The 72,089-nt window shown below is 39.4% G+C and overlaps 1 pseudogene; it reads left to right on the plus strand.

The window, feature by feature from the left end:
* The first annotated feature begins 26,857 nt into the window (after nucleotides 1–26,857).
* Nucleotides 26,858–26,976, plus strand: LOC132639047 (5S ribosomal RNA; annotated as a pseudogene).
* The last annotated feature ends 45,113 nt before the right edge of the window (nucleotides 26,977–72,089 follow it).

Genomic DNA, 72,089 nt, shown 5'->3' on the forward strand with positions numbered 1-72,089 from the left:
AATTGTCTCGAGGAATATGCAATAACTTTGCCATGCTGCATCAATACACATCCTAGTCCCACACCGGAGGCATCACAATACACGACATAGCCATCCGGCCCTTCGGGAAGTGTTAACACTGGAGCTAAAGTCAATCTGTCTTTCAACTCTTGGAAACTATGCTCACAAGCATCGTTCCACTAAAATTTCGCAGACTTCTGGGTTAGCTTCGTTAATGGAGCTGAAATAGATGAAAAGCCCTCTATAAACCTTCTATAATAACCTGCCAAACCCAGAAAACTACGCACTTCCGTAGGCGTTGTAGGCCTTGGCCAAGTCTTTACAGCTTCTATTTTCTGAGTGTCAACTCGGATGCCATCATCTGAAATAACATGACCTAGGAATGCCACATAATTTAACCAAAACTCGCACTTTGAGAATTTTGCATATAATTTCCGAGCTCGAAGAATGCCAAGAACAATTCTTAGATGATCTGCATGTTCTGTTTCTGTGTGAGAATACACTAGAATATCATCAATAAATACTATCACGAAGAGATCCAAAAATGGCCTGAATACATTATTCATTAAATTCATGAACACTGTCGGGGCATTTGTCAAGCCAAACGACATCACTCGGAACTCATAGTGGCCATACCTCGTTCTGAAGGCTGTTTTGGGAATATCCCTCTCTCTAATTCTCACTTGATGATAACCAGATCTCAAATCTATCTTCGAGAACCACTTAGCGCCCTGTAATTGATCAAACAAATCGTCAATTCTGGGGAGGGGATACTTGTTCTTTATTGTTACCTTGTTCAGCTGTCTATAATCGATGCACATCCGTAGAGATCGGTCCTTCTTTCTCACGAACAAGACTGGTGCTCCCCACGGCGATGAACTAGGCCTTATAAACCCCTTTTCAAGCAAGTCCCTCAACTGTGCCTTCAGCTCTTTCAATTCTGCTGGAGCCATTCGATGAGGAGGAATAGAAATAGGCTTCGTGTCTGGCAATACATCAATAGTGAAGTCAATTTCCCTCTCAGGAGGAAGACCTGGTAGTTCATTTGGAAATACATCTGGAAATTCATTCACTATCAAAACTGATTGAAAAGCTGGTGGCCTTGCCTCGGTGTCATGAACTCGAACTAAATGAGAAATATAGCCCTTGGCTATCATCTTCCTCGCCTTGAGGTAGGAAATAAACCTACCTTTCAGAGAAGCTGTATTACCCTTCCACTCAAGCACGGGCTCTCCCGGAAATTGGAATCAAACCACTTTTGTCCGGCAACAAACATTCGCGTAACATGATGCCAACCAATCCATCCCCATGATTACATCAAAATCTATCATTTCCAGTTCAATCAAATCAGCTTTTGTCTGACGATCACATATAATAACTACACAATTCTTATATACTTGTCTTGCTATTACGGGATCACCAACCGGAGTAAATACCTCGAAAGGTTTAATTGGCTCGGGTCTCACCCCAATACAATCAGCAACATACGGAGTAATATATGAGAAAGTAGAACTCGGATCGATCAGAGCATATACATCACGGGAAAATATAGTCAATATACCTGTAACCACATCTGGGGAGGACTCAAGATCATGTCGTCCAGCCAAAGCTTATACGCGGGGCTGAACAGTACCTGAAGTAGGTGCTCCCCCTCTGTCTCTACCTCTACCGGCTGAAGTCCGGGAAATCTGTGCTGTCGGACGTACCGAAGAAGAACCTGCTGCGGAGCCTGTGGGCTGAGTCCCAACTCTATCTCTCGCTGACGGACAGTCTCTCATCATATGGCCAACCCGCCCGCAGGCATAACAGGCATCCGAACCCTGACGACACTGTCCGGAATGCAATCTACCGCACTGGCTACACCGCGGTACTGGAGGCCTCCGCTTACTAAAATCTCCCCTAAACTGAGAATCTGAGGCCCTCGAACTTTGGCCCTGTCCTGACTGAAAAGAACGATCAAACCTCCTGTCTGAGAATCTGGGAGGCGCACTGGTCGCTGACTGACCTGAGTGCCTAGAATACATCTGTCTCGGTCCCCCTCTATATTCACTGCTCACTCCCATAGATCTAGCCCTCTTACCTTGTCTTCGGTCATTATCATGATCACTTCTTCACGGCTGTTGTCGTTCCTCAAGATTCTGAGCATGGGCCTGTATTCGGGAAATATCCATACCGTCTTGCAAAGAGTCCGTCAAGCAATCTCTAAATAAGTGTGGCCCCAAACCACTCACGAATCTATGGACCCGGTCTCCCATGTTGGCTACCATAGTTGGACCATATCTAGCCAAAGAATTGAACTTCATACTATACTCTCGGGTACTCATGATTCCTTGCTTTAGATTCAAGAACCTGTCTGCTCTAGCTCGGCGGACTTCGGGCGGTAAGTAATGACGAATGAAGGCATCCATGAACTCTTGCCACACCGGAGGGGGCACATTCTCTCCTCTTGACGCCATCCAATTGTTGTACCATAATACCGCCACATCGCAGAGTCTATAAGAAGCCAACTTCACGGATTCGGTCTCAGAGGCATGAATAATATTTAAGGTCCTCAACATTTCATCAATAAAGTTTTGTGGATCTTCATCCGGTTTCGACCCAAAAAACTCCGGAGGATTTAAGGTCATAAAATCACGAGCTCTCGTGCTAGCTGAACGATCACTCGGGCCCGCATTCTGCCATTGTGCCTGGGCGGCAACCAATTGGGTCAATAACTGAATGGCCTCGGTCATTTGTTGACCCGAAGCAACCGGCGGAGGAATTGGAGCTGGGGCTCCTCCTTGCTCTCCCACATTAGGCGGGGTAGAATAAGTATATGACAAGGCCTCGTTGTGTGATTCGCCTTCCTCTACATTCTTCGGAGGCTCTCTTTCTACCCGCCTCTTTGTTGTAATCTTGCCCTTCTGGGTGATGGTAGCTTTTCCCTTTGGCGGCATTCTGAAATCATAACACACTATTAGAGAGGATAACATCTTATACACGGCTCTATCGCACGATTCCCTAAGAAGAAGGATGGTCATTCTTCCTAAATGCCCTGTAGCCTCCTGTTTATTGATGTGGTGCCCAACACACTATAAACAAGACTCTACTAGACACGGCTCGTAGACACTTCCTAGGACTGAACCGCTCTGATACCACTTCTGTCACGACCTAGCTAGGGGCCGCGACGGGTACCCGGGGCTAGCCACCGAGCACCACTCACTCTATCGCTCATCTTACTCACTTAAGGCCCTTTTTATCAACTTCATACACGAATTACAGGGAAAACATATTTTAGATAGAAATATAAATGCTTTATATACATTTGCCTCTCGGCCATCAAAATAATATATACATATAATAACATCTTGTGAGACCATCTAACCCACACTGCGTATCTACGAGTCTCTACTGACAGACTGTATATAAATAGACGAAACAAGACTCCGTCGTGCCAAAAATATGCATATATACCAAAAGGAGAATCACAAGCACCTCCGAACGATGGAGTGCTCTCAATCAGCTGACAGCTACTATGGATCTGGATCAAGCTCAACTCCTTGTCTACCTATGGGCATGAACACAACGTCCAAAGAAAACGGACGTCTGTACGAATATTGTACTGAGTATGAGAGGCATAAAAAATGAAGGAAGACAACAATAATATGAAACATCTGGATCTGAATGACAATCATAAGAGAAGTAATGCATGTTGTCTTACTCATACTCATCATCATATCGTATATATATAATATGTAAGCTACCCGTCCATGTCGGAACGGTATAATAATCAATAACAATAGCCCGCGTCTAGGCCTCCCACGTCCGGGGTACCATCTCATGCCGCCCACTAGTGGTGTCTGCCCATGCCAAAAGGTCATGGTGTATCCGTATAGCTGCCCGCCTTGGCGGTGACTGCCCGGCCAACTAGGCCCGGTGTGATGCAATCATGACATGCTTATCATAAAATACTTATAATAATATGCTTATCAAAATATACTTGTCATCATACATGCATAAAGACTCTAGCACAACTGCATTCTATCGAGGTGACGTAAGGTCGTGAGCCCTCGATTCCATTATGAACATATATGAGCATTCTGCCTTACCTTGAAGGAAATACTACATAAGGTGAGTGTGAACAATAAATAACATCATTATCAACATGGCATGATCATATCATATCTCTTTATCTTATATGGGCACTTATGGATATAGGCTTTTAGCTTTCCGGAACATAGCAATTCATGAAGAGGAAAGGAATTCATGCTATAGGATTCATGCCATTAGAAAGAAAGGACTAGCCTCACATACCTTTGTCGTTTAGCTAAGCTATCGATCGCTTGCCTCCTTAATGTCACGTCGCTACCTTCACGAAAGAATCTGTATTAACGTTAGCTAATCGACTCAAGGGAATACGTCACTATTTCTAGAGAAAATTGGGCAGCACTTCCTTTATTTATACTACCTCTCCCATAGTCTATATCAACTCCCCAACATTCACAACAACATCCACAATATTACAATCAACAACAATCATTTATATACGTTTATCACATTCCACCATTTTCCTCCAATTTCCCCACATTTATTCTTATAACTCATTTTTCTGTTTTCGCACACTTAATACTTGTTTCATGATATAAACATCAATTATAACGTATTCATAATCACAACACATCAACATTCATGATTCAATGCCACTATCATTCAATGGTGACACTATTCACCCATTCTAGACCCATTTCCCATGTCTTTCTACAATTCATTCTTCTTAGTCTTCTAATACCTTAAACAACATGATAAAGTCATGAAACTTACCTTAGATGATGGTTGAATAAGTCTTGAGTAGTAATGCCTTCTTTCCACCAAAACCCTACTTCACTTTTCTTGGGTTTTCTTGAGGTAGATGACCTTTACTTGCATTTCATACACTTTGTTTCATGGATTTAATGTTGTTGATCTTGATGTTCCTTTGATTCCATTGGATGAAGCCTTTTGGAGAATATTCTAGAGTGTTCTTGAATTGTGGAGATGAGAAATAAAATAAAATGAGGTTAGGGTCCTTTTTAATACTCAAAATCTGATTTTTAATGATCAACAGTCGGGGTGTACATTGGTCGTAAACCACAATTTACGGACCGTATACTAGTTTACGGGTCGTATAACGTGGTCGTATTTAAGTGTATCAAAAACAGAAAGGTTGGCTGGAGATCATGGCAGTTTACAACTCAGTTTACGGGTTGTATTTCGATTTATGGTCCGTATTCTGGGTCGTATTTTACCATTTCAACATTTAACAGAAAGTCAAAATTTTTAAAATGTTGAAGGACGATGACACTTTACGGTCCGTAAATCACTTCTTGGGCCGTAAATCACTTTACGACCACTGGGCTGAAATAAAATTCCGCAACTTTCTTATTTCCAAAAATTCATAATTAGTCATTCCCTACTTAGTAAAACATCGCGCACTCATACCCTTCATTGGTCTATTCATTGTAGGCACGCGGAAAATTTCTGAGGTTTAACAGGGTTGTCTTAAAGGGAAGGGTAACACTTATCTACAATTTGTCACCCATGTCTTGTGTGATGCCTTTCCTTACCATTTCTTTGCATGTTATGCTTTTCTTGTGCTACCACTTGCATTGATGCTGAATTTACATAATGGATTTGTGAAAAGTGACTTGAGGCATGTCTATGTCTATGACCCTAGTGTTTTATGCTATGTTCACGCTTTGACAATGAGAACACTTTTGGATAGGATTAGTGCAATGAATGGGACTTTAGGTTTGGATAATATTTCTCTAAATCTTGTACTTAGTCCTAAGGGAGGTCACCCTTACTTCATGTCTACTAGATCCCTTGTAGATCTTAGATCCATGGGCATCTTAGTTTTCTCATTGCTTATCATGGTTATTGATGTGTGGGTATACTACAAGTTTTTCCATCCTTGGAATGAAAATATGCTTATTGATTTGTGTGCTAACCCTCATGCCTTGAGGACTATGTTTTCCTCTATTTTCCCTTGGGTTTTGCAAGGTTCAGATTCGAGGACGAATCCTTTTCAAGAACGGGAGGATGATATGATCCTAAAGGGCATGATTGGCGCTAATGGCTCAAGGGCATGGAAGAGGATGTTGGAGACACTTGTGGACCCATGTAAGAGAGCAAATGGTGTTTGGAAGATAGCTTGGCATTGGAAGAGTTGCAAACTGGCTAGCGTTGCAAAGCGGCTAGATGCGCAAAATGGCTAAGTTGCGCAAAATGGATAAAAGTGCAACTATGGGGCTAAGATTGCAATTAGAGGTCATACTTGCAAGTTTTGAGGTTAGAATGACAATTGGAGGTCGTAATTGCAAGTTATGAGACTTTGGATGTAATTGAAGACCCGTGCGGGTATTTTTGCGAAAGAGCTACTTTAGGGCCTTTTGATGTAATAGGCATTAGTATAAATAGTTGTTTTCATCCATTTGGAACACTTAGCTTGAATATTGTGTGAACTCAAATAATGAGAGATTTTCGTTATTAGATAGTTTGTTTGGTTATTGTTCAAGTATGATGTTACACCTTGGAGTGTTGTGTCGCTCGCATTATGAACATGCCAATGTAAACCTAAAATGGATATGAATCCCTTATAAGTTAAATGGGGTAATTGAGGATTCTAATTAAGATTTCCAAAAGCATTAGGGGAAAAAGAAGCAAGTTCGTCGGAGGATCTTAAGGTTGAACCATGTTTTGGGAGTTTCATACCATTTGAGCTATGCTTTGCCTAGCACCACCTTGAGTAAGATATATGAGGTCCCTTAAATGGTTAATGAAGTTCTAGCCAAGTGCCAAGAAGGTTCCATAAGGATTGGAGATCGAACGAATTGAAAGAATCGCTTTTTCGCGAAACCGGGAGGAAGTGGGCAGTGTGCGGTCGCACACTCAATGTGCTGACCCGCACACTGGGTGCCAACTTGCCAGAATGGCTGGCCTTTCTGCCCAGGCTGAAGGAGGAGTGTGTGGCCGCACACTCAGTGTGCTGAGCCGTATACTCTTCGCAAAGTTGGTCGGGGTGTAATTTGACCCCCTTTTAAAAACCCAAATGGCCCCAAATTCAATTCCACCTTCTCTCACTTATTCCATTACCTATTTAGAGTCCTCTTGAGAGCTTTTGAAGGTTCTAAAACCCTTCCCACCTTTCCATATCATCAAGAGAGAAGATCAACATCAAGAGCTTAAGGTAATCCGTAGAAGGTGAAGTTTCTTGCTCCTTTTCAATGTGGTGTTGAATGTGAGCTTGGAGGTAGTTGAGTGAAGTTCTTTGGTTATAAGGTATGTTCTTCATCTTATTCTTGAGATTGAGTTGATATAAAGGTTTAGTACCCCCTTAGAAAGGAAAAGAATGAAAGTGGGGAAGCCATGGATGGTGTAATGAAGAAGATGACTATACGTGAACTTAAAAAAAAAAGGATTTTGGCTAGACTTGGGATTTAATTGAGTATGACTTCTTGATTGTGATATTATGGATGTTATTATTGTTGTTTGGGAGTTGTTTCGGCATTTTGTAGAAGTTGATGATATAGGGGAAATGCTGCCCAAATTTCGTTAATTCGTTAACTATGCTAGTGTGAGCTTAAGAGTGTTTCTTCTAGACTTAACAATAGTGTAATTCCTCTTGAATGTAGGCTTTGCGATTTGGTGGGAGAACGTTAAGCGATTAAAGAGTCGTTAAGGTATGTTAAGGCTTTTCCCCTTCTTCATTTTGGAATGATCTTATGAAATGAGCCAACAAGTGAGTAAACGAGCTTCCATATTACTCTACTCTTAGCAGTACTAGAAGTACTGCAGTCTTTGATATTCATCTTCCCTGTTGTGATTGTTCCTTCTGTTCATGGGTCCAGTTTCATGTATACAGTTTATTCACGCATTACGTTCATTCATATATGCATATTGACCCGTGACCAGAAGGCGTTATATACACAAGTATTATATGTATATGGGGTACGGGAAATGAAATGGCGTTATATACGCATTACCACCTGATTAACTGGTGCACCATAATGATGATATAAGGATCGGGCTACACATACCGTAGCAATGTATATGATGATGATGGCCGCCGAGAGGCCGATATGATATGATGGGAAGCCCATAGAGGCCTAACAGGCGTTATATACACATATACATACGTATGACCTACATCGTTAGCCATTAGCATGATTATTATTGAGAGTACACATATTATGCGCCCCCAGAGGCATTGTTAGTTATACAGATATATGCATGCATACAGATACAGGTTCATACAAATCTATGTGGACAGTCAGTGATATTTGAGTTACAGATTCAGGTCATGATTCTTATGCTTTTGCTACTCTTATGCTTTACATACTCAGTACGTTATCCGTACTGACTCCCCATTGCACGGGGAGCTGTGTTCATGCCCGCAGGTTCAGGTAGACCGACAGGTGGTCTAGCTTAGTAAGACTTCTATATTCAGTCGTGGTCAGTGCGCTTCATTTGATCTGAAGCTACAGTCTATTTTGGTATGCTAGCCTTTTGAGATGTACATGCTTATCAGTATGACGGGGTCCTGTCCCGTCCTTTCTATAGCTTTCCCTCCAGTAGAATGTATCAGGATCTCAAATTACTATATTGGTGGGATGGCATGAAGAGGGACATAGCAGTATTTGTAGCGCAGTGTCCAAATTGCCAACAAGTAAAATCCGAACATCAGAAGCCAGGGGGCTTATTACAAAAAATGGAAATCCCTATGTGGAAATGGGAAGTGATTAATATGGATGTTATTGTGGGATTACCCCGTTCATGAGGGAAATATGACTCTATATGGGTGATCGTGGACAGGCTCACAAAAGCCGCTCATTTTCATCCAGTCAGAACCACATATTCTGCGGAAGATTATGCTAAGTTGTACTAAAAAGAAATTGTGCGACTTCATGGAATTCCATTATCTATTATTACAAACAAAGGGGCACAGTTTACAGCCAAGTTTTGGAAGTCCTTCCAAGAAGGTCTTGGTACTCAAGTCAAGCTTAGCACGACATTCCATCCACAAACCGATGGACAAGCCGAACGTACTATTCAGACCCTGAAAGATATGCTACGAGCGTGTGTGCTGGATTTTGGTGGTAGTTGGGATGAACATTTACCCCTTATTGAATTCACATACAGCAACAACTACCATTCCGGTATTCAAAATGGCTCCGTATGAAGCTTTGTATGGAAGAAAGTGTAGATCTCCGATTGGTTGGTTCGAAACCGAAGAAGTGCAATTAATAGGCCCCGAATTAATTCAACAAGCAGTAGAAAAGGTTAAGGTGATCCAAGATCGACTGTTGATAGCCCAAAGTCGCCAAAAGTCTTATGCAGATAACCGTCGACGAGACTTGGAATTTCAGGTAAATGATTGGGTATTTCTGAAAGTATAGCCAATGAAAGGGGTGATGAGATTTGGCAAGAAAGGGAAGTTAAGTCCTAGATACATTGGACCCTATAAAATTGTCCGTAAAGTGGGTCATGTAGCCTATGAACTGGACTTGCCTTCGGAGCTTGAAGCAGTTCATCCAGTCTTCCATGTTTCGATGCTCCGCAAGTGTTTCAGAGATCCCACAAAGATTGTCCCAGTGGATGATGTGCAAGTGACAGAACGGTTAACATATGAAGAAGTACCTATTGTTATTCTAGACCGGCAGGTGCGAAGGCTTCGAAATAAAGAAGTAGCTTCAGTCAAAGTGATGTGGCGAGATAATAACCGGGAAGAGATGACTTGGGAAACGGAAGAGGGTATGAAGTCTAAGTATCCGCAATTATTCCAACCCTCAGAAGAAATTCAAGGTGGAACGCCAATAATATAAGGTATATATGCATTAAATGAAGTGTAATAATTATAGTATCTGAATACCCCTATTTCCATCATTTCTCAAAAATTCTATTATGTTATGGCCCTGTGAGGCAGTGATGTGATATTATGGGTTGTTATGGTAGGATGGTAGTGCCATATTATAAAGGAAACTCTGGCGAAATTGTTTTAGAATCCCCGATGATCTAACATTCTAGGACGAATGTTCCGAAAAAGGAGGAAGAATGTTACACCTCGATAAATTTTCCATGAGCATACAATGAATAGACCAACGAAGAGTATGAGTGTACGATGTTTTACTAAGAAGGGAATGACTACCCATGAGTTTTGAAAACGCGAAGGTTGCAGATTTGCATTTCGGCCTAGTGGTCGTAAAACAGAATACGTAAAGTGCCATCGTCTTCCAAGAATCAAAACTTCAACTTTCTGTCAAATGTTGCAATGGTAAAATACGACTCAGAATACCGACCGTAAATTGAAATACAGCCCGAAAACTGTGACCGTAAACCACAATGACCTACAGCAAACCTTTCTGTTTCTGATATGCTTAAATACGGTCCTGAAGGACGGATCGTAAACCAGAATATGGCCCGTAAGCTGCCTATGATTCCACCGCGCCTATATGGCCGGGCATGTCACCGCTAATGTGGGCTGCTATGTTTACACCGAGCCTAAAGGGCCGGGCATGATCACCACTAGTGGGCGGCATATGAGGATTACACGGACGCGGGTAATGATGCGGATTATGATGTGACAATGTACGTGATGAAGTATGTGATGATGTATGTGATGACGAATGTGATGATATATGGGATATGATAAAACATATACTATGATGATGTAAAATGTGATATATTTAAAAAGTATGTGGATTAAAGCACTCAAGCAGGTTATATCTTTTCTTATGATTCATGATGCTTCTTTGACATTGTTCATTTCATTTCTACCTTACATACTCAGTACAATGTTCGTACTAACGTCCGTTTGTTTTGGACGCTGTGTTCATGCCCACAGCTATACAGGGAGGAGATCTTGCTCCGGGCTACTAGAAGCTATTAGCTGACTAAAAGCACTCCTTTGTTCCGGAGGTGCTTATGATGGTGCTTTTGTGTATATTTGTATATGTCATTCCATAGAGGCTAGTAGATACTCAATGCGGGTTATGTGGTTTCACGACGTGGGTATTACGTACATGTATATGTATATGTATATTGGTATATGCTTTTTTGTATAAAAGCATTATGTTTTGTAATGAAAAGCAGTTTATTGGTAAAATGAGCATGAAACCGATAAATGATTGTTGAATGGGTTTAGAAAATAATAGTACGAGCGGTGCTCGGTGGTTAGCCCCGGGTACCCGTCACAGCCCCTAGCTGGGTAGTGACATTACTGACCTTACGTCACTCCGATAGAGTCATAGCGTTCTTTGGGCTCTCATGCATGCTACTTATGTTATAATATATTTATATATATATATATATATATATATATATATATATATATATATATATGTATATGTATATATGGGGTTGTAGAAAAAGGGCGAGGCATTATATACGCATAGCCACCTAATCAGTTGGTATATTACGATATCATCCCGGACGCGGGGTATATGGTTAAATAGATCGGGACATTCGTTCCTCGGCACTATTATATATTTATAGATCGGGCTGAACGTTCCACAGGACTACTATGATGCATTTCTTTGAGAAAGATTTTATGAAAAGCTAAGCGTGCATGCTATTAGCCCTAAGAGCCACTCAGATGTACAAGTTACCCTTTTATCTCATGATATGCTCCATGTGTCTTATTATATTATTGTTCATGCCTTACATACTCAGTACTCTGTTCGTATTGACGTCCCTTTTTGTGGACGCTACGTTCATGCCCGCTGGTAAACAGGTAGATGCATCTTATTCTTAGGAGCTCCGTCAGCCACACCTTGGAAGAGCTCTAGTTGTTCTGGAGCTGTAATTATTAGTACTACTCTTTTTATGTACTCACTTGGGTATGGCAGAGTCCTGCCCCCTCTTATGGGTTTATGTAATCTACTTAGAGGCTCGTAGACAGGCGTATGTAATTAGATGTTCTATAATTGTACCATCTCTCAGCGTTGTATAATATTTTGCTAAGTCTTATTGGCATTTGGTTGTGGGCTTTGTCAATGATGACCGTACTAAGCATGATATCCGCAAGTTATCCATGTGGCCCACTTAGTAATGAGAATGGAATGTCAGATTAGAGGTGCTCGGTAGGCTAGTACTGGGTACCCGTCATGGCTCTCTAGTTGGGTCGTGACAAAAGTGGTATCAGAGCAATTCGTCCTAGGGTATATCTACGAGCCGTGTCCAATAGAGTCCTGTTAATGGGTGTGAAGCACGCCACACATATAGACAGGAGGTTGCAGGGCATTTAGGATTGATTGACCTTTCTTTCTTATCTCAGATCGTGTGATAGAGCTATGTTATCAGGACCTCCTTTTCCTGATTGTTTGCTGTGATTTCAGCTATGCCTGTGAAGAGGAAAGCTACAGTGGCCTAGAAGGGCAAAACAGTAGCCCCAAGACGGACTGAATGGGAGCCATCAGCAGATATAGAGGAGGGTGAGTTCCACAATGATGTTCCTTCTCGGACCTCTCCTACTTTACTCATTTCAGGGGAGCAAGAAGGGGCCTCAGGTCCACCTCCAATACCCCCAGTTCCTCCACCAGTGCCACAGACCAGGAGATGAGACAGGCTATCCTTTTGCTGACTCAGTTAGTAGCAGCCCAAGATCAGCGACAAGGTGCGGGCCATGGTAATAGGGGTCAAAGGAAGAGGGTCAGGTCCTCAAGGATTGACAGTGAGTTTAGAAGTGGCCCGAGGCAGTTGTTCCCTAGGCACTCAGCTCTTTCAACAACTAGTGCACCTCCACAGTTTCCTTGACACGGGTTTGATAGATCCATTTATTCTGGGCCAGTTTAGAGCTCCAGAATTTCCATTTCTCAGATTAGGATTGGTTCCAGTCAGACAAGACCACCTATACTACGATGTACCCAGTGTGGTAAACTGCATTCTGGACCGTGCCAATTGGGGTTAGATGTTTGCAATGCATGTGCTCGGCCTGGCCATCGTAGGCGTGACTGTCTATGGATGCGTGGTAAAGGTAGGGTCCCACCCACAGGATTGACAACCGGTTCTTCATCATTCGTACGCCCTCCAGGGCAAAGCTCTCAGACATCAGCAGACTGGGGTAGATATCAAAGAGGAGCGTCCAGGTTGAGTAATCTTCACCATCATACCTATGTACTAGCTAGGCGACAGGGACTTGAGTCTTCAGCCGACATTGTTGCAAGTAAATTATCAGTATTTCCTTACGATGTATATGTATTGACCGGTCCGAGTCCTGCATTGCTATCTGTTACTCCCTATATTGCTGGTCGGATTGGGGCAAAACGTGACCCGATTAAACCTTTTTGTCACGACCCAACCGGAGGGCCGCGATGGGCACCCAGTGCTAACCTACCCGGGCACTTCTTATCATACTTTCATATTTACATCTGTCACGACCCGACTAGAGGGCCGCGACGGGCACCCGATGCTAGCCCACCCGGGCACCCCTTGGCTTACACTTACATCTAGGTGAGCCATATAATTAAACATACATTTCTATTCATCCATCATGATAGTCCCATTGGACAACAAGACCTTTATATCATCATTGGCATATTTGCCATATCAACGTACATAAGCCGATAAGGCTAACAAAATGATATACAAAATATAGGCCGACAAGGACAAACATATATAACCATATACACATGTCTACGAGCCTCTAAAGAGAGTATAACATATCATATAGGCGGGACAGGACCCCACTATGCCCATAATCATGTACACAAAAGAATACCCAAAAGCTATAGCTCCGAATGAAGTGGAGCTCTGCTATGTAGTCCCTGAGAATGTAGCTATGGATCAAGTCTGTCTCCCTGTGCACCTGCGGGCATGACGCAACGTCCACAAACAAAAGGACGTCAGTACGAAAAATGTACTGAGTATGTAAAGCATGATCAACATCAACATAGAAGCATAATGGACAACATAAGAAATAACATAGGATGGGATATAGTAATATCATCGTCATAAGCACTTACTTGCCTTTCATAGGGACATTCCAATTCTAATGCGTATTTGTGTACATACATCCATATCCATATCCATACTCATATCTGTACCCAATTACATATCCTTATTTATATTCATATCATGTACATATTCTTATTCGTAATCGTATCATCTTCGCATTCATTCTCATATCTATATCATATACATCATCATATCATATACATAGCATTTACATAGCATACCCGACCATGAAGGATCGGTGTTTCGTACATACTTGGCCAGCCAAGGCTCAAGGTTACACATACCTGGCCCTACCAAGGCTTCAGGGTTACATCTACCTGGCCCTACTAAGGCGTCAGGGTTATCCGTACTATCTGCAGAGGTGTGCGTGCATTATATAATCATATACATACTTATTCTACCCGGCCTTATAAGCTCGGGGTTCCATAATCGTCATACATAGATACATATACATAATAGCTCATAAGCATCTTTACTATTATCATCACTATCATCATCGTCATCGTCATCGTTATCGTCATCGCTATTACCATTATAGTCGTCATCAATATCATTATCACTATTATCGTCATTCATTACATCTATCTTTATAGGCTTGCTCATCATGTGAGGAACTTAGTACAATCGTGGCATATCAAGAATCGTGAGCTCAATAGCTCGGAAGATCGAATCATTTGAAAGACATCATAGACTTATGGAAGATTTAGATGTTTGGCCAAAGAACCAAGCCTTATGAAAGAAGGGTTAGCCTTACATACCTTTCCGTTCAACTATTTACCACTTGCACATTCCCCTTCAACGCTCGCGTTTCTACCTTCATTAAAGTCATACTATCATTAGAAATCGATAGCTAGCATGCATGACTAAAACTAGAGAAAATCGGACAACATCTCCTTTATTTATCCGACATTCCTCCGTAGCTTATATCAACTCCCAAATGTCAATAATACATTCGCAACATCCTAACAATAATATTTATTCATCCACATTATTCACATTTCTCAATTCACTTTCAATCACCCATATCCATGGTCATAACACACGACTACGTTCATTCACATACATTGCCTATCCTATGTTCTCAACATCATTTATAGCATATTTATATCACAACACATCAAGAATCATGACTCAATTCAAGTTATTACTCAAAATGGCGCCATTCCACATTCATGACCCATTTATCTATACCCTTCTACAATCCAAGTTTTTCAACTCTCAAATACCTTGAACAACATGGAAATATCATAAATCTTACCTTAGATGTTGTAGGAAAAATCCTTGGTTGGTAATACTTCACTTGAGCAAAAACCCTAGCTCATCTCCAATGACATTTCTTGACTTGAATGATCTTTAATGGTTTTTTTTACACTTGATTCACTTGGTTTGTGTTGTTGATCACTAATAATCCTTGAGTTCTTGTGGAATAAATGTAGAGAGATGTTTTAGAGAGAAGGGGTGTGCTATGAAAATGAAATGAAATAAAACTTGGTCTCTTATTTAATGAACCATTTCAGTCCCCGACCCAATATACGGACCAACATACAGTCCGTATATTTTATACGGGTCGTATGTTTGGCTATATATTTGGTCCAGAAAGTTATGCCATTCTGGGCTGATTATACGGTCCCAACATACGGACCGTATAATTTATACGACCAGTATGTTTGGCCGTATAATCCCCAGTGATTCCGAAGCTCGTTTCGTCGACTCGTTTGATCTCCAATCCTTATGGAACCTTCTTAGCACTTGTTCAACACCTCAATACCAATCTAAGGGACGTTATCACTCTTCTGCAAGATATCAGTAAGTCCTCATTAACTCGTTACTCGTAATCCCTTTTCCGAAACATATCGTATGCCTTGCCTTCTCTTGACAACTTTCTCGTCTAACATCGGATGTCTTTGAAATTTTGCTTAGGGTCATCAAATGTCATTTATTACTTATTGAAGTACCGTATGCTCGTACTCTTCACTAGTCTATTCACTTGTGCATCAACGGAAGATTTTCCGAGGTGTAACAACATCTAAGTGAGCCATATAGCTAAATCATACTTTTATTCCTCATTCATACTATTTCCATTGGGCAACAATACATTTATATCATCATCAACAACTATGCCCACAACAATGTACATAAGCCGACGAGGCTAACAAAATGATATCCAAAATATAGGCTGACAGGGCAAAATACATCTAACCATATACACATGTCTACGAGCCTCTAAAGAAAGTAGGTCATATCATATAGGCGGGACAGGACCCCGCCATGCCCATAAATATGTACACAAAAGAATAAATACCAAAAGCTGTAACTTCGAATGAAATAGAGCTCCGCTATGTAGTCCCTGAGTAATAAAGCTATGGATCAAGCCTGTCTCCCTGGCCACCTGTGGGCATGACTCAGCGTCCACAAATAAAAGGACGTCAGTACGAAGAATGTACTGAGTATGTAAAGCATGATCAACATCATTATGAAAGCATAATAGACAACATAATAAATAGCATAGGATGGGAGATAGTAGTATCATCGTCATAAACACTTACTTGCTTTTCATAGGGACTTCCCATTTCTAATATGTGATTGTGTACATACATCTGTATCCGTACTCGTTTACATTTCATATCCATTTTCGTATTCATAGCATATTCATATTTATATTCATATTTATATCGTATACATATCCATATCATGTACATAGCATACCCAACCATGAAGGTTCGGTGTTTCGCATACCAGGCCATGGCAAGGCTCGGTGAGTATACATACCTGGCCTAATCAAGGCTCAGGGTTATCCGTACCCAACTGCAGTGGTGCGCGCAATATATATATATATGTATTCTACCCGGACATATAAGCTCGGGGTTTCATAATATCCATACATAGACGCATATACATAAAAGCTCATAAGCATCTTTAGAATCATTACTATCGTCGTTCATTACATCTATCCCTCGAGGATTACTCATCATACGAGGAATTTTAATACAATCGTAACATATAGAGATTCATGAGCTTAGTAGCTTTTAAAGATAGAATCATTTGGAGGACATCATATGCTCATAGAAAATTAGATGTTTGGCCAAGGAACCATGCCTTATGAAAGAAGGGTTAGCCTTACATACCTTTCCGTTCAACTATTCTACCACTTGCACGTTCTTCTTCAATGCTCACGTTTCTACCTTCATTAGAGTTATACTATCATTAGAAAATCGATAGCTTAGCATACATGACTAAAGCTATAGAAAATTGGACAGCATCTCCTTTTTTTATACGACTTCCTCCATGTCCTATATCAACTCCCAAACATCAATAATAACATTCACAACATCATAACAATAGTCTTTATTCACCTACGTTATCCTTACTTCTCAATTCACTTCCAATCATCCACATCCATGATCATAGCACACTATTACATTCATTCATATACAATGTCCATCCCATGTTCTTAACCTCATTTATAGCATAACCATAATCACAACATATCAAGAATCATGACCCAATCCAAGCTATTACTCAAAAATGACATTACTCCCACATTCATGACCCATTTTCTATATTCTTCTACAACCTAAGTGTTTCAACTTCTCAATACCTTAAACAACATGGAAATACCATAAAACTTACCTTAGATGGTGTAGGAATGAACCTTGGGTGGAAACACGTCACTTGAGCAAAACCCTAGTTTCACCTTCACTTGGATTCCTTGTCTTGAATGAACTTTAATGGGTTTCTTACACTTGATTCTCTTGGTTTGATTAAGTTTTACACTAATATCCCTTGAATTCTTGTGGGAGAAGTGTGGAGAAATGTTCTAGAGAGTTCTAGAGAGAAGGGGGTGTGAAGGGGAAATGAAATGAAATAATTTGGACCCCTTATTAATAATACTCAAATCTGTCCCGCTCCAAATCTGCGGACCAACATACGGTCCGTATAAATTTCACTGACAGTATGGCTGGCCGTAGATTTGGTCCAGTGAGGCTGGCCATCTGGGCTAATTATACGGCCAAACATATGACCAGTATAATTTATACGACCAGTATGTTGGGCAGTATAATTCCCAGTTCTTCCGAACTCATTCTCGTCGACTCGTTTGATCTCCAATCCTTATGGAACCTTCTTAAAAAATTTTTATCACCTCATTAAAAATCTAAGGGACGTTATAACTCTCCTCCAAAACATCATTAAGTCATCGTTAACTTGTTACTCGTAATTCCTTTTCGATACCTATCGTATGCCTTGCCTTCTCTTGGCAAACTTCTTCTCTTACCTTGAATGTCTTTAAAATCTTAATTAGGGTCATCAAATGTCATTCCTTACTTATTGAAATACCGTATACTTCGTGATCTTCGTTATTCTATTTAGTGTGCATCAACAAAAAAAAATTTGAGGTGTAACATTCTTCTCCCCTTAAGAACATTCGTCCTCGAATGGTAAGTCCTCGGGGATTCTATACAAATTTCTCCAGAGTTTCCCCTGTAATGTGGCACTACCATCCTGTAACAACAGCCTATAATAACAATGCTTCACAGGACCATAACATAATAGCAATAGAGTTTGGCCACACACGACCCAAATGTATAAAAAGGAAAACACACATACCTTATGATCTTGATGTCTCATCTTGGATCTCTTCCGGGGGCTGAAATAAGTGCGGGTACTTGGATTTCATAATTCCTTCCGCTTCCCATGTCATCTCTTCTCGGTTATTGTTTCTCCATACAACCTTAACTGAGGCCACTTCTTTGTTTCTAAGCCTCCGTACTTGCCTATCTAATATGGCAATGGGTACCTCTTCATAAGTCAACTTTTCTGTCACTTGAACATCATTTACTGGCACGATCCTAGTAGGATCTCCAACACATTTACGAAGCATCGAGACATGAAAAACTGGGTGAACTGACTCCAAATCAGGAGGTAGATCTAACTTGTAAGCCATTTTGCCTACCTTGCGCACAATCTCATAAGGCCCAGCGTACCGGGGACTAACCTTCCCCTTCTTGCCAAATCTCATAACGCCCTTCATTGGCGACTCCGTTAGGAATATCCAATCTTTAACTTGGAACTCTAAGTCACTTCGACGATTATCCACATAGGACTTTTGACGACTTTGGTCTGCTAATAGCCGACCTTGTATGAGCTTAACTTTTTCTATGGCCTGCTGGACCAAGTCTGGCCCTATCACTTTAGTCTCTCCTACTTCAAACCACCCAATTGGGGATCCACACTTTCGCCCATATAAAACCTCATACGGTGCCATTTGGATGCTAGACTGATAACTATTATTATAAGCCAATTCAATAAGGGGTAAGTGATCATCCCAATTTCCTCCAAAATCTAACATACATCCCATAACATATCCTCAAGAGTCTGAATGGTACGTTCAGCTTGTCCATTAGTCTGCGGATGAAATGCCGTGCTAAGGCTCACATGAGTCCCCAAACCCTCTTGGAAGGACTTCCAAAAATTAGCTATAAACTGAGTTCCTCTATCAGAGATACTGGAACACCGTGAAGTCGCACTATCGCTTTAACATAAAGCTTTGCATAATCTTCTGCCACACATGTAGTTCTGACTGGTAAGAAATGAGCTAACTTCGTGAGTCTATCCATAATCACCCATATAGAGTCATACTTATGTCGAGAACGGGGCAAGCCTGTAATGAAGTCCATGTTAATTACTTCCCATTTCCAAGTTAGAATTTCTATAGCTTGCAACAATCCACCTGGCTTTTGGTGCTCGATTTTCACTTGTTGACAGTTTGGACATTGAGCTACGAATTCCGTTGTATCTTTCTTCATCCCATTCCACCAATATATAGATTTAAGATCATGGCACATCTTCGTTGCTCCAGGATGGACAGAATAGCGGGAGAAATGGGCTTCCCTCAATATCTGGTGGCGTAACCCTGCCACATCAGGAACACATAATCTGCCTCGGCATCGGAGAACTCCGCCTCCTGCAATCTCAAATGATGACTTCTCCTCTTGAAGGAGTGTATCTGGGTAATACGTTAGCATGGGATCTTCGTATTGTCTCTCTTTCACTTCCACTACTAGCGACGAGACTGTTGAATTCTGAATGGTAGTTCCCCTGCTACCTGAGTCCACTACTCGAACTCCTAGGCTAGCTAACTGCTGGAGCTCATGAGCCATTTCTCTTTTCTCTGGTCGTACCTCACACAAACGTCCCATGGACCTATGGCTAAGAGCATCAGCCACAACATTTGCCTTTCCGGGGTGATATAGGATATCAACATCATAATCTTTTAGATATTCCAACCACCGTCGTTGTCGCAAATTCAACTCTTTTTGCTTGAAGATATACTGAAGGCTCTTATGATCTATGTAAATATCCACATGAACACCATACAAGTAATCTCTCCACATCTTTAATGCATGAATCACTATAGCCAATTCAAGGTCATGGGTTGGATAATTTTTCTCATGTTTTCGTAATTGCCTTGAAGCATAAACAATCACCTTACCATGTTGTATCAACACACAGCCTAGCCTAATGCCTGAAGCATCGCAATAAATAACATAACCTTCCAATCCCTCTGGAAGTGTCAGGACTGGGGGAGAAGTTAATCTATCTTTTAGCTCTTGGAAACTATGTTCACAAGCATCTGTCCATTGAAACTTTGCTGATTTCTGGGTCAGCTTTGTGAGTGGTGCAGAGATTGAAGAAAAGCCTTCTACAAATCTCCTGTAATAATTTGCTAAGCCCAGGAAGCTGCGAACCTTCGTAGGAGTTGTGGGTCTTGGCCAAGTCTTCACAACCTCAATCTTTTGGCTATCTACCCGAATACCATCGGCTGAAACAATGTGCCCCAGAAATGTCACCGAGTTCAACCAAAACTGACACTTAGAAAATTTTGCAAACAACTCTCGAGTTTGAAGAACTCTTAGGACAGTACGCAAATGATCCGCATGTTCTGCCTCGGATCTAGAATACACCAAGATATCGTCGATGAATACAATCACAAATAAATCTAGGAAGGGCCTGAACACATCGTTCATCAAATCCATAAATACTGCCGGTGCATTAGTTAGCCCAAATGACATTATGCGGAACTCAAAATGGCCATATCTTGTTCTGAAGGCTGTCTTAGGGATATATTTCTCCCTAACTCTCACTTGATGATACCCGGATCTCAAATCTATCTTTGAAAACCATTTGGCGCCTTGTCATTGGTAAAATAAGTCATCAATCCTCGGAAGAGGATATTTATTCTTAATCGTCACCTCATTCAGTTGCTGATAGTCAATGCACATTTGCAAGGAGCCATCTTTCTTTCGGACAAACAATACGGGTGCTCCCCACGGGGATGAACTAGGCCTAATAAAGCCTTTCTCAAGAAATTCTTTCAATTGCTCCTTCAACTCTTTCAACTCTGCGGGAGCCATCCTGTAAGGTAGAATAGATATAAAGAGCCCTTTCTTCCACCTCTCCTCTCCAATCCTCGATCAAACTTGCGTTCCCCAGGCGCTATGAAATGGGGGTCTTTCCTTCGCCTATCGTATGTATCGGCATGGCTTCGTCCCGAACCAAGTAGGCATTCTAACGCTTGGTGTCTAGCAACATATCAATAGCAAAATCATATCCCGCTCAGGAGGGAGGCCGGGAAGCTCTTCCGGGAATACATCCGGAAATTCATTCACCATGGGGACTGACTGAAGAGTTGGCGGTTCAGCTTCTACATCTTGAACCCGAACTAGGTGATAAATGCAACCTTTTGTGATCATTTTCCATGCCTTAATATAGGAAATAAACCTACCTTTTGGTGACGCAGTGTTTCCTTTCCACACCAAAACTGGTTCTCCCGGAAATTGGAAACGAACCATTTTCATTCTGCAATCAACATTGGCATAGCAAGAATCCAGCCAATCCATGCCTATAATAACATCAAAATCCGCCATTTTTAACTCATGTAAGTAAACCATAGTATGATGGTCACAAATCACAACTACACAATTTCTATACACTCGGCTAGCTATTACCGATTCACCAACGGGTGTAGACACCTCAAATGGTTTGATCGACTCCGGTTTGACTCTAAATCGACCCGCAATATACGGAGTAACATATGACAATGTGGAGCCTGGGTCTACCAAAGCATATACATCATGAGAAAATACCATTAATATACCTATGACAACATCAGGAGAAAACTCAAGATCTTGGCGTCCAGCCAAAGCATAAATACGGTGCTGAGGACCGCTAGAACTGGGGACTCTCCCTCTGCCTCTACTATGGTCAACCGGCGCATGTGAACCTGGCCCCATAGGGCGTATAGATGATAAAGATCCAGCTACTGACCCTGAAGGCTGGGCCCTACCTCTACCACCAACTGAGGGGAAATCGCGCATAATATAGCCTGGCCGACCACATGAATAGCAAACCTCTGAACCTAATCAGCACCGACCCCAATGTAACTTCCCACACTGGGAACATCGTGGTATGGGTGGCCTCGCCTAACCCGAATCACCACTGAACTGAGATCCCAAAAAGCTCTGACTCAGCCTGGAATGAGTAGACCTATCAAATCTCTGGCCTGAAAACCGTGGAGGTGCACTAGTCATGGAATGGCCTGAATGCCTAGAAAACTGTTGTCTGTGCCTGCCTCTAAACTCACTCATCGGACCCGAAGAGCTAGCCCTCTTGTTATACCCTCTATCATGCTTACACTCACTCCTTTGTTGTTATTAGCTTTCTTCTAAATTCTGGGCATGAGCTTGAATGCGTGAAATATCTATGTTGTTCTGAAGGGACGCAGTTAGGCACCTATCCATCAAATATGGCCCTAGGCCTTTCACAAATTGGTGCACTCGGTCACCCATATCCGCTACCATGGTCGAAGCATTCCTAGCCAAAGAATTGAAACGGTGACTATACTCTAAAGCACTCATGCTTCCTTGCCTCAAATTCAAGAACTTATGGGCTCTAGCTCACCGAACTTCTAGAGGCAGGTAATGCTGGACGAAAGCTTCTACAAATTCTTGCCATACCGGGGGAGGCGCATTGGTTCCCCGTGAAACCATCCAAACCGTGTACCAATGGACCGCAACATCCCATTTCTATAGGACGCTAACTCCACCGATTTGGTGTCCGAAGCATGTATTAACCGAAGCTTCCTCAACATTCCATCAATAAAATTCCGAGGGTCCTCATCCGGCTTTGATCCAAAGAATTCCGGAGGGTTCAAGCTAATGAAGTCACGGGCCCTTGCACTAACAGCCCTATCACCTTGCCCTGTACTTTGTCGCTGATTCTGGGCAGCAACCAATTGAATTAACAAATGAATGGCCTCTTTCACATCTTGGCCGGAAGCATCCGGTGAAGGAGCCGGAGGTGCTGGAGCTGGGGCTGAGGCTCCCTCACGCTCCTCAAAGATAGGCACTGAATGGGAGGACAGAGATTGAGCCACATTCTGGGACTCACTTTCCTCTGCAACTGTTGGCGGTGCTCTTTCAGCCCGCTTTTCTGCCACTGTCTTGCCCTTTTGGGCTGCCGTAGCCTTTCTCTTTACATGCATCTCTGAAATACATAACACACGATTAAGGAAAAAGAAGTTCTTATGTCATAGCTCTATCACACGATCTCATGAAAAAAGAGGGTCATTCATTCCTAAAATGCCCGCAGCCTCTTGTTTATAAGTGTGGCACGCAACACACCCATAACCAAGAATCTACTGGACACGGCTTGTAGACACACCCCAGGATAGAACTGCTCTGATACAACTTTTGTCACGACCCAACCGGAGGGAAGCGACGGGCACCCAGTGCTAACCCACCCGGGCACCACTTATCATACTTTCATATTTACATCTAGGTGAGTCATATAGCTGAATCATAGTTTTATTCCTCATTCATACTATTTCCATTGGGAAACAATACATTTATATCATCATCAACAACTATGCCCACAACAATGTACATAAGCCGACGAGGCTAACAAAATGATATCCAACATATAGGCCGACAGGGCCACATACATCTTACCATATACACATATCTACGAGCCTCTAATGAGAGTATGTCATATCATATAGGCGGGACAGGACCCCACCATGCCAATAAATATGTACACAAACGAATAAATACCAAAAGCTATAACTCTGAATGAAATGGAGCTCCGCTATGTAGTCCATGAGTAATAAAGCTATGGACCAAGCCTGTCTCCCTGGCCACCTGCGAGCATGACGCAGCGTCCACAAACAAAAGGACATCAGTACGAAGAATGTACTGAGTATGTAAATTATGATCAACATCATTATGAAAGCATAATACATAACATAAGAAATAGCATAGGATGGGAGATAGTAGTATCGTCGCCATAACACTTACTTGCTTTTCATAGGGACTTCCCATTTCTAATGTGTGATTATGTACATACATCTGTATCTGTATCCGTACTCGTTTCCGTACTCGTTTACATTTCCTATCCATTTTCGTATTCATAGTGTATTTGTATTTATATTCATATTTATATCGTATATATATACATATCATGTACATAGCATACCCGACCATGAAGGTTCAGTGTTTCGCATACCCGACCATGGCAAGGCTCGGTGAGTATACATACCTGGCCCTACCAAGGCTCAGGGTTATCTGTACCCAACTGCAGTGGTGCGCGCAATATATATATATATATATATATATATGTATATGTATGCATTCTACCCGGCCATATAAGCTCAGGGTTTCATAAGAGCCATACATAGACGCATATACATAAAAGCTCATAAGCATCTTTAGCATCATTACTATCGTCATTCATTACATCTATCCCTAGAGGATTACTCATCATAGGAGGAATTTTAGTATAATCGTAACATATAGTGATTCATGAGCTTAGTAGCTTTTAAAGATAGAATCATTTGGAGGACATCATAGGCTCATAGAAAATTAGATGTTTGGCCAAGGAACCATGCCTTATGAAAGAAGGGTTAGCCTTACATACATTTCCGTTCAACTATTCTACCACTTGCACGTTCTCCTTCAATGCTCACGTTTCTACCTTAATTAGAGTTATACTATCATTAGAAAATCGATAGCATAGCATACATGACTAAAGCTAGAGAAAATTGGACAGCATCTATTTTATTTATACGACTTCCTCCATGTCATATATCAACTCCCAAACATCAATAATAACATTCACAACATCATAACAATTCATTTCGAATCATCCATATCCATGATCATAGCACACTATTACATTCATTCATATACAATGTCCATCCCATATTCGTAACCTCATTTATAACATAACCATAATCACAACATATCAAGAATCATGACCCAATCCAAGCTATTACTCAAAAATGTCACTACTCCCACATTCATGACCCATTTTCTATATTCTTCTACAATCCAAGTGTTTCAACTTCTCAATACCTTAAACAACATGGAAATACCATAAAACTTACCTTAGATGGTGTAGGAATGAACCTTTGGTGGAAACACTTCACTTGAGCAAAACCCTAGTTTAACCTTCACTTGGATTCCTTGTCTTGGATGAACTTTAATGAGTTTCTTACACTTATTTCTCTTGGTTTGATGAAGTTGTTCACTAATATCACTTGAATTCTTATGGGAGAAGTGTGGAGAAATGTTATAGAGTGAAGGGGGTGTGAAGGGGAAATGAAATGAAATAACTTGGGCCCCTTATTAATAATACTCAAATCTGTCCCGCTCCAAATCTACGGACCAACATACGGTCCCTATAAATTTCACTCACCGTATGTCAGGCCGTAGATTTGGTCCAGTGAGGCTGGCCATCTGGGCTGATTATATGGCCAAACATACGGCTAGTATAATTTATACGGCTAGTATGTTGGGCCGTATAATGCCCAGTTCTTCCGAACTCATTCTCGTCGACTCGTTTGATCTCCAATCCTTATGGAACCTTCTTAACACTTGTTTATCACCTCATTAACAATCTAAGGGACGTTATAACTCTCCTCCAAAACATCATTAAGTCATCATTAACTTGTTACTCGTAATTCCTTTTCGATACTTATCGTATGCCTTGCCTTCTCTTGGCAAACTTTCTTCTCTTACCTAGAATGTCTTTGAAATCTTAATTAGGGTCATCAAATGTCATTCCTTACTTATTGAAATACCGTATACTTCGTGCTCTTCGTTAGCCTATTCATTGTGCATCAACGAATTTTTTTTTGAGGTGTAACACTTTCAGAGTGCTTCACCAGTGAGGCGTCAAGATGATTAGATAGGAGTTGTAACTTCTTCTCCAGGTAAGAAGTGGAAGGATAAGTATATGTTTAAATACAACTCTTGAGTATAAATATGCTAATGATTTAAGAGTACAAAGGGGTAACCGAGGTAAGAGAATGATGTACGTTACTAAAAGAGCCAGATGTCGACAAATGCCTTTGAGCACAAGAAATATGTTGGTAAGGATGTGGTACAGTGATAGGTATATAAGGACACATAAAAAAAGAAAAGGTAGAACCAAGTTAAAAGAAAGAGGAACCAGGAACCACTTCAAAAAGGATAAGGTTAGAAGATTTGAAGGAAAGCCTTCCTCGAAGTTCTAAGACAAGGATATCACGAAAGGCCGAGTGACGGAGAAACGAAGCGGAATTAGGGATGGAAACAAGAAAGATAAAGCTTATGGATAACTGCGACTAAGATGTTTTGGCCCCTACTAGGAATCTTAAATTTAGGAATGGAAGACAGTCGTGTGTTGATCGATGGTTATTATTGAGAGTTCCGAAGGCTAAACTAGCATTTGCTCTGTCAGGAAAGTAAGGGATCTTCCCAATCCGGAGGGAGATGCATTACAGGAATTTTATTGGGATCCGTTAGAACTTCAACTTGTTCTAGGTCATGCCATAAAGGTCACGCAGCAAGGTAGATGCGATCGTACCAGCATTAACGCACCGGATCCTATCAGGACTCCAAAGTTAAGTGTGCTGGGGTGAGAGTAGTACTAGGATGGGTGACCCCCTGGGAAATGTACTAAGAGTCCTACAAATTTGGACATAAGAGAAGGCTGAGGGACTAGAATAGCTTGAGGGAAATTAGAAGCGTGTGAAACTCACGGTTGGAAACTCCAAATGATTGCGAGAGATAAGGCGGACCGGCTTGGCAAAGAGAGAGAAGACGTATTACAGCTACAGAACTAGGACAAGTTCAAAATATTATTGTGGATATTTTGTAGGTAAGGTGTTAGGAGAGGTATATACGATATTTTATGTGCGGTTAATCAGTTTGCGTGCCCCGATAATCGACGTTGCGATGTGTTAAAGGTACTGATTAAACAAGGTATTGAAGTTCGAGTGGTAAGTGTTACAGGGCGAGGCGACATTAGTCTCTCTAAAATTAAAGTTGGATAATCCTGATGCAATCACATTAGGGAAAAGGGATAAAGTGAGTATACAAGTGTAAGAAGATTATGATGCCCTGAGAAAAGGAGAGGTGTAAACAACGGGGGTATGTTGCTAAAAAGGGTTAACTCAAGCTTCAAGATGGGAATCTTGAAGGTAAGTATAGCAGCAAAGAACCATTCGGATGAATCTCGAAAGTATGTATACGGAAAGAATGGAGTATCTAGTATGGAACGAAAGACGAATGTGGAGGGTTCGCAAATAGATTTTGATAAGTGGGACTGAAGAGCAGTAACAACGAATAGGGATGTAAATTGGGAAAGAATAAGCAGGATTTGGCAAAAGATGCTACAGAGTTTCTGATGTTTGAGGGACATCCGAAGAAGAGAATGTATAGTCTTAATAACATGCCACACTACCTCAAAAATGAGGAGCCCTTCTAAAAAGATAACTCAAAGATAGCACGGATGTGCACTTCTGAAAAGATATTCCACGAACTCCAGGGCCGGTGTTATTAAATGGCAAATAGAGAAGATCATTTAAGAGTAAAGGAACTTAGAACCCCTGAGAACGGAAGTAAGAAGGGTGCACTAACGGATTGATTAAAGAAAATCGGGCAATCACCAAGGACAACGAAGAGGATAATAAGTTAATAAAGCTAACCAAGAGGTAATATATCAGTGGCATGGAATAAGAACCTCTGTAAAAAGTATAGAGATTTGATCAAAAAGAAGATAGACAGATACAAAGGGAATATTTATAAAAATGAACCGGCCGTAGCGGCGGAAAGAAAGAAGAAGGCTTGACCAAGAGAAAAAGGGAAAGAGTGTACGTTGTAAGGATTTTATGATAAGAACTAGAAGCGACAGGACACTGGAAGAACTAAAACGGATAGTTATGATGCAAATAAGTAGTTAAGGATAATTACAGACAAATGAGTTAAGCGGATGAAAGGACGAGTCATGGAAATTAAAAGTGTGGAATGCTAACTTTTAACAGTATAATATAAGCGTAAATTGGAATTGGAAACCCATAGCAAGATGAATTTTAAGGGTGTTAAGGAGATAGTCGTGAAGAAGAAGAAGAGAAGGGAGGCTAGGGTTAAAGAAGCGAGGTATAATCGGATATTCCATGAAGAGGTTTAATGAGCTCCGCTGTCCCCCTTAATTCATTAGCCAAGGAATTATTAGTCATGAAAGATAGAAGTGGAAAGACGATAAAGGACGCACCCGCATTGGATCTAATATGTATGAGCATTTTGATCTAATACAAGGCTTCAACTAGAAGAAAGGGAAATAAGTCAAACCATGTGATGAAAGGAACTCTGGCATTATAAGGAACCGAGGGGTAGAAGGATCGTTAAGGTCACCCAGGTGATTATCAAAAATGATTAATATTCAAAGGTTATTGGTGTATAAGAACATCCTTAAAAAAGAGGGGAAGAGCAGATTTAGTCCTGAAATGAATTATGACCTTCCCAAAATTCTAAAGAAAGAAATGTGTTAGCTTGAAAAGGCCAAAGTTCGAGAATGTATCAGGAGAAAGCAGAAATGGATCAAAAATAGGTATATTATGGGGTAGGTATGAGAAAGAAAGTATGATAGGAGCATAAGGGGAATTAACAAGTCAAAGAAAATGATACGAGATATGATGTTTCTAGACCGTGGATCGAATCCCTCGTACTTGGGAAATTGTACCACACCCAGATACGTAGTGAGATATCCTAAAGATGCGACAAGGAGACAATATAGTGCGTATAAAATATCAACGAGTATAAGAAGGGATAGCTCAAGGTAGCATCGAAGGAGTAAACAAGGGAGTTGCCCACTAATAGGGAAATAAAAAGCGAGAAAAGAGAGTACTCGCAGGATGGCGAGGAGCCGTGACATAGTAAGGCAAGATTACTGTAACGGAGATAGAGCGAGGATGGGATACTAGTTGATTTCTGATTATGTACACGAGAACAAAAGAGCTCCAGCCACAGACATCATTATGCTTAGGTATGTGATGCTTCTTTGAATGATTTCTTGGTCGTGTGTGGCCAATATGGATATTAATTTTGTAGCCCTGTGAGGCATTGCATATTTTGGGTTGTGATAGGATGGTAGGGGTACAATTACAGGGGAAACTCTGGCAAAATGTTTGTAGAAATCCCTAAGAGCTCAACATTCGAGGATGAATGTTTCTAAAGGGGAGGAGGATGTTACACCCCGTACCTCGGAGAAGAACAGGTTAAATTTGAATGTAAATATGTCGAGCTATGACTAGGTAAAACAACTTTGGATTGTGAGGAACGAAGCATTATTAAGTATATTGTTTAAGTGAAGGATGAATTATGATGTTGTAAGTCGTAACCGGGAAGGACATCCTCGGAACCAAAGGACATGACCATTATCAAGTATGATTAATGATAAATATCATGTATGGAGAGTTTCGGAAGATTCCGGGATCAATCAAATCAAAGAAAATAAGTTTGACGAAAATTCGAAAAAAGTTGGCAGGATTTTGGGCAGATTTTTGGTCAAGTTTGGAGGGGTATATCTCCTAGTATATTAGGAGTTTTAAGGTTTTGCAAAAGCATAAAATTCAGTTCGTCGAGTCTAGTCTCCAACGCAATAAACCGCTCGTCAATACGACATTGGAGTAGAGAATGATGGACGTTACAAGTTAGGCCGTCAGAGCAGAAACGCGTGTTACAGTAACTGCTATAGTAACCGACTTGCTACAATACTGCTACAGTAACTACTACAGTTACCCGACCCGACCCGAATTTAGAACCTTAAAAAAGGGGCAAAACCCCATTTTTTAAACCAAAAATCACATGAAGAAGCTCACCAAAGTTCTAGAAAAAACTATGAACTTCCAAGAGCTCCAAACAAAGTTTCCATAACCAGATTAATTAAGGATCTTAGTTGAAGATTTAGAAAGGTGTATTAACGGAACTAACTCATGGTTCTTGAAGATGTATTGATCTTGTGGGCATAGACTATGCTTAGATTTTGTGTATTCTCTACCCTAAGGTAAGACCCTATACTTCATTTATTGTTTTGGAATTGTTTTGGAAGGCTTTAGTGGAGAAAGATGGAAGATATTATGGTTTGAAGTTAGAATATAATTGTGATATGGAATGGAGTTTATGGAGTTATAAAAAGAATTATGGTGCTATTGTCATATGTATCTGACGTTAATAATGATGTTGGTATTGTTGTTACGAATTGGGATTAACTTCCGAGAGTAAAATCGTTGGAATATCATATAATTAATGAGTCAATTATTAGACTAAAGAAACATCGTGTGGGATGTTTCATGGAGCATATTGTTGTTGATAATTTTGTTGTGATGTTGGTATTGTTGTTATTGTTGTTGGTTATTGGATTGTGATTTTGGGCTAGGCATATAAACAGGGGAGATGCTGCCCGAATTCCGGCAACTGTAGAAACATTTATTTGAAGGATTAAGACAAGCGTATAAAGGTGAGTCTAACAATAGTATAAATTTTCTTGAATATAGATTTACGAGCCTGGGAGGACAAGCGTTGAGTAGTTAAAGTTAAGGCGATCAAAAAGGTATGTTAAGGCTCGTCCCTTTCTTTCAAAGGCATGATTCCTATGTTATGATTCCATAAATGTTTCCACAACCTCCTTGTTTTCAAAAGCTAGATGTTCATGATTCTTAAAGCTTCTCATGATGTTAAAGATGAGAATGATTCTATGATGATTACAATGATAATGATGATTTTATGTTTAAAGGTTCCAAGTTTGTGATTTCAATGTTATTATGAGAATTTTGATTTATTTCATGATTTTCTCGATTTTATTCATTGCTGTTGATCTCACCTTATAATAATTGTTCCTTCAAGGTGAGATAGAGCGATGATGATTATTCCACACACACACACACACACACACACACACACACACACACACACATATATATATATGTATATATGTGTGTGTGTGGGGGGGGGGGTTATGGAAAAAGGGCGAGGCGTTATATACGTATAACCACCTGATCAGTTGGTATATTATGATATCGTCCCGAACGCGGGATGCCCGAACTCGGGGTATGTGGTTAAATGTATCGGGACGTTCGTTTCTCGGCACTATTATATATTTATGGATTGGGCTGCACATTCCGTAGCACTACTATGATGCATTTCTATGAGAAAGATTTTATGTAAAGCTAAGCGTGCATGGTATCCGCCCTAAGAGGCACTCAGATGTACAGGTTACACTTTTATCTCATGATATGCTCCATGTGTATTATTATATTATTGTTCATGCCTTACATACTTAGTACTTTGTTCAACTGACGTCCCTTTTTGTGGACGCTACGGTCATGCCCGCAGGTAAACAGGTCAACGCGTTTGATTCTTAGGAGCTCCGTCAGCGACACCTTAGAAGAGCTCCAGTTGTTCCGGAGCTGTAATTATTGGTACTACTCTTTGTATATATTCACTTGGGTATGGCAGAGTCCTGCCCCCTCTTATGGGTTTATGTAATCTACTTAGAGGCTCGTAGACAGACGTATGTGATTAGATGTTCTCTAACTTTACTATCTCTCAGCGTTGTATAATATTTTCGTAAGTCTTGTTAGCATTTGGTTATGGGCATTGTCAATGATGACCGTACTAAGCATGATATCCACAAGTTATCCATGTGGCCCACTTAGCAATGAGAATGGAATGACAGATCAGAGGTGCTCGGTAGGCTAGTACTGGATACTCGTCATGGCTCTCTAGTTGGGTCGTGAGACAAATTGCTTTGGTTCTTTGGTTGAATTCAAAATAGGAGGGTCTAGCTTTCATATACTTAGATTTTCCTATAGGATTAATTACCAATTGGGTCATGTATCTATCGTTCTATCTTTTCATCCCTAATTTCCCATATCCCTTTTATTTCCTTTTCTCTTTGTTTAATTCGTAGAGTTTCCCTAGGTTGATTGTTATCAATGTACGTCCTGAGTATGTGGGAAATGTACATCCAGTACATACAATGTACACCCTGTGGTTTGGTAAACTACGTTCAATACTCCATAGTATGGGCTATACTTTTTATCACGTACCTTGAGCGAATTTTCAGCAACTTACTGGAAATTTCTGGCAATGTACGTGAGGCAAGGTACGTCTAATACTTTAAGGTACGTCCAGTACCTTCTGGGCGTATTTTGCTTCAGTGAAGTCATTTTTCACGACTTTTTATTGAATTTCGGGCCGAATTTCTTAGATTTGATGACGTCTTGGGCCCCACACAACCTAGGACTTGCCCTTTTTGGTCTAACAAACAACTTTCCACTTGTCCTTGGAAAAACTTTTGGATCAAACCTTTTTCTTTGGTCTTCTTCTCCAATATGAAGATATGAATGTTCTTAAGAACACCAAGAACACCCAAATGCAATCTAGGACCAAATCAACTCGTTTTTTTTCCAATTTTCAGATCTAAACTCGTTTTGATATGGATAGCAAAGACCACTAACCAATTAGCTTCAATTTCAACTCAATCACCAAACCCACTTTTGAGTTCTTCAAGTACAACAATGGTGATTGACTCAAAACTCAACCAAATCACTTGAAACTTCAGATCTAGAGGTTTTGGATAGCGGAAAACCTAGATTCAACCTTAAATCCACCAAATTAACAACACACAAACAGTTTTTTTTTATTTTTTGAGGGGATTTTTGTATTTTTTTTTTTTAGATTTTCAACTTTTGAGCCTAGGATTGAGAATTGTTGGAACAACACTCTAGCCTATGCTTTGATACCAAACGATACAAATCGATTTGGGGGAAACATCAAATCAAATCAAAATGCAAAAATTAAATAACACAAAGTAAGATAGGGTTGATAGGAGAAATAGAGGGGGGAGAATAGAAGAAAGATTGTATTGAAATCAAGTTGTTGATCTCAATCCAAGGAAGAAGAGACGTGAACTCGTGTTTGAATTATCAACTTGGATTCATTCAAGAGAGGTCCAATTGAAGAGTTAAAGGATTAATCCATACACTAATCCTAGCACTAACCTAACACTACAATCAAGATACTAAGAGAATCACTCTCATTCAATATTCATCCGAGCTAATTGAAGTGAAAGATTAAGTCTTATTATACTAAGGCTCTTACAACAAAGACCCTAAAGTGGATCTTTGGGAAAAATAACCCAACATGGGATCTTCATCTTTCAAGCATCAATTGTCTTGCAATTATGGCCAAACTTGCATCCCTAGCCTTGAATTTGGATTCTTAGCCATGATTTGCAATGCATAGCCACAATTGCACTTTTAGCCACATTGCGCTCCTAGCCACTTTGTTAGGCTTCCATGATTGGGCCTTAATCTCCATGTCTCTTCCAAGTAATCATCCACACCTTTGTGGCTTGCTCTTCAATGGCCTCCAAAGGATCTTCCTCATCCAAGGGTGTTTGGCATGGAAATGCACCTTCAAAGCTTTAATGCGGGTTTTAGCCTTCATAATCGTTAATGAGCTCCTTAGGATCATATCAAAACTGCAGAGGGTCATTAGCTAGACCAAAACGTATTAATACCAGGAAAACATACCATATTTGCTCTTGCTAAATAATTTAACCTCACCATTAGATATACCATAATCAAGATATGTGATATGATTATACGGGGCATAAATTGCACAAATGGCTCAAGGATGTTAAGAAGGACATTGGAGCCTCTTGTGGACGCACAAAAAAGAGCATATGGCACTTGGGAGATAGCTTGTCAAGTGGATAAGGAGGCTACTACTCAAAGTGGCTAGGAGCGCAAAGCGGCTAGAAGTGCAAATTATGGCTAAAGGGTGCAAAGCTTGGCTAGGAATCCTATTCAAGGCTAATATTGCAAATGGAGGTCATAATTGCAAGCTTTGGGACTGTGGATGCAATTGAAGGCCCATATGGGGTTATTTTTGCAAAGAGCCACTTTCGGGCCTTTGTTGTAAAAGTATTAGTATAAATAAGACACTTAGTCTTTCATTTGCACTTAGCTTGCATATTGTGAAAACTCAAATTTGAGAGAATTTTAATATAGTTTGTTTGGTTATTGTTCAAGTGTGATTTCCAAGTTGTGAAGAGAATTGCTTATCCATTTAATTTATTTAGATTGCTCATTTGTGAATTCAAATTGATTCTTCTTCTTTGAATACAAATTACTTAGGTTCTTTGGTTGAAATCCTATTAGGAGGGTTTAGGTTTCATATACCTAAGTTCGCATATAGATTTCATTACCAATTGGGTCTAGTATCTATCCTTCTATCTTCTCATCCCCAATTTCCCATATCTCTTTTGTATGCCTTCTGGCGGGTTCCCAACAATGCCCAGTAATCCGTCTACCTCCTTAATTTTATTTCCTATTTCCCGGAGGTTTCCTTTTGTTTTTGTTTAATTCTTAGAGTTTCCATAGGTTGATTGTTATCTTTTGGTATCAGAGCATAGGCTAAGAGATTGTTCCTACAATTTCTAATCCTAGGCACAAAATTTAAAAATTCCAAAAACACAAAAAAAATAATTTAAAATTGCTTAGATATGAAATTTGAGAAAAAACGAGTTGATTTGGGGTACATTGGATTTTGAATGTTCTTCATTGTTCATCCTAGTTCTTGAGGAAGAAGAAGATAAAAAGGAAAGTTAGATCCAAGGAATCCAAGTCAAAAATTGAAAAGTTGTTTTTATTGCCTAAAACGGTAAATACAAGGTTGAGTGGGTCCCAAGAAGTCAGCAAATTCAGAAAATCTAGCACAATTCCCGAGCCAAACAAGGTACAATTTAATTTCACTGAAGCTGGGAATATTGCAAATTACAGACCGTAATTAGGGATGTAATTTTGGATCTTAAAAGTTGAGGGACTAGAACAGCTCATTGGAAATTGTTAAATATCATTCGTTATGGATCGTAAAACAAATTACGGACCGTAATTCACTGGGTGTAAAAGTTGGGGATCAAATTGAAGTTACTGGAAATTGGGGGATATCAAATTTTTACGGACCGTAATTGTCCAATCGTAAAAGTTGAACGGCTCAAGTGAACATTCTATCTCAAACTTGGATCAAATTTTACGAACCGTAATTGAAATTACGGACCATATTTCCTGGGTACTGTGACCGTAAAACTCAAGATTAACAACAGTTCTAGGTGATCACTTCTAATTCATTTCTTTGATTTCCCAAACCTCAAATCTTGTTCTTAATTCATTTTAATTTCAAAGTTTTCCTTGGGATTGCTTGTTGGTTTGTGTCCCTAATCCTTTGGTAGGGAGCAAAAAACAAAATAAAATAAAAAATTTTGTTGTTTCAAATTGATACCTTAGATCAATTGGGGCGTCAAGACCGCATTTTCAAGTTATCACCTACCGGGCCTGAAATTTTATTTATTTCCCTATTTTAGCATTCCATTTTCTTGTGTCTCTCAACTAGTAGCCATTTAGTAGTTATTCCTACTTGTGTTTACTAGTTCTTGTGTCCGCATTTCTTTCGTGCTAATTTCTTTCAACCTTTTCTTCATTTTATTTCGTTGAAACTTTATTGGCTCTCATCCGTTTTGCTTTGAGTCGTCCGTCATTTATCTAAACAAGAATCCATTCTACCACAAAGGATAAGCAACGTGTGTATTTTATTGGACGAGCGATTCATCAACAACTTCTAAAGAGCACGGAGTGTGGTAAGGTTGAGAGTTCAATACGAAAGACGTGAGGCTTTTATTACTAACGTTGTTTGCTAGTTTTGCAGGTCATAATGTCTAATCAAGGAGATCGTACTCCTGAGGGGGACGAACCATCATACTTGGTGAGTTCGAGGAACATGATCATTAGTCAATTGTCGATATTAACGGCGAATGTGGGTGGATTTACAGCGAGGATAGATAGTTTGGAGGCGAAGGTGGTGCAAGTTGAATCCTCAAGTAGAGTGGGCACTCCTCATTCTCAAGTTGAAGGGGATTTGGGTAAAATTACAGAAACTACTCCAACCATTACACCCTGGCAAATACAAGCATTGTGTTTCCCACCTACCACGTCCTCACCTAACCCAAAAGCTCCACGACAACAACGACCTAATACCGAAAACACCAATCAACAAACCTATCCCCAACTATACCGAACATCCCAAAGTGAACCCGCACCCCAAAGAACCCCACAAAATGTTCCACATGTTCCCTAACAACCATCCCAAGACCAATTCCAAACCCAATTCCAAAAACCTTTTTATGATGAAGAAGTGGAGAAAGTTGCCCAAGAGAGGTGGTGGGATGAACCAAGGCAAAGAGGATGGCGTAGGGAGATGAACAACTGGGGTAGAGGAAGCCAAGGAGGTTTTGCGAGGTTCCAAGGTCATGAAGACCATGGGAGATGGCAAAGAAATGAAGGACGTGAGGACAATGATCGAAACCTGAATACCATCAAGATAACACTTCCAAGATTCTAAGGAAGTGTTACTATCAATTCAATAGTATTTAACTCACCTCGTGTATTTATTTACGATACTCCTAATTAAATCTCGTCCTGCCATTACTTTTTGCACAACATATTTTCCCGTTAGGACATATTGCAAGCTTATATCTTATCTCCTTTAGATTCTAGGAAAATTTCGGCAGAGTTTCCTCTATATTTCTTAATATCTCAAAACCTGCACGCAACAAATACCACCAATGCCTCACAGGGCCAATATATACACACAACATCTCAGCCACACAGGGCTCCAACTTTCAAGTAAAAGCACAAAGATGGTGAAACTTACCTCATATAGCATGCTTCAAGATGTTCCTGATCCTTTAGTGACCTGCCCTGTTACCTCTTCCTATTTACTTTCTCTTTCATTCTTCGGCTTTACATTTCGATCATATCTCAATATTCTTACTTTATTTGACACACATCTTTCGTACCTTTGCTTACCTTTGTTCTGATTCATTCAATTTGCTTAGTTCTAAACTTATAGCTGAACTTATCATCAAGAGACACATTTAATCAATTTCTATGTCATATAAGCACTGAATTACTTTCACGACAATCAATTTATCATCATATAATTACATATTTCAATAACGTAGCCTCAACGAAGGGTCTTACCTCCGTAGCTTTCAATGTCATCTATAACTTTCTTCTATCATTACCATTCTTCTGCTGCAATCAGGGGTTAGTATAAGGAATCTCATTTCCTATGGCTTAGCTCTATCGCACGATCTTATATATGAAAGAAGAGTAACCCTCCTAAATGCCCTGTAGCCTCCTATTTATAGATGTGGCACACAACACACCATAAACAAGACTCTACTAGACACAGCTCGTAGACACTTCCTAGGACTGAACTGCTCTGATACCACTTTTGTCACTACCCGACTAGGGGCCATGATGGGTACCCGGGGCTATCTACCGAGCACCGCTCATCCTGCTACTTATCATACTCGTTAAGCGTTCATTCATCAAATTCATAGAAAAATCATTTTTTTGGGAAACATAAATTACCTTTATATAAATAAGCCCTTCGGCTATCAAAATAATACACACATAGATATATACGTAGATATGCTTATCAAAATCGTGAGACCATACTACCCACAGATACGTATCTACGAGCCTCTACTTGAATGCTAGACATATGGATGGGACAGGACCCCGTCGTGCCCGAAACATACATGTACATAAAATGATAACTTAATGGCACCTCCGGAATAATGGAGTGCCTTCAACACTCTGCTTATCGACTTTTACGAATTTGGGTCTCCTTCCTGCTTACCTGTGGGCATGAACACAGCGTCCAAAGAAAACGGACGTCAGTACGATTATTGTACTGAGTATGTAAGGCATGAATGAAATAAACATAATAGAGAATCATAAGACATAACTTGCGTAACTTTTAAGGGACGATACCTTTCATGCCTATATCATATATTATCATGGTACATGTATCATCATAGCTCATACGTCATCGTATCATACATATATATATATATATATATATATATATATATATATATATATATATATATATATATATATATATTTTCCGGGCTTTTCCTACATATATGTTACACCTCGGAAATTTTTCCGTTGGTACGAAAGAGAATGAACTAGTGATGAATATGAGTGCATGATGTCCATGAGCAAGAAACGACGTTTGATGACCTTAGGCGAGATTGCAAAGGTATCCGATGTGAAATGAGAAAGTTGGCTAAGTTAAGATGAGATATAAGGTGAGCAATGCATGTGCATGGACGTGGGTGATTAAAATGAGAAGTCTAAGAAATATGGGAAGTTGCAGATTTACAACTGCCCAGTGGTCGTAAAGTGCTAGGACGGACCGTAAATTGGTATACAGTCCGTAAACTAGCAGGTCGTAAATTGGCATGCAAAACTTCAACTTTCTGCCAGTTGAGGAAATGGCTAAATACGACCTGGAGGACGGACCGTAAAGTGATTTACGGCCCGTAAACCATGGTCGTAAATCACCATGTTGCAGCCTTAAGTTTCTGGTTCTGAACATGGTTAAAGACGACCACGAAGGACGGTCCGTAAACTGGAATACGGACCGTAAACCCCCATGGACGACCACTGTGCACTTCAGTTCAGATTTTGCAAGTCATTAAATAAAGAGACCAACACTTGTTTTATTTCATTTCAACATTACACCACTTCTCTCTAAAACATCTCTCTACATTTATTATCCAAGTTTTCAAGGATCATAAGTCATCAACAACATAAAAAAAGTGAATCAAGAGTAAGAACATCATCAAAGGTCATCCAAGTCAAGTAATCCAAATGGAGAAAAACTAGGGTTTTGCTCAAAGTGGAGTATTATATACTAAACCTTGTTACTACAACTTCTAAGGTAAGATTCATGATATTTATATGATTTTTAAGATATTGGGGAGTTGAAATGCATGGATTGTAGAAAATATGGTCAACTAGGTCATGAATGATGAATAGTGACATTTTGAGGAATAGTTTGAATTGAATCACGAATATTGTTATGTTGTGATATGAATGTGTTATAAATAGTATTGAGATCATGAACTAGACACTTTAGACGGATGGACGAAGTTGGGTGTTATGACCTTGAATATGGGTGAATTAGAAGCAAATTGAGAAATCTAGATTATGTGGATGATGTGAATGACTAACGACCATTGTTATGACATTAATGAAGGTAGAAACGCTAACATTGGAAGGAAGCGTGCAAGCATAGAATAGTCTGACGAAAAGGTATGTAAGGCCGACCCTTCTTTCATAAGGCATGGTTCCTTGGCCAAACTCTTAAATCCTCTATATGAGTACGTTGTTTTCAATTGGTTGATATTCAGAGCTTATAAGCTCACGATCCTTGATATGTACTACGATTGTACCACGCACTTCATACGACGAGTAGGCCTATGATATAGAGGTAACGATAATAATGATGATAGTAATGATAAGGATGATAATAATGATGCTAAAGGTGCCTATGGGATATTATACTTATATGTGTGCCTATGAAGGGCTTTAATGAAACCCCGAGCTTAGAACGCCAGGTAGAATATATGTATATGATTATGTATAAAGTATGTATACCATTACCAAACGCGCGCACACCTCTGCAGATGGTACGGATAACCCTGAAGCCTTGGTAGGGCTAGGTATGAGTAGCCTTGAGCCTTGGTTGGCCAAGTATGTATGAAACACCGATCCTATGAGGTCGGGTATGCTATGTAAAATGCTATGTATATGAAATGACTAAATATATAATATGAATATGAATGTGATAAGACTATGTATGAGAATACGGCTAAGGACATGTATACGAATATGAGCACGAGTATGGTACGAGTACTATTATGGAATACGTATGATGACGTAGGTGTACGAATACGTATGAAAAATAGGAAGCCCCTATGAAAGGCAAGTAAGTGTAATGATGATGATGTTATTGTCTCCCCTCCTATGCTATTTCATATGTTGTTCCTTATGCTTATATATATCGATGTTGATCATGCTTTACATACTCAGTACATTCTTCGTACTGACGTCCTTTTGTTTGTGGACGCTGCGTCATGCCCGCAGGTGCACAGGGAGACAGACTTGATCCATAGCTGCCTATTCAGAGATTACATAGAGAGCTCCATTTCCTTCGGAGCCATATCTTTTGGGTACTCATTCTTTGTGTATATAATTATGAGCATAGCGGGGTCCTGTCCCGCTAATGTGATATGTTATACTCTTAGAGGCTCGTAGACATGTGTGTGTGTGGATTGATGTGTCTGGCCTTGTCGGCCTATGTTTTGTATATCATTTTGTCGGCCACGTTGGCCCATGTACATTGATGTGGCATAGATGCCCATGATGGTATAAATGTGTTGTTGTCCAAATGGGACTAGTTGACGAATGAATGGAAATGCATGTATAATTATGTGGCTCACCTAGATGTAAGCATAAGAGTAAGCTAAGAGGGTGCCCGGGTGGGCTAGCACCGGGTGGTCGTCGCGGCCCCGAGTCGGGTCGTGACAATATATCATATTCATGTCTATATCATGTACGTATCCATATCATATGCATATTCATATCAGATATATATTTATATCATATACATACCTGGCCAACCAAGGCTTCAAGGTTACACATACCTGGCCAAACAAGGCTTCAGGGTTATACATACCTGGCCAACCAAGGCTTCAGGGTTACACATACCTAGCCCTACCAAGGCTTCAGGGTTATCTGTACCTAACTGCAGAGGTGCGCGCGCGTTACATAAATATATATATATATATATATATATATATATATATATATATATATATATATATATACACACATATACATTCTACCCGACCTTATAAGCTCGATGTTTCATAATAGCCATACATAGGCACATATATTGTTATACCCCGAATCTTTATACGTCGAATTATTCGCAAGCAAATCGACTCAAGTTAAAGGCGGAGTTATTTTCGGACACGAAATAGAAACCTTTAATTTTCAATTTTTATTAGAAAATAAATTGTTTATAAATTTTATTTAGTGTAAAAATAGCATTGGGGATTAGGAACTAATTAATTATGATTAATTTATTAAGTAGGGATTAGTGATTAATTAATTTAATTAAGGCACTAGTGGGTCCCACCCGAAAAAAAATATAACAACGGGCTGCCACGTGGCACCAAGTAGGCTGCCACGTGGCATTACCTGGTAAAGGCTAGTGGCCCCAAACGTGTCAATTCAAGGAGTGGCATATATATAAGTTGATGGAAAAAAATATCAACTATGCATTTTGTTTCATTCTTAAGGAAAATAAAAGAAAAAGAAGAGAAAGGAGAGAGCATGGCCATGGCTGCTGCTCACGGCCAGACATGGCCAAGGAAATTGGGTTGCATTTTTGCTTTGGTTTAATTTCACGATGATTTGCAAGTTCGCGGAGGTGATAGCAACATTGGATATTAAGTTGGAGAAGAAGAAATTGCGAAATTGGAACAATTAGAGTAGAAATTCCTCCGAGACAATTAAGGTAAGATTTTCTTGTTCTATGGTGTAATTGTGTTAATAGTATTGTAATGGAATTATTAAAATTGGATTGGACGAAATTGGAAGAAGAAAATTTCATGAAATCGTTGTTATGCGAAATTATGGGTTGAAAAGGGTTAAGAAGGATTGTTGGGCTGTTAGAATTGTTATGGGCTGAATTCTAAGAATTTTATATGTATATCGTTGTTGTTGGTATTTCTGTGTTGACAGGAGGACAATTAGAAATTTGGGTTAGGCGAATACATAGGGGAAATGCTGCCCGATTTTCGTTAAGTCCCTAACTAACAAAAACCCTAAATGAGAATATATATAAGCTGAAATATAGGTTTTATAACAAATGGGATATAGATTTGTGGACTAGAAAATATGGTGACTAACGATAACGTTACTCTTATATTAAATAGGCTAAAAGAGCGACGAGACGAGCGGGTTACGAATAGTCGTCAACAGGTATGTAAAGTCGTCCCTTCTTTCTTTTGGCATGTGTTAGATTTAAGTGATGAATGATATGAGCTTTGGGGTAATCCTATTCATAAGTCTTGAGTGTGATTCATGATTCTTATTCACTTCTTGATGTTAGAACCCTTAAGTGATTGAGTTTTCCCCTCGAGTTTTCTATGCATTGGATAGTAGTTGATATATATAACACTCTACCCCTAGAGACTGTGGAGATATTTTTATCGTTGGCCTCTTATGTTTTATGTCCATAATTCCCAGAGACTTTTCATGTTAGCTTCTTATGTCGCCAGATGAGTTCAGAGTATCCTTTTCCGAGTTTTAAATGCATGTATATGTATTATATTATATATGGATCGGGCCGTACGTTCCTCGGCACTAACATATTATATTTATGGATCGGGTCGTACGTTCCTCGGCACTAACATATTATATTTATGGATCGGGTCGTACGTTCCTCGGCATTAACATATTATATTTATGGATTGGGCCGTACGTTCCTCGACACTATTATATTATATATGGATCGGGCCGTACGTTCCTCGGCACTATTATATTATACATGGATCGGGCCGTACGTTCCTCGACACTATTATATTATATATGGATCGGGTCGTACATTCCTCGGCACTATTATATTGTATATGGATCGGGCCGTACGTTCCTCGGCACTATTATATTATATATGGATCGGGTTGTACGTTCCACATCACTAACAGTTATACTATAATCTATGCCTGTCATACGCCGTAAGGTCAAATTCAGTTATATAGAGTTATGCAGATATTGTCACATGTTGGCCATAGATGCATTCAATCATTGAGACTGTTTTTAATGATTCATCTGTACTTGATGTTCTTATGCTTTATATACTCAGTACATATTCTGTACTGACCCCTTTTCTTCGGGGGGCTGCGTTTCATGCCCGCAGGTACAGATAGTCGATTTGGTGACCCTTCAGCATAGGACTTCTACTCAGCTGTCTTGGAGAGCTCCGTTGTTCCAGAGTTTAGAATTTTGGTACAGATCTTATGATATATATATGTATGTCTATCCAGGGGTACGACGGGGCCCTGTCCCGTCATATTTCGCTATTCGTACTCTTAGAGGTCTGTAGACATATGTGTGGGTTGTGTATAGGTTCTGTTCAACTGTGTCTATACGATGTGCTGTGGTATGTTGTTCGTCTATAGTGGCAGCCTTGTCGGCTTGCATATGATATTGATATGTGATGGCAGCCTTGTCGGCTTGCGTATTATTTCATGATATGATTAGTTGTGACTCCTCAGAAGATAGTTGATCTGGAAGGACATATATACATGACGACGTTATGAACCTTGGAGTTCTTTTACAAGTTTCCATATTGTTCTTAGATTTAGTTTGACTATATCCAACAGGTACGTATACGAGTGTCCAGGTCGGGCACTAGTCATGGCCCACGGGGTTGGGTCGTGACAAAAGTGGTATCAGAGCAGTTCGTCCTCGGAGTGTCTACAGACCGTGTCTAGTAGAGTCTTGTTTATCGGTATGTTGTGCACCACATCTATAAGCAGGAATCTACAAGACATTTAGGATGTTACCTTTCTTTCATATCTAAGATCGTGCGATAGAGCCCAGTCATAGGAAATGAAATTCCTTATACTAACCTTTGATTTCAGGTGAGGAATGACATCGACAGAAGAAAGCGACCGATGGTACTGGCAATTACAAGGTACAGAGGTAAGTTACGGTGCGAAAGATACATGTTGGATAAGGCAAGAATATTGAAACATGATTGAGATGTAAAGTTGTAAGAATGAAAGAGAAGGTAGAGAGGAAGGTATAGCAGGATGGATCGCTAAAGAATTAGGTGCGCCTCGAGGTGCGATATGTAAGGTAAGTCCCGACACCGTTATACTTTTTACTGGAAATTAGGAGCCCTGTGTGGCTATGATATGATAGGATATATGTGTATATATGTTAGCCCTGTGTGGCATTGTTGGTATTTCCTGCGTGCAGGTTCTGGGATAGTAAGAAGTACAGAGGAAACTCTGCCCAAATTTTTCCCAGAAATAGGAAAAAGGAAGAAAATGAGACATAAGCTCATAATATGTTTTAAAGGTTGATACCGACAAGGTAAATTTATTATGTTGGACTAAAAAGTTAAGAAATACCCCCACGTCATCCATAAGAGGCATCATTCTTGTTTGGGAGACCTTGTTTAGAAGAAGCGTATATGAGCAGCAGAAGTTGAAATTCATTTGAATGGACGAGAATACCTTCCAGCCATATTTTTGCCTTAGAAAAAGCTTAGGGTGAAGGGAAAAAGCGTCCAGCAATTAAGTTTCCCTTTATTGGAAGAGTACAAAGCATACAACAAGTAGTTTGTGAACTAAATGGTTCGGTCACGACCCAAGAACAAATATGGAGGTAAACTATGTGAATCAAGCACTAAGAAGTCCTGTGGTGCTTGTCGGATTCTAGTTTTCTTCTACTGGTGATTGGAGAATGCTTTATAGTAACATTTTATTAGTTCTCAATCAACTAATTGGAGATGGAATTTGTGGAAGGAAAACTCAAACTTGTGGGCCGTCTAGGATCATGTATTTCATATGTTGTAGACGAAATGCTAGGATGATTCGGAAGGGCTTTTGATACTAAGGGATGATTTAGAAAAAAATGGCAACTCGTAAAAGAACATTTTATTGAGGTATCGAGTGAACCGATAAGTAGGGGTAAATTATGACGAGTTTACAGTTAAAAAGAGCAGTAGTATGATTGAGATAAAAATACGGAGAAGGAAGAGTGATGACAAATTATGAAGGTATTGATAAGACAGCTTGTGAGATACTAAGGGTAAAATCGATCAGAAAGGGTGAAGGGTTAAGTATACCTAGTTCACAGAGTGTAATTAAAACATGTTAAGAATCGTGAATAAGATTAAGAAGTGTTACGTTATCGGATGGATTATGAACAGGACGTAATGTGAACACCATAAGGATTGCCATAGAAATGAGTAAAGCCTAGCAAGGAAGTAACTAAAGAATACGATGTGATTAGTGTGAAACGGAAAAGCAAATGTAGAACGAATAAGAAAGACTTACAAAGTTCTATAGGGAAAGTTCTGAATAAAAGTCAAATGGTGACGAAAGTGAAAGCGAGCACAGGAAGAAAATGAGTTTATAGACAGAGGAAGATAAGAAGAAAGCGAGTGGGATTACAGTGTAGCGATGCGTTATGACATGTATAGCTTGGAAAACGAGTAATACAAGTGACAAAATTGTGAAACACCAACCCAAAGGATGATGAGCAACAAAACGGCATGAATGCCAGGAATGACTGGTGTGATAAGAACAAATAGAGATAAACAGAATATGATTTGAAGACGAGAAATGGGTTATGTAGAAGTAGTATTTTCTGAAAGATACAGGAGTAGCATGAGATTCCTCGTGCACAAAATAAAAGATGGGCACAAATTGGAGAAATGAAAGGAAGACTAAAGGAAGCACTCAAGACGGACGTAACTAATTGAGTATGAGCATAGGATAAAAAGGGAAATATATAGCTACGAACTAAAGGTGTAGTATGATGAGAAGGTGATAAGACAAGACCACTACTAAGACGAATTTGATATGATTTTGAGTAAGTTAGAAGTTAGCGTTAGGTATACAACAAGAATGAAAGAACATGAAGCATAAAGGAGTACTACGTGTATGTGACTTCACCTCGTAAATGGTGGAATCCTTGAAGGACAAGGATTGCGGATTTGCGAAACAACTGATATATTGTGAATTTATTAGAATAAACAGACGATATCTGTTGGGATAAAGATAGTGTTATGAGAAAGCTTGATACACTTATCATTAGAATATAAGTGCTACCGAATGGAGAATTTGAAACAACGATAAGCACTACCTAATTACTGATTGGGAGAAATGGAATGTGGCTTCAGAAGAATTGTTATATTACTCGAGTACCAACCATCAGATAAGATTTTGTACTATATATAGAGAGTTCTCATCGTCTCGTAATTGTGTTAGGGTTTCATACATGGGTAATCTAAGCTATAGATGATATGAAGGAAGACATGGAGGTGGTGCAGTATACCAAATGCATGGAAAAGAATTATATGAACTTGAAGATTGGAAATGGGGACATAGAGTAGAATATAAATAGATAATGATGTGGGTACACCCAAAAGGGGGGAAGCGGATGAGAAAAATGCAAGTGTAAGGTGCAATCAACTGACACTGCAACACGTGTAAGTGGAAACTTAAACTTTAAGTGAGATTCCTTGCTGAAACAAATTAGTGAGATTTGAAGGCCAGCAATAAACGGATAGAAGCGAAGATGGTATTTGAGACAGTGCTCAGAGTTATTGGTAAAGATCTTGGATAATTTGGCATCAGAAGGTGAATGCTTATAAAAAGGAAGAATACGACAAGAGAATGGTAACGAGTAACTTCAAGGATATTATAAGGATGGCGAGGCTATACTAGAGTAAAGGTTAAGATGTCGGCAACGAAGTTATTGGTTAATGACATTGTGACACATAAGTAGTAAAGGAAGGGAAAGGAGTATGACAAAATGACAACAAATGAATTTTAGTACAATAAAATATGTAGAGCAGAATAAACCAGGAAAAAGGAAAAACTATGACTAATATTGGATGCACTTTGTACGAAGTGTACAAGAATAGTTATGCAACCTATGAATATTTGTATGCTAAGGATAAGACCAAGTGAGTACCTGATAAGAGGAGTAAGAATTCAGTAACAACAATGTGGTTGCGATATTTTGGATACATCAAAGAAGGGTATAAGATTGTTTAAGGCAAAATTACAGAGATATAATTAGTACTGAGGGCAAAAGCCATAGTTGAGCCTTGATATCAATTGAAAGATATAAGAGAAGAATATAGGGTTTGCATAAAGACTAGCGAGGCGACGCTAAGGTATTTTCTGGGCTGATTTGAGCACCTACACATACTTGTGTAAAGATTTCAATGGAATGCGTTATAATGAATCATAGCGAATCGACCAATGGAAGAGGTATGTGAAGGGCGTAATTGAATAAGAGGACACTTGAGAAAGTATTGGGAACTCAGGATCAGTTTAACATTCGAGGAAGAATGTTCTAAAGAGGGGAAGGATGCTATACCACGTATCTTTATACGTCGAATTATTCGCAAGCAAATCGACTCAAGTTAAAGGTGGAGTTATTTTCGGACACGAAATAGAAACCTATAATTTTCAATTTTTATTAGAACATAAATTGTTTATAAATTTTATTTAGTGTAAAAATAGCATTGGGGATTAGGAACTAATTAATTATGATTAATATATTAAGTAGGGATTAGTGATTAATTAATTTAATTAAGGCACTAGTGGGTCCCACCAAAAAAAAAATATAACAACGGCCTGCCACGTGGCACCAAGTAGGCTGCCACGTGGCATTACATGGTCAAGGTTAGTGGGCCCAAACGTGTCAATTCAAGGAGGGGCATGTATATAAGTTGATGGAAAAAAAATCAACTATGCATTTCGTTTCATTCTTAAGGAAAATAAAAGAAAAAGAAGATAAAGGAGAGAGCATGGCCATGGCTACTGCTCACGGCCATCCATGGCCAAGGAAATTGGGTTGCCTTTTTTCTTTGGTTTAATTTCAATATGATTTGCAAGTTCGCGGAGGTGATATGAACATTGGATATTAAGTTGGAGAAGAAGAAATTGCGAAATTGGAGCAATTAGAGTAGAAATTCCTCCGAGAAAATTAAGGTAAGATTTTCTTGTTCTATGGTGTAATTGAGTTAATAGTATTGTAATGGAATTATTAAAATTTGATTGGACGAAATTGGAAGAAGAAAATTTCATGAAATCGTTGTTATGCGAAATTGTTGGTTGAAAAGGGTTAAGAAGGATTGTTGGGCTGTTAGAATTGTCATGGGCTGAATTTTAAGAATTTTATATGTATATCTTTTTTGTTGGTATTTCTGTGTTGACAGGAGGACAATTAGAAATTCGGGTTAGGCGAATATATAGAGGAAATGCTGCCCGATTTTCGTTAAGTCCCTAACTAACAAAAACCCTAAATGAGAATATATAAGCTGAAATATAGGTTCTATAAGAAATGGGCTATAGATTTGTGGACTAGAAAATATGGTGACTAACGATAACGTTACTCTTATATTAAATAGGCTAAAAGAGCGAAGAGACGAGCGGGTTATGAATAGTCGTCAACAGGTATGTAAAGCTGTCCCTTTGTTCTTTTGGCATGTGTTAGATTTAAGTGATGAATGATATGAGCTTTGGGGTAATCCTATTCATAAGCCTTGAGTGTGATTCATGATTATTATTCACTTCTTGATGTTATAACCCTTAAGTGATTGAGTTTTCCCCTCGAGTTTTCTATGCATTGGATAGTAGTTGATATATATAACACTCTACCCCTAGAGATTGTGGAGATATTTGTATCGTTGGCCTCTTATGTTTTATGTCCATAATGCCCAAGACTTTTTATTTTAGCTTCTTATGTCGCCAGATGAGTTCAGAGTATCCTTCTCCGAGTTTTACATCCATGTATATGTATTATATTATATATGGATCGGGCCGTACGTTCCTCGACACTAACATATTATATTTATGGATCGGGCCGTACGTTCCTCGGCACTAACATATTATATTTATGGATCGGGTCGTACGTTCCTCGGCACTAACATATTATATTTATGGATCGGGCCGTACGTTCCTCGACACTATTATATTATATATGGATCGGGCCGTACGTTCCTCGGCACTATTATATTATATATGGATCGGGCCGTACGTTCCTCGGCACTATTATATTATATATGGATCGGGTCGTACGTTCCTCGGCACTATTATATTGTATATAGATCGGGCCGTACGTTCCTCGGCACTATTATAATATATATGGATCGGGTTGTACGTTCCACAACACTAACAGTTATACTATAATCTATGTCTGTCATACGTCGTAAGGTCAAATTCAGTTATATAGAGTTATGCAGATATTTTCACACGTTGGCCACAGATGCATTCAATCATTGAGACTGTTTTTCATGATTCATCTGTACTTGATGTTCTTATGCTTTATATACTCAGTACATATTCCGTACTGACCCCCTTTCTTCGGGGGGCTGCGTTTCATGGCCACAGGTACAGATAGTCGATTTGGTGACCCTTCAGCATAGGACTTCTACTCAGCTGTCTTGGAGAGCTCCGTTGTTCCGGAGTTTACACTTTTGGTACAGATCTTATGATATATATATATATACATATATATATATATATATGTATGTTTACCCAGGGGTATGACGGGGCCCTGTCCCGTCATATTTCGCTATTCGTACTCTTAGAGGTCTGTAGACATATGTGTGGGTGGTGTATAGGTTCTGTTCAGCTGTGTCTATACGATGTGCTGTGGTATGTGGTTCATCTATAGTGGCAGCCTTGTTGTCTTGCGTATTATTTCATGATATGATTAGTTGTGACTCCTCAGGAGACAGTTGATCTGGAAGGACATATATACATGACGACGTTATGAACCTTGGAGTTCTTTTACAAGTTTCCATATTGTTCTTAGATTTAGTTTGACTATATCCAACAGGTATGTTTACGAGTGTCCAGGTCGGGCACTAGTCATGGCCTACGGGGTTGGGTCGTGACATATATACACAAAAGCCCATAAATATCTTTAGCGTCATCACTGTTATCATCGTCATCATTATCATCATCATTATCAACATCGTCGTCATAATCATCATCACTATCAACATCGTCGTCATTATCATCATCACTATGAACATCGTCGTCATTATCATCACATATGTCTCATAAACTTATCATTACCTTTCATGGAGCTTACATTTGGATTTAAAGACAATCTATGAGAATCGTACTGTATTCGTAGCACGAACTTCGTAATAATATCGCATAATAGCCTTTATAATCTCTAACTTAGGCTCATCGTTACCAACGTATCTATGGCACATCTCTTTCCTTAATCTCATATGGAACCCCTTATAAACATAGACTTGTAACTTTTCGGAACATTGGTCATAGGACACGTATTTGAGCCTATAGACAACCTGTAACAATGTCGGGGTGACATAAGGTCGACAGCCCCCGATTCCATTATGGAGCATTCATAAGCATTATACCTCACCTTGAAGGAATTAGCATATAAGGTGAGTGTAGTCAATGAACAACATCAATGGATCATAATATGGATCATTAGCCTTGTAGAACCATAATATTATAGGCCTTAGAATCTTTAGACCTAGACTCATCCTCATCATTATCGTATTCGTAACATACCTTTTATCTTATTCCATATGGCTATTCATGAACATAGGCTCTTAGTTTTACGGAAGGTAGGAAAGTCATGGAGAGGTAAGGGAAATACTATCATACGAATCATATAAGGATCATTAGCTTCATAGGAATATCCTATCATGAGCTTTATGACTTCTAGACTTAGATTCATCATCGGTATCGTGGTATTCGTAACGTATCTCTTTTCTTTATCTCATATGAAATTCTTTACACTCGTAGATTCATAGTTCCCAATATGTAGGAAAAAATTAGAGAGATAGGAGGATTCATACCATATGATTCATGCCTTAGAAATAAAGGACTAGCCTTACATACCTCTTTCGTTTAACAATTTCCATCGCTTGGTTGTTCTTCTTCAATGCTCACGTTTCTACCTTCAAGAGAATTCGCATTCACATTAGCCAATCGATTATATGAATGTGCCTACTAAAGCTAGAGAATATTGGGCAGCATTTCCTTTGCTTATACAACCTTTCCCATAATGTATATCAACTCCCAAATATTCATAATAACGTTCACAATAACATAACCATCAATCGTCATTCATTTGCATTACCCTCATTTCACAATTTCACTCTAATTCATCCATAATCATGGTCATAGCATACTAGTGCGTTTTCTCACATATAATGCATATCCCATGTCCTTAATATCATTTATAGCATAACCATATTACAACACATCAATAATCATGACTCAATTCAAGTTATCACTCAAAATGACACTATTCATACTTTAATGACCCATTTTCTATATCCTTTCACAACCCATGTGTTTAAACTTTCAACTACCTTAAACAACGTGTAAATACCATAAACAGTAGCTTAGATGGTGTAGGAATGAACCTTGAGTGCAAACACTTCACTTGAGCAAACCCTAGTTTCACCTTCACTTGGATTCCTTGTCTTGGATGAACTTTAATGAGTTTCTTACATTTGATTCACTTGGTTTGATGTAATTGATCATAAAGACCCCTTGAATTCTTGTTGGAGAAGTGTAGAGAGATGTTTTAGAGAGAAGGGGTGTGAAGGGAAATGAAATGAAATGAACTTGGTCCCTTATTAAATACACATAATTTATACGTACAATTTATGGTCCGTACAATTTATACGGTCCATATGTGTGACCGTATAATGGTTCCAGTGGAGTCTCTTCTCTAGACAGGTTATACGGCCATACCTACGGTCCGTATCTTTTGTATGGTCCGTATAATGGACCGTACAATCCACAATTTTCCGAAAATCATTTTTGTCGACTTGTTTGAACTCCAATCCTTATGGAACCTTCTTGACACTTGTTTATCACTTAATTAACAATCTAGGGGACGTTATAACTCTTTTCCAAAGCATCATTGGGTCATCATTAATTCGTTATTCGTAAATCCTTTCCGATACATCTCGTATGTCTTGCCTCCTCTTGGCAAGTTTCTTCTCTTACTTCGAATGTCTTTGAAATCTCATTTAGAATAATCGAATATTATTTCTTACACATCAAAACATCGCATACATCGCGCCCTTCGTTAGTCTATTCGATGTGCATGAACGAAATTTTTTCCGAGGTGTAACATTCTTCACCCCTTGGGAACATTCGTCCTCGAATGTTAAGCTATCCGGGATTCTACGAAAATTTCGCCATATATTTTTCCTTCAGCTAACCCGGAGTATCATGACCACACTATTATTGATTACCTCTTTCTCCTCCTTTTAAGTACCCACTCGGTTTCATCGGCGATGCATAAATACTTGCAAGTTACATAATCGTTCTTGCGTGATTCGTGTACGTACATTTCTATACCTATACAAGTATCCACATCCGTATCCGTATTCATAATCGTACTCATTTACTTATCGTATCCGTAGTCATATTCTTATTCATATCATTTACATAGCATGCCCGACCACGAAGGTTCGGTGTTTTGCGTGCCCGACCATGGCTAGGCTCGGTGATTACATATACTAAAACTGTTTTGTCTATCCGTAGCAACTTATCTCGTCATACTCTCTTTCTTCCTTTATTTTCCCCTTGATTATCATATCTTATGTTCTACTATAGAAACTTTAAGTCTCTTCCTTTATTGTCACTTATAAATAGCAATATCATTAACAACGACTCTATCGTTAGTGCCTTTGCCTCCATTCTTGTATCGTATCTCCATCCTTTACAATATCCCTTGAGTTATCCACCCTCAATGTCACGTGGTTCAAGGTCTTCATGAATGATTTCCCGTACCGTCTCAGATGCTTACTCAATTCGTGTTCGTTTATTCACCAGTCATCAGACTTATTTCGGCATAACTCTCACTCTTTGTTTTAGAGTCTATATCTGTCATATCTTAGGGTCCATCATTTCAATCTCCACATTTGTATCCTCTTTATTCGCTTCCCCCCTTTATGGATTTTACTTGTACCATTCTCAAATCCGTTGCCTCACCTTCAAATCTTTAATTCATATATCTCTTACTATACTATATCTCATTTGTTGTTTCCCATAATTTATAATTACGATAATTCATGTGGGAGGTCTCTACATACTCATCTTGCAGTTTTGTAATCAAGTAATAGAACCAGCATAACAATCCGAACAAGAATGTATTTTACTTAGCTCATTTAGTAGTTATAAGTCAATGTGTAAATCCGTTCCAATTCACAACTTTTTTCCCCATAGGGATGCTCACAATAGTAGTAGGTCTAGTTATCCATACCATCCATATAATGTCATTTGCCCGCTTCTTCGATGCTCAAAGTTCACTTGTAACGTCATTTTTGTTCTCCAGGGCCTAAGTCTCATGCGTGACTAATACCCCTTATGCCTCATGCTGTTTTACTCTTGTGTTGAACTCAACATTGATTTCAAAACCAATCATAATCGCATCGTATCTGTCGTTGATGATAGCTTTACTCTATCGTTTTATCATCGTACGGTAAACTCATAACTCATAATCATCTTTTCTTTTCAACTTATTACTTCATATACTCTACTCGTTCTAACTTGGTATAGGATATTCGTAGGAGATGCATCTTCCTTTAATCATAACACGACTACTTCTTAAGCGCGCGTACTTGGCGGCGCATTTCCTTCTCTTTCTAATCCCATTCTTGTTCTTTTACATTCCTTCCTTCTCAATTTATCTTATTTCCTTCCGTTTTATAATCAATCCTTAATTCTTCGCACGAGGAACCCTATTCTCAATTTGGCACCACTTTGTCCTTTAGAATATACTACCTCTATCCAATCAATTCTTCACATCAAAACTTATCCTGTTCATTCTGATCATCCCCTCTCATCTTTATTGTGTTGATCCTTTTCTAACAATCGTCCTATTTTGTTATTCATCTTTCTACAGTCCTGGTCTTTTACATCCAGCTAAAGATATCACTTATACCCTTGATTATACAAATCACAAACTACCACTACTTTACCATATCACATTTCTCTAATTTCTTTATTTTTTTCAAGTTTACTTCCCTTTTTGTCATTGCTTGCTATCATTTCTGTCATTGAGGAACCTCTATGCTGGACTTTCCTTTAACAAGGTCTTATAAGTTTTCTCATCTACTGCTCCATGGTTCGCTTGTTGGTTTCATATTTGCATTCACTGTTTATTCATATAGGACATGTCACGTCTTTGGTCGTTTCCTCGCTATACTTGCAGTACAGTTCTTGCCACGCTATCATTATCTCTTGATCATAATTAACGCTATAGAGTGATACTTCTTTACCTCGTTCGCAAGCCTGCTCATAAAATAAAGTAAACCTTACAAAGTAAGCATACTCAACCCGTTACTCTTTTCTAATCAGCCCTCTTACACTCTACTATATAAGTTGTTTTACCAATGGTTTCACATTCGTCGTACCCTTTCCTCAGTCAAGTTGTTACTCTATTTAGCCAATAAAATTGCCGTATTTTACTTGTACTTATCCGTCCAATCAATACTTCAGTATCACAATCCGTTGGAGTTACACTTTCTCTTCCATGTCATGTTTTAGTGCTACCAATCTCCTTAATTTACTCTAGCATTTCTCTTTACCGTATCAATGTCGATCTTATAACTATTGTTACTATGAATTCAATAGTATTTAACTCACCTCATGTAGTTATTAACGATACTACTATTTAAATCTCGTCCATCCATTACTTTTTGCACAACATATTTTCCCGTTAGGACATATTGCAAGCTTATATCTTATCTCCTTTAGATTTTAGGAAAATTTCGGCAGAGTTTCCTCTATATTTCTTACTATCTCAAAACCTGCATGCAGCAAATACCACCAATGCCTCACAGGGCCAATATATATATACACACAACATCTCAGCCACACAGGGCTCCCACTTTCAAGTAAAAGCACAAAGATGGTGAAACTTACCTCATATAGCACGCTTCAAGATGTACCTGATCCTTTAGCGACCTGCCCTGTTACCTCTTCCTATTTACTTTCTCTTTCATTCTTCGACTTTACATTTCGATCATATCTCAGTATTATAACTTTATTCGACACACATCTTTCGTACCGTTGCTTACCTTTGTTCTGATTCATTCAATTTGCTTAGTTCTCAACTTATAGCTGAACTTATCATCAAGAGACACATTTAATCAATTTCTATGTCGTATGAGCACTGACTTTCACGATAATAAATTTATCATCATATAATTACATATTTCGATAACGTAGCCTCAATGAAGGGGCTTGCCTCCGTAGCTTTCAATGTCATCTATCACTTTCTTCTATCATTACCATTCTTCTGCTGCAATCAGGGGTTAGTATAAGCAATCTCATTTCCTGTGGCTTAGCTCTATCGCACGATCTTAGAGATGAAAAAAGAGTAACCCTCCTAAATGCCCTGTAGCCTCCTGTTTATAGATGTGGCGCACAACACACTATAAACAAGACTCTACTAGACACGGCTCGTGGACACTTTCTTGGACTGAACTGCTCTGATACCACTTTTTACACGACCCGACTAGGGGCCATAATGGGTACCCGGGGCTATCCATCGAGCACCGCTCATCCTGCTACTTATCATACTCGTTAAGCGTTCATTCATCAAATTCATAGAAAAATCATTTTTTTTGTTTTTTTGGGAAACATAAATTACCTTTATATACATAAGCCTTTCGGCTATTAAAATAATACACACATACATATATACGTAGATACGCTTATCAAAATCGTGAGACCATACTACCCACACATACGTATCGATGAGCCTCTACTAGAATGCTAGACATATGGATGGGACAGGATCCCGTCGTGCCCGAAACATACATGTACATAAAATGATAAATCAATGGCACCTCCGAAATAATGGAGTGCTTTCGACACTCTTCTTATCGACTTCTACAAATCTGGGTCTCCTTCCTACTTACCTGTGGGCATGAACACAACGTCTAAAGAAAACGGACGTCAGTACGAATATTGTACTGACTATGTAAGGCATGAATGAAATAAACATAATAGAGAATCATAAGACATAACCTGCGTAACTTTTAAGGGAGGATACCTTTCATGCCTATATGATATATTATCACGGTACATGTATCATCATAGCTCATACGTCGTCGTATCATACATATATATATATATATATATATATATATCATAACACCGCATCTACTCATACACATTAAACGTTATCCGTATACGGTCACGTAGTGGCTTGACAATATCACATGCATATTTTCCGGGCTTTTCCTACATATATCATACTCATGACTATATCATGTACATTGTTACACCTCGAAAATTTCCCCGTGAACGTACAACGAATAGACTAGTGAAGGATACGGGTATATGGTGTTTTAATCAGAAGGGAGTGACGTTTGACGACCTAAGTAAGATTTCAAAGGCAATGGGAATAAGAGATAGGTTATGCTCCACAATGACTAATTATAGGTTTTGAGGACTTGAAAGTTTCAGATTTGCACTTTGTCCCAGTTGGTCGTAAACCACCATGTCTTATTCCAACTCACAAAACTTCAACTTTCTGTCAAATGTTCAAATGGTTAAATACGACTTGGAATACGGACCGTAAATTGAAATACGGCCCGTAAACCATGATCATAAATCACCATGATCCCCAGCATGCCTTTCTGGTTTTGATATGCTTAAATACGACCACGATATATGGCCCGTAAACTGGAATACGGATCGTAAACTAGTTTACGACCACTGTGCACTTCAGTCACTATTCATTCCGGATTAGATTTTAAGTCATTAAAAGGAGACCTAACCTCATTCAATTCATTTCAACTCCACGATATTTCTCTCTAGAAGCCTCTAGAATACTCTATACTCTTCATCACAAGAAAACCAAAGGAAATTAGTGATCAACTACATGAAACCCACGAAATCAAGTGTAAGAATCACACTAAAGTTCATCTTTCTCAAGAAAACCCAAAAGAAGTAAAGTAGGGTTTTGGTGCTAAAGGACTAATTCCATTCAAGGCTTGTTCAACCATCATCCAAGGTAAGTTTCTTGACTAAAACATATTTTTTAAGGTATTGGAAGGTTAAGATACTTGAATTGCAAAAAGACATAGGAAATGGGTCATTTACGAGTAAATAGTGTCATGGTTGGATAGTAGTTGGGTTGGATTATGAATGTTGGAGTGTTGTGATTATGAATACGTTATAAATGACATTTAGCCCATGAAATAAGTATTAGATATGAGGAAACGCGATAGTAAGCTATAACAATAAATGTTGAGAAATTGAAGAGAAATGATGGATTGTGGTCAATGTATGTAAATGATGATTATTGATTGCAATATTGTGAATGTTGTTGTGAGAGTGTGGGAGTTGATATAGCATATGGGAAAAGTAGTATAAAAAAAGGAAGTACTGCCCGAATTTTCCCTCGAATTAGTAACGCGTTCTTATAGTCGAATTAACTAACGATAGTGCAAACTCTCTTTTGAAGGTAGAAACGTGATATCGAAGGAGAGCAAGCAAGCGATAGCTTAGTTAAACGTCAAAGGTATGTGAGTCTAGTACTTTCCTTCTAATGGCATGAATCTTCTAGCATGATTTTCCTTCCTCCTCATGAGTTCCTATATTCAAGAAAGCTAAGAGCCTATGTCTATGAATAGCTATATAAGATAGAAGATATGACATGATGATTTTATAATGTTAAAGATGTTATTTATTGCTTACACTCACCTTATGATTTTATAATGCTAATCCTTACTCCATAATGAAATCAGGGGATCACGACCTTACGTCACCCCGGTCGAGTAAAGTTGTCCATAAGCCTTATGCATGTATTATGGTAAGTATGTTACGATAAGCATATTATGATGAGCATGTATGATGATGATATAACACCACGCCTAGTTGGTCGGGCAGTCACCGCTAAGGCGGGCAGCTATACGATACACCATGGTCAAATGGCATGGGCACACCCCACTAGTGGGCGGCAGGAAATGATACCTCGGACGCGGGAGCCCTGGATGCAGGATAATGTTATGATTATCACACTGATCCAACATGGACGGGCAGTTTATGCATTATCACACCGTACCTATATGGGCGGGCAGCTTATATATTTATGCACACATGACCTGATGATGACTATGAGTAAGCCAGCATGCATTATTTCTTTTACACTTGATAGTCAGATACGGTTATTCCATATTGATACTTCTTGTATATGATTTCCATATTTCCTTGTTTATGCCTCTCATACTCAGTACAATATTCGTACTGACGTCCGTTTTCTTTGGACGCTGTGATCATGCCCACAGGTAGACAGGGAGGAGAGCTCGACCCAGACCAGCAGTAGCTGTCAGCTGATTGAAAGCACTCCTTTGTTCAGAGGTGCTTATGATGATTCTTTTGTGTATATTCATGTATATGTATTTTTGGGCCTGACGGGGTCTTGTCCCGTCCTTATGTTTAGCACTCAAGTAGAGGCTCGTAGATGCGCAGTGTGGGTTAGATGGTCTCACGAGATGATATTATATGTATATATTATTTTCATGGTCGAGAGGCAAATGTATATAAAGTATTTATGTTTCCATATAAAATATGATTTTCGTGTAATTTGAGTATAAAGTTGATAAAAGAGCATTAAATGAGTAAGATGAGTAGTAGAACGAGTGATGCTCGGTGGCTAGCCCCGGGTACACGTCACGGCCCCTAGCTGGGTCGTGACAAAAGTTGTATCAGAGCGGTTCAGTCCTAGGAATTGTCTACGAGCCATGTCTAGTAGAGTCTTGTTTATGGTGTGTTGCGCGCCACATCAATAAACAAGAGGCTACAAGGCATTTAGGAAACATGACCATCTTTCTTCTCATGAAATCGTACGATAGAGCCATGTGTAAGATTTTGTCTTCCCTAATAGTGTCCTATGATTTCAGAATGCCGCCAAAGGGAAAGGTGACAGCCGCCCAGAAGGGAAAAACTACGACAAAGAGGCAGGTAGAAAGAGAGCCTCCGATGAATATAGAAGAAGGCGAATCAAATAATGAGGCCTTGTCTAATACTTCTTCTACCCCGCCTAATGTGGAAGAGCTAGGAGGAGCCCCAGCTCCAATCCCTCCACCGGTTGCTTCGGGTCAACAAATGATCGAGGCCATGCATCTATTGACACAGTTGGTCGCCGCTCAGGCACAACGACAAAATGCGGGCCCAAGTGATCAGGCAGCAAGCACCAAAGCTCGTGATTTTATGAGGCTAAATCCTCCGGAGTTTTTCGGGTCAAAGCCGGATGAAGACCCGCAAGGTTTCATAGATGAGGTGTTGAGGACATTGAAGATTGTCCATGCCTCCGAAACTGAATCCGTGGAGTTGGCATCTTATAGACTCCGGGATGTGGTTGTTTTGTAGTACAACAACTGGGTATTATCAAGAGGAGAGAGTGCGCCTCCTCCGGTTTAGCAAGAATTCATGGATGCTTTTATTCATCACTATTTGTCACCCGAGGTCCGCCGAGCTAGAGCGGATAGATTTCTAAATCTGAGGTAAGGAAATATGAGTGCTCGAGAGTATAGCATGCAATTTAATTCTTTGGCTAGATATGCCCCGGCTATTGTGGCCGACATCGGAGATCGGGTACATAGATTTGTAAATGTCCTAGGGCCACATTTATTCAGAGATTGTTTGACGGCTTCCTTGCAAGACGGGATGGATATTTCCCGGATACAGGCCCATACTCAGAATTTAGAGGGGCGACAACAAACACAAAGAAGTGATTGTGATAGTGATAGACGGCAAGGTAAGAGGGCCAGATCTATGGGAACAGGCAGTGATTACAGAGGGGGATCAAGACAGACAAATTCTAAGCACTCAGGCCAGTCGGTGACCAGTGCACCTCCTCGATTTACAGGTACGATATTTGACCGCTCCTTCCGTTCAGGACAGGGCCAGAGTTCGAGGACTCCAGATTCCCAGTTCAGGGAAGATTATAGTCAGAGGAGACCCCCCGTACCGCGATGCAGCCAGTGAGGTAGATTGCATTCCGGACAGTGTCGCCAGGGTTCGGACGCTTGTTATACTTGCGGCCAAGTTGGGCACATGATGAGAGATTGCCCGTTGATGAGTGGTAGAGTTGGAGTTTAGCCCACAGGTTCAGCGGCTGGTTCTTCCTCAGCATGCCCGGTAGGACAGATTCCCTAGATGTCAGCAGGCCGAGGTAGAGGTAGAGGGGCAGCACCTACTCCAGTTACCACTCAACCCCGTGTATATGCTTTAGCCGGACGGCAGGATCTTGAGTCATCCCCGGATGTGGTTATAGGTACATTGTCTATATTTTCCCGTGATGTGTATGCATTGATAGATCCGGGTTTTACCCTTTTTTATATTACTCCATATGTTGCTGGTTGTATTAGGGTGAAACCTGAGCCAATCAAACCTTTTGAGGTATCTACTCCGGTTGGTGATCCTGTGATAGCAAAGCAAGTGTATAAAAATTGTGTAGTTGTGATATGTGATCGCTAGACCACTGCTGATTTGATCGAGTTGGAAATGTTAGATTTCGATGTAATTATGGGCATGGATTGGTTGGCCTCGTGCTATGCTAATGTTGATTGCCGAATGAAAGTGGTTCGATTTCGATTTCCGGGAGAGCCCGTGGTTGAATGGCAGGGTAATACAGCATCTCCAAAGGGCAGGTTTATTTCCTACCTCATGGCAAGGAAGATGATAGCCAAGGGTTATATTTATTATTTAGTTCGGGTTCATGACACTGAGTTAAAGCCGCCAACTTTCCAATTAGTTCCGGTCGTGAACGAATTCCCAGATGTGTTTCCGGACGAACTTCCAGGTCTTTCTCCGGAAAGAGAGATTGACTTCGCCATTGATGTGTTGTCGGACACCAAGCCTATTTCTATTCCTCCTTATCGGATGGCTCCGGCAGAGCTGAAAGAGTTAAAGGTACAGTTGAGAGATTTTCTCGAAAAGGGGTTTATTAGACCCAGTTCATCACCGTGGGGAGCACCAGTCTTGTTCGTGAGAAAGAAACACGGTTCCCTACGAATGTGCATCGATTATAGGCAGCTGAACAAGGTGACGATAAAGAACAAATATCCTCTTCCGAGGATTGATGATTTATTTGACCAGCTACAGGGTGCTAAGTGGTTTTCTAAAATAGATTTGAAGTCGGGTTACTATCAGGTGAGAGTTAGAGAAGCGGATATTCCCAAGATGGCCTTCAGAACGAGATATAGTCACTATGAATTCCGAGTGATGTCGTTTGGGTTGACTAATGCTCCGGCCGTGTTTATTAATTTGATGAACAATGTATTCAGCCTTCTCTTGGATTTATTTGTGATAGTATTTATCGATGATATTCTGGTGTATTCTCGCACGGAATCAGAACATTCAGATCACTTGCGAATTGTTCTTGGCATTCTTCGAGCCCGAGAATTGTATGCAAAATTTTCAAAGTGCTGGCTAAATTCTATGACATTTTTGGGTCATGTTATTTCAAATGATGGCATTAGAGTTGACACTCAGAAAATTGAAGATGTGAAGACTTGGCCAAGGCCTACAACGCCTACAGAAGTCCGTAGTTTTCTGGGTTTGGCGTGATATTATAAAAGATTCTTAGAGGGTTTTTCATCTAGTTCAGCCCCATTGACGAAGCTAACCCAGAATTCAGCCAAATTTCAATGGAATGATGCTTGTGAATATAGCTTCCAAGAGTTGAAAGGTAGATTGACCTCAGCTCCGGTCTTAACACTTCCAGAAGGGCTAGATGGCTATGTAGTATATTGTGATGCTTCCGGTGTCGGATTAGGATGCGTATTGATGCAGCATGGTAAAGTTATTGCATATGCTTTGAAACAATTACGGAAACATGAAAAGAATTATCCAACTCATGATCTCGAATTGGCTGCGGTTATTCATGCCTTAAAAATATGGAGGCATTATTTGTATGGTGTGCATGTTGATATTTATACAGATCACAAGAGTCTTCAGTACATTTTCAAGCAAAAGGAGTTAAACCTGCGACAGAGGCGGTGGTTAGAATTGTTAAAAGATTATGATGTGAACATTTTGTACCACCCCGGAAAAGAGAATGTACTAGCCGATGCGCTTAGCCGCCGATCAATGGGCAGTTTATGTGAAGTCCCTTCGGGAAAGAAAGAGATGGTTCATGAGCTCCACGAATTAGCTAATCTGGGAGTACATGTAATTGATTCAGGTAATGTAGGGATTAGCATCAATGACCCCACAACTTCGTCTTTGGATATGGAAGTGAAAGAACGGCAATATGAAGATCCTCAATTGTGTCGTTATAGGGACACAACTTAAGGAAAAGAGAAGTCTTCATTTGAAGTTTCTATGGACGGAATTCATAGGTACCGAGGCAGATTATGTGTGCCGAATGTAGCAGAATTGCGCCGACGAATTCTAGAAGAAGCACATTGTTCTCGGTATTCTATTCATCCAGGTGCAACTAAAATGTATCATGATCTCAAGATGATGTATTGGTGAGATGGCATGAAGAGAGACATAGCCGAACTTGTAACACAGTGTCCAAATTGCCAACAAGTAAAAGTTGAACATCAAAAGCCAGGAGGTTTATTGCAAGCAATGGAAATCCCTACTTGGAAATGGGAAGTGACCAACATGGATTTCATCGTGAGGTTACCTCGTTCTCGAGGCAGATATGATTCTATATGGGTGATCGTGGATAGATTAACAAAGGCGGCCCATTTTCTTCCAGTTAGAACTACCTACTCAGTAGAAGATCATGCAAGGTCATATCTCAAAGAAATTGTACGAATTCATGGTATTCCATTATCTATTATTATAGATAGAGAGGAGCACAGTTTACAACCAAGTTCTGGAAGTCTTTTCAAGAAGGTCTAGGCACTCAAGTGAAACTTAGTACGGCATTTCATCCACAGATTGATGGACAAGCCGAACTACTATTCACACCTTGGAGGATATGCTACGAGCATGTGTGATGGATTTCGGTGGTAGTTGGGACGATCATTTAACGCTAATCGAATTTGCATACAATAATAGTTACCATTCCAGCATTCAAATGGCCCCATATAAAGCTTTATATGGGAGGAAATGTAGATCCCCAATTGGATGGTTTGAAACATGAGAAACACAACTAGTAGGCCCTGAATTAATTCAACAAGCGGTGGAAAAGGTTAAGGTGATCTGAGATCGATTGCTAACAGCCCAAAGTCGCCAAAAGTCTTATGCAGACAATCGTCGATAAGACATGGAATTTCAGGTTAGTGATTGGGTATTTTTGAAAGTATCGCCAATGAAAGGGGTGATGAGATTTGGTAGAAAGGGAAGCTAAGTCTTAGATACATTGGACCATATAAAATTATCCGCAAGGTGGGTCATGTAGCCTATGAATTGGATTTGCCTTCGGAGCTTGAATCAGTCCATCCAGTCTTCCACGTTTCGATGCTCCGCAAGTGTACTGGAGATCCCACAAAGATTGTCCCAATAGATGATGTGCAAGTGACAGAAAAGCTAACCTATGAAGAGGTGCCTATTGCTATTTTAGATAGACAAGTGCGAAGACTCCGAAATAAAGAGGTAGCTTCAGTTAAAGTCTTATGGCGAAATAATAACCGGGAAGAAATGACTTGGGAAGCGGAAGAAAGTATGAAGTCCGAGTACCCGCATTTATTTCAACCCCCAGAATAGACTCAAGATGGAACGCCAACAATATGAGGTAAGTATGCAATAAAGGAAGTGTAATAATTAGAGTATCTGAACACCCCTATTTCCATCATTACTCAGATATTATATCCCCTATTTTCGGGAGCTTTCGTAAGTCTTTCTTAGAATTTATTTTGTGTTGTGGCCCTGTGAGGCAATGATATTATGGGTTGTTGTGACAGGTTGGTAGTTCCAAATTACAGGGGAAACTCTGGCGAAATTTTCGTAGAATCCTGATTGTCTTAACATTCGAGGACGAATGTTCCAAAAGGGGGGAGGAGTGTTACACCTCGGAAATTTCCCCGTGAACGTATAATGAATAGACTAGCGAAAGATACGGGTATATGGTGTTTTAATCAGAAGGGAGTGACGTTTGACGACCCTAAGTAAGATTTCTAAGGCAATCGGAACAAGAGATAGGTTATGCTCCACAATGACTAATTATAGGTTTTGAGGACTTAAAAGTTTCAGATTTGCACTTTGGCCCAGTTGGTCGTAAAATGAAATACGGACCGTAAAGTAGTATACGGCCCCTTAAACCACCATGTCGTATTCCAACTCACAAAACTCCAACTTTCTGTCAAATGTTCAAATGGTTAAATACGACTTGGAATACGGACCGTAAATTGAAATACGACCCGTAAACCATGATCGTAAATCACCATGATCCCTAGCATACCTTTCTGGTTTTGATATGCTTAAATACGACCACGATATATGGCCCGTAAACTGGAATACGGACCGTAAATTGGGTTTACGACCACTGTGCACTTCAGTCACTGTTCATTCCGGATTAGATTTTAAGTCATTAAAAGGAGACCTAACCTCATTCAATTCATTTCAACTCCACGATATTTCTCTCTAAAAGCCTCTAGAATACTCTCTACTCTTCATCACAAGAAAACCAAAGGAAATTAGTGATCAACTACATGAAACCCACGAAATCAAGTGTAAGAATCACACTAAAGTTCATCTTTCTCAAGAAAACCCAAAAGAAGTAAAGTAGGGTTTTGGTGCTAAAGGAGTAATTCCATTCAAGGATTGTTCAATCATCATCTAAGGTAAGTTTCATGACTAAAACATATTGTTCAAGGTAATGGAAGGTTAAGATACTTGAATTGTAAAAAGACATAGGAAATGGGTCATTTATGAGTGAATAGTGTCATGGTTGGATAGTAGTTGGGTTGGATTATGAATGTTGGAGTGTTGTGATTATGAATACGTTATAAATGACATTTAGCCCATGAAATAAGTATTAGATATGAGGAAACGTGATAGTAAGCTATAACAATAAATGTTAAGAAATTGAAGAGAAATGATGAATTGTGGTCAATGTATGTAAATGATGATTATTGATTGCGATATTGTGAATGTTGTTGTGAGAGTGTGGGAGTTGATATAGCATATGGGAAAAGTAGTATAAACAAAGGAATTACTGCCCGAATTTTCCCTAGAATTAGTAACGCATTCTTATAGTCGAATTAACTAACGATAGTGCGAACTCTCTTTTGAAGGTAGGAACGTGATATCGAAGGAGAGCAAGCAAGCGATAGCTTAGTTAAACGTCAAAAGTATGTGAGGCTAGTCCTTTCCTTCTAATGGCATGAATCTTCTAGCATGATTTTCCTTCATCCTCATGAGTTCCTATATTCCAGAAAGCTAAGAACCTATGTCTATGAATAGTTATATAAGATAGAAGATATGACATGATGATTTTATAATGTTAAAGATGTTATTTATTACTTACACTCACCTTATATGCTAATCCCTTTAAGGTGAGGCAGAATGTCAATGATTACTCCATAATGAAATCGGGGGATCACGACCTTACGTCACCCCGGTCGTGTAAAGTTATCCATAAGCCTTATGCATGTATTATGGTAAGTATGTTACGATAAGAATATTATGATGAGCATGTATGATGATGATATAACACCGTGCCTACTTGGCTGGGCAGTCACCGCTAAGGCGGGCAGCTATACGATATACCATGGCCAAATGGCATGGGCAGACACCACTAGTGGGCAACATGAGAGGATACCCCGGACGCGGGAGGCCTGGATGCAGGCTAATGTTATGATTATCACACCGATCCGACATGGACGGGCAGTTTATGCATTATCACACCGTACCTATATGGGCAGGCAGCTTATATATTTATGCACATATGACCTGATGATGACTATGAGTAAGCCAGCATGCATTATTTCTTTTACACTTGATAGTCAGATACAGTTATTCCATATTGATACTTCTTGTATATCATTGCCATATTTCCTTGTTTATGCCTCTCATACTCAATGCATTATTCGTACTGACGTCCGTTTTCTTTGGACGCTGTGATCATGCCCACAGGTAGACAGGGAGGAGATCTCGACCCAAACCAGCAGTAGCTGTCAACTGATTGAAGGCACTCCTTTGTTCGGAGGTGCTTATGACGATTCTTTTGTGTCTATTCATGTATTTGTATTTTTGGGCCAAACGGGGTCTTGTCCCGTCCTTATGTTTAGCACTCCAGTAGAGGCTCGTAGATGCGCAGTGTGAGTTAGATGGTCTCACGAGATGCTATTATATGTATATATTATTTTGATGGCCGAGAGGTAAAATGTATATAAAGTATATATGTTTCCATATAAAATATGATTTTCCTGTAATTTGAGTATAAAGTTGATAAAAGAGCATTAAATGAGTAAGATGAGTAGTAGAACGAGTGGTGCTCAGTGGCTAGCCCCGGGTACCCGTCACGGCCCCTAGCTGGGTCGTGACATATGTATCCATATCAGATACATATTTATATCATATACATACCTGCCCAACCAAGGCTTCAGGGTTACACATACTTGGCAAACCAAGGCTTCAGGGTTATACATACCTGGCCAACCAAGGCTTCAGGGTTACACATCCCTGGCCCTACCAAGGCTTGAGGGTTATCCGTACCCAACTACAGAGGTGCGCGCGCGTTACATAAATATATATATATATATATATATATATATATATATATATATATATATATATATATATACACATATACATTCTACCCTGCCATATAAGCTCGAGGTTTCATAATAGCCATACATAGGCACATATATACACAAAAGTCCATAAATATCTTTAGCGTCATCACTGTTATCATCGTCATCATTATCATCATCACTATCAACATCGTCGTCATTATCATCATCACTATCAACATCGTCGTCATTATCATCACATATGTCTCATAAAGTTATCATAACCTTTTATGGAGCAAGCATTTTGATTTAAAGACAATCTATGACAATCGCAGCGTATTCGTAGCATGAACTTTGTAATAATATCGCATAATAGCCTTCATAATCTCTAACTTAGGCTCATCGTTACCATCGTATCTATGGCTCATCTCTTTCCTTAATCTCATATGGAACCCCTTATGAACATAGACTTGTAACTTTTCAGAACATTAGTCATAGGACACGTATTTGAGCTTATAGACAACCTGTAACAATATCGGGGTGACATAAGGTCGAGAGCCCCCGACTTCATTATGGAGCATTCATAAGCATTATACCTCACCTTGAACGAATTAGCATATAAGGTGAGTGTAGTCAATGAATAACATCAATGAATCGTAATATGGATCATTAGCCTTGTAGAACCATACTATTATAGGCCTTAGAATCTTTAGACCTAGACTCATCCTCATCATTATCGTATTCGTAACATACCTCTTATCTTATTCCATATGGCTATTCATGAACATAGGCTCTTAGTTTTACGGAAGGTAGGAAAGTCATGGAGAGGTAAGGGAAATACTGTCATATGAATCATATAAGGATCATTAGCTTCGTAGGAATATCATATCATGAGCTTTATGAGTTCTAGACTTAGATTCATCATCGGTATCATCGTATTCGTAACGTATCTCTTTTCTTTATCTCAGATGAAATTCTTTAGACTCATAGATTCATAGTTCCTAATATGTAGGAAAAAATCATAGAGAGATAGGAGGATTCATAACATATGATTCATGACTTAAAAAGAAAGCACTAGCCTTACATACCTCTTTCGTTTAACAATTTCCATCGCTTGGTTGTTCTTCTTCAATGCTCACGTTTCTACCTTCAAGAGAATTCGCATTCACATTAGCCAATCGATTATATGAATGTGCCTACTAAAGCTAGAGAAAATTTTGCAGCATTTCCTTTGCTTATACAACCTTTCCCATATTGTAATTCAACTCCCAAACATTCATAATAACGTTCACAATAACATAACCATCAATCGTCATTCATTTACATTACCCTCATTTCACAATTTCACTTTAGTTCATCTATAATCATGGTCATAGCATACTAGTGAGTTTTCTTACATATAATGCTTATCCCATGTCCTTAATATCATTTATAGCATAACCATATTAGAACACATCAATAATCATGACTCAATTCAAGTTTTCACTCAAAATGACACTATTCACACTTTGATGACCCATTTTCTATATCCTTTCACTACCCAAGTGTTTCAACTTTCAAATACCTTAAACAACGTGTAAATACCATAGAACCTACCTTAGATGGTGTAGGAATGAACCATGAGGGCAAACACTTCACTTGAGCAAACCCTAGTTTCACCTTCACTTGGATTCCTTGTCTTGGATGAACTTTAATGAGTTTATTACATTTTATTCACTTGGTTTGATTCAATTGATCATAAATACCCCTTGAATTCTTGTTGGAGAAGTGTAGAGAGATGTTTTAGAGAGAGGGGGTGTGAAGGGAAATGAAATGAAATTAACTTGGTCCCTTATTAAATACTCACAATTCTGTCCCGACCCATTTATACGGACACACATACGGTCCGTATGTGTGACCGTATAATGGTTCCAGTGGAGTCTCTTCTCTAGACAGGTTATACGGCAATACCTACGGTCCGTATCTTTTGTATGGTCCGTATAATGGACCGTACAATCCACAGTTTTCCGAAAAGCATTTTCGTCAACTCGTTTGATCTCCAATCCTTATGGAACCTTCTTGACACTTGTTTATCACTTCATTAATAATCTAGGGGACGTTATAACTCTTCTCCAAAGAATTATTAGGTCATCGTTAATTCTTTATTCGTAAATCCTTTCCGATACATCTCGTATGTCTTGCCTCCTCTTGACAACTTTCTTCTCTTACTTCGAATGTCTTTGAAATCTCATTTAGAATCATCGAATGTTATTTCTTACTCATCAAAACATCGCATACTTCGCGCCCTTCATCATTCTATTCGCTGTGCATGAACGAAATTTTTTTCGAGGTGTAACATTCTTCCCCCCTTTGGAACATTCGTCCTCGAATGTTAAGCTATCCGGGATTCTACGAAAATTTTGCCATATATTTTTCCTTCAGCTGACCCGGAGTATCATGACCACACTATTCTTGATTATCTCACACTCCTCTTTTTAAGTACACACTCAGTTTCATCGGCGACGCATAAATACTTGCAAGTTACATAATCGTTTTTGCGTGATTCGTGTACGTACATTTCTATACCTATACAAGTATCCACATCTGTATCCGTATTCATAATCGTACTCATTTACTTATCGTATCTGTAGTCATAGTCTTATGCATATCATTTACATAGCATGCCCGACCACGAAGGTTCGGTGTTTCGCGCGCCCAACCATGGCCAGGCTCGGTGATTACATATATTAAAATTCTTTTGTCTATCCGTAGTAACTTATCTCGTCATACTCTCTCTCTTCCTTTATTTTTCCCTTGATTATCATATCATATGTTCTACTATAGAAACTTTAAGTCTCTTTCTTCATTGTAACTTATAAATAGCAATATCATTAACAACGACTCTATTGTTAGTGCCTTTGCCTCCATTCTAGTATCCCATCGCCATCCTTTACAATATCCCTTGAGTTATCGGCCCTCAATGTCACATGGTTCAAGGCCTTCATGAATGATTTCCCGTACTGTCTCAGATGCTTACTCAATTCGTGTTCGTTTATTCACCAGTCATTAGACTTAGTTCTGCATAACTCTCACTCTTTGTTTTAGAGTCTATATCTGTCACATCTTAGGGTCCATCATTTCAATATCCACACTTGTATCCTTTTTATTCGCTTCCCCCCTTTAAGGGTTTTACTTGTACCATTCTCAAATCTGTTGCCCCACCTTCAAATCTTTAATTCATATATCCCTTACTATACTATATCTCATTTGTTGTTTCCCATAATTTAGAATTACGATAATTCATGTGGGAGGTCTCTACATACTCATCTTGCAGTTTTTTAATCAAGTAATACAACCGGCATAGCAATCCGAACAAGAATGTATTTTACTTAGCTCATTTGGTAGTTATAAGTCAATGTGTAAATCCGCTCCAATTCACAACTTTTTTCCCCATAGGGATGCTTACAATAGTAGTAGGTCTAGTTATCCATACCATCCATATAATGTCACTTGCCCGCTTCTTCGATGCTCAAAGTTCACTTGTAACGTCATCTTTGTTCTCCAGGGCCTAAGTCTCATGCATGACTAATACCCCTTATGCCTCATGCTCTTTTACTCTTGTGTTGCACTCAACATTGATTTCAAAACCAATCATAAACGCATCGTCTCTGTCGTTGATTATAGCGTTACTCTATCGTTTTATCATCGTACGGTAAACTCATAACTCATGATCATCTCTTCTTTTCAACTTATTACTTCATATACTCTACTCGTTCTAACTTGGTATAGGATATTTGTAGGAGATGCATCTTCCTTTAATCATAACATGACTACTTCTCAAGCGCGCGTACTTGGCGGCGCATTTCCTTCTATTTCTAATCCCATTCTTGTTCTTTTACGTTCCTTCCTTCTCAATTTATCTTATTTCCTTTCGTTTTATAATCAATCCTTGATTCTTCACACGAGGAACCCTATTCTCAACTTAGCACCGCTTTTTCCATTAGAATATACTACCTCTGTCCAATCCATTCTTCGCATCAAAACTTATCCTGTTCATTCTGATCATCCCCTCTCATCCTTATTATGTTGATCCTTTTCTAACAATCTTCCTATTTCGTTATTCATCTTTCTGTACTCTTGGTCTCTTACATCCAGCTAAAGATATCACTTATACCCTTGATTATACAAATCACAAACTACCACTACTTTACCATATCACTTCTCTAATTTCTTTTTTTTTCAAGTTGACTTCCCTTTTTGTCATTGCTTGCTATCATTTCTGTCATTGAGGAACCTCTATGCTGGACTTTCCTTTAACAAGGTCTTATAAGTTTTCTCATCTACTGCTCCATGGCTCGCTTGTTGGTTTCATATTTGCATTCACTATTTATTCATATAGGACATGTCACGTCTTTGGTCGTTTCCTCGCTATACTTGCATTACAGTTCTTGCCACGCAATCATTATCTCTTGATCATAATTAACGCTATAGAGTGATACTTCTTTACCTCGTTCGCAAGCCTGCTCATAAAATAAAGTAAACCTTACAAAGTAAGCATACTCAACCCGTTACTCTTTTCTAATCAGCCCTCTTACACTCTACTATATAAGTTGTTTTACCAATGGTTTCACATTCGTCGTACCTTTTCCTCAGTCAAGTTGTTACTCTATTTTGCCAATAAAATTGTCGTATTTTACTTGTACTTATCCATCAAATCAATACTTCAGTATCACAATCCGTTGGAGTTACACTTTCTCTTCCATGTCATGTTTTAGTGCTACCAATCTCCTTAATTTACTCTAGCATTTCTCTTTACCGTATCAATGTCGATCTTATAACTATTGTTACTATGAATTCAATAGTATTTAACTCACCTCATGTAGTTATTAACGATACTCCTATTTAAATCTCGTCCATCCATTACTTTTTGCACAACATATTTTCCCGTTAGGACATATTGCAAGCTTATATCTTATCTCCTTTAGATTCTAGGAAAATTTCGGCAGAGTTTCCTCTATATTTCTTACTATCTCAAAACCTGCACGCAGCAAATACCACCAATGCCTCACAGGGCCAATATATATATATATATATATATATATATATATACACAACATATCTCATCCACACAAGGATCCCACTTTCAAGTAAATGCCCAAAGATGGCGAAACTTACCTTATATAGCACGCTTCAAGATGTGCCTGATCCTTTAGCGACTTTCCCTGTTACCTCTTCCTATTTACTTTCTCTTTCATTCTTCGGCTTTACATTTCGATCATATCTCAATATTCTTACTTTATTCGACACACATCATTCGTACCGTTGCTTACCTTTGTTCTTATTCATTAAATTTGCTTAGTTCTCAACTTATAGCTGAACTTATCATCAAGAGACACATTTAATCAATTTCTATGT

The sequence above is a fragment of the Lycium barbarum genome, chromosome 4, assembly GCF_019175385.1.
Source record: "Lycium barbarum isolate Lr01 chromosome 4, ASM1917538v2, whole genome shotgun sequence".
NCBI classification, from domain to species: Eukaryota; Viridiplantae; Streptophyta; class Magnoliopsida; order Solanales; family Solanaceae; genus Lycium; species Lycium barbarum.